Raw genomic sequence first — 70,358 nt, forward strand, 5'->3', positions numbered from 1 at the left:
TTCAATGTCTATTTCACCGAAAATGTCACTTGACCACAATGACTACCAAGTCACCATCTTTTAGAACTTTAAAAATCCTCTTTATCAATATATTATAGGTCTTTATCCAATTTAAAGTGAAGGAGATGCTACCATTTTACTAGAGTGATTTATATTTCAACTCACAAAGAGTAAATTTTTGATATCTTTTTATGTACAAATATTTTTAAATCCAAACTACTTGGGTTAGAAATTAAACTGAACAAGTTTTTTAACGGTTCAAACCTTACTAAAATTGGAGCTCGGATGTGTCCGGAGCAAACTCGCAATGTTTGACCAATCGCTGAGTGTAAATGCGCCTCAAGCGCATGTCCTTGCGCCCCTAGCGCATTGCATCTCTCCCTGGGCGCATTGTTGAAACTTCAAAACCGACCAAATTTTGCGGTCTTACCACCGACAATCCCGAACTCGGACTTGCATATCGTTTGAACCGTTGAAAAGCTTGTCTTGCCTACTTTCTAGCCAATTTTAGTTTGGGCTCCAAAATTATTTATACATAAAAATATAGGCAACTTTATCCTCAACGGGTTGAAGAACAAAATGTTATGGAAAAATCCTTGTATAAAACTAATGTTAAACCGGATCGAAACCTATTTTATAATGACAAATATGGTATTCAAAGTACTATTAGATGGTGGGATTGAACCACAAAAATAATAGAATTCAATTCACGAAAAGTTATTCGAAAGTAAACCAATTCTAAGATTGTCGGAGCCACTAATGCTAAAGCACATTTTTGCACCCTTCTACTCATTCGAAATTCCATTAAGTACACGCATTCCAAGTTCTAAGGTATTTCTTCATTTCTTAAAGAGTTTAAAAAAGTTCGTAAGGCATGCAAGACTTCATCAAATCGCACCAAATATGCAAAATCATCGGAATTTTCCTCAGACATACACACAAAACAAGCCTTGTACATTTACGAAGCTAAATTTCAATGTCTATATCATCGAAAATGTCACTTGACCACAATGACTACCAAACTACCATCTTTTAGAACATTAAAAATCCTCTTTATCGATATATTATAGGTCTTAATCCAATTTAAATTGAAGGAGATACGAGTGTTTTACTAGAGTGATTTATATTTCAACTCACTGAGAGCAAAATTTTTATATATTTTTATGTACGAATATTTTTAAATCCAAACTACTTGGGTTAGAAAGTACACTCAACAATCTTTTTAACAGTTCAAACCTTACTAAAATCGGAGCTCGGATGTGTCCGGAGCAAACTCGCAAAATTTGACCAATCGCTGAGCGTAAAAGCGCCTTAGGCGCTGGTCCTTGCGCCCCTAGCGCATTGCATCGCTCCCTGGGCGCATTTTTAAACCTTCAAAACCGACCAAACTTTGCGGTCTTTCCACCGACACTCCCGAACTCCGACTTGCATGTCGTTTAAACCATTGAAATGCTTGTCTTGCCTACTTTCTAACCAATTTTAGTTTGGGCTCCAAAATTTTTATACATAAAAATATAGGCAACTTTATCCTCAACTGGTTGAAGAACAAATTGTTTTGAAAAAATCCTTGAATCAAACTAACGTTAAACCGGATCGAAACCTATTTTATAGCAATAATTATGGAATTCAAAGTACTATTATATGGTGGGATTGAACCACAAAAACAATAGAATTCAATTCATGAAAAGTTATTCGAAAGTAAACCAATTCTAAGATTATAGGGGCCACTAAGGCTAAAACACATTTTCGCACCCTTCCACTCATTTGAAATTCCATTAAGTACACGCATTCCAAGTTCTAAGGTATTTGTTCATTTCTTAAAGAGTTTAAAAGAGTTCGTAAGGTATGCAAGACTTCATTTAACCGCACCAAATATGCAAAATCATCGGAATTTTCCTCAGACATACACACAAAACAAGCCTTGTACATTTACGAAGCTAAATTTCAATGTCTATATCATCGAATATGTCACTTGACCACAATGACTACCAAATCACCATCTTTTAGAACATTTAAAATCCTCTTTATCGATATATTATAGGTACTTTATCAAATTTAAAGTGAAGTAGATACGAGCGTTTTACTAGAGTGATATATATTTTAACTCACTGATAGTAAATTTTTTTTTATCTTTTTATGTACGAATATTTTTAAATCCAAACTACTTGGGTTAGAAAGTACACTCAACAAGCATTTTAACGGTTCAAACCTTACTAAAATCGGAGCACGGATGAGTCCGGAGCGAACTCGCAAAGTTTGACCAATCGCTGAGTGTAAATGCGCTTCAGGCGCAAGTCCTTGCGCCCTTGGCGCATTGCATTTCTCCCTGGGCGCATTGTTGAACTTCAAAACCGACCAAACTTTGCGGTCTTGCCACCGACACTTCCGAACTCCGAATTTCATGTCGTTTGAACCGTTGAAAAGCTTGTCTTGCCTTCTTTCTAAACAATTTTAGTGTGGGCTCCAAAATTATTTATACATAAAAATATAGGCAACTTTATCCTCAACGGGTTGAAGAACAAAATGTTATGGAAAAATCCTTGTATAAAACTAATGTTAAACAGGATCGAAACCTATTTTATAATGATAAGTATGGTATTCAAAGTACTATTAGATGGTGGGATTGAATCACAAAAATAATAGAATTCAATTCACGAAAAGTTATTCGAAAGTAAACCAATTCTAAGATTGTCGGAGCCACTAAGGCTAAAGCACATTTTCGCACCCTTCTACTCATTCGAAATTCCATTAAGTACACGCATTCCAAGTTCTAAGGTATTTGTTCATTTCTTAAAGAGTTTAAAAGAGTTCGTAAGGCATGCAAGACTTCATCAAAGCGCTCCAAATATGCAAAATCATCGGAATTTTCCTAAGACATACACACAAAACAAGCCTTGTACATTTACGAACCAAAATTTCAATGTCTATATCACCGAATATGTCACTTGACCACAATGACTACCAAATCACCATCATTTAGAACATTTAAAATCCTCTTTATCGATATATTATAGGTACTTTATCAGATTTAAAGTGAAGTAGATACGAGCGTTTTACTAGAGTGATATATATTTTAACTCACTGATAGTAAATTTTTTTTATCTTTTTATATACGAATATCTTTAAATCCAAACTACTTGGGTTAGAAAGTACACTCAACAAGCATTTTAACGGTTCAAACCTTACTAAAATCGGAGCACGGATGAGTCCGGAGCGAACTCGCAAAGTTTGACCAATCGCTGAGTGTAAATGCGCTTCAGGCGCATGTCCTTGCGCCCCTGGCGCATTGCATCTCTCCCTGGGCGCATTGTTGAACTTCAAAATCGACCAAACTTTGTGGTCTTGCCCCCGACACTCACGGACTCCCACTTGCATGTCGTTTGAACCGTTGAATAGTTTGTCTTGCCTACTTTCTAACCAATTTTAGTTTGGGCTCCAAAATTATTTATACATAAAAATATAGGCAACTTTATCCTCAACGGGTTGAAGAACAAATTGTTTTGGAAAAATCCTTGAATCAAACTAACGTTAAACCGGATCGAAACCTATTATATATATATAAACATGGTATTCAAAGTAGTATTAGATGGTGGGATTGAAGCACAAAAATAATAGATTTCAATTCACAGAAAAGTTATTCGAAAGTAAACAAATTCTATGATTGTCGGAGCCACTAAGGCTAAAACACATTTTCGGCTTCCACTCATTCGAAAATCTAGTAAGTACACGCATTCCAAGTTCTAAGGTATTTGTTCATTTCTTAAAGAGTTTGAGATGGTTCGTAAGGCATTCCAGACTTTATCAAAGCGCACCAAATATGCATAATCATCGGAATTCTCCTAAGACATAAACGCAAAACAAGCATTGTACATTGACGAAGAAAAATTTCAATGTCTATATCACCGAATATGTCACTTGACCACAATGACTACCAAACCACCATCTTTTAGAACATTAAAAATCCTCTTTATCGATATATTGTTGGTCTTTATCCAATTTAAACTGAAGTAGATGCGAGCGTTTTACTAGAATGATTTATATTTCAACTCACTGAGAATAAATTTTTTGTATCTTTTTATGTACGAATATTTTTAAATCCAAACTACTTTGGTTAGAAAGTACACTCAACAAGCATTTTAACGGTTCAAACCTTACTAAAATCGGAGCACGGATGTGTTCGGAGCGAACTCACAAAGTTTTACCAGTCACTGAGTGTAAATGCGCTTCAGGCGCATGTCCTTGCGCCCCTGGCGCATTGCATCACTATCAGGGCGCATTATTGAAACTTCAAAACCGACCAAACTTTGCGGTCCTTCCACCGACACTCCCGAACTCCTACTTGCATGTCGTTTGAACCGTTGAAAAGCTCTTCTTGCCTACATTCTAACCAATTTTAGTTTGGGCTACAAAATTATTTATACATAAAAATATAGGCAACTTTATCCTTAACGGGATGAAGAACAAATTGTTTTGGAAAAATCCTTGAATCAAACAAACGTTAAACCGGATCGAAACCTATTATATATCGATAACGATAAATATGGTATTCGAAGTACTATTAGATGGTGGGATTGAACCACAAAAATAATAGATTTCAATTCACGAAAAGTTATTTGAAAGTAAACAAATTCTAAGATTATTGGAGTAACCAAGGCTAAAACACATTTTCGCACCCTTCCACTCATTCAAATTCCATTAAGTACATGCATTCCAAGTTCTAAGGTATTTGTTCATTTCTTAATGAGTTTAAGAGAGTTCGTAAGACATTCTAGACTCCATCAAAGCACACCAAATATGCAAAATCATCAGAATTTTCCTAAGACATACATGCAAAACAAGCCTTGTACATTTACAAAGCAAAATTTCAATGTCTATGTCACCGAATATGTCACTTGACCACAATGACTACCAAACCTCCATCTTTTAGAACATTAAAAATCCTCTTTTTCGATATATTATAGGTCTTTATCCAATTTAAAGTGAAGTAGATGCGAGCGTTTTACTAGAGTGATTTATATTTCAACTCACTGAGAGTAAATTTTTCGTATCTTTTTATATACGAATATTTTTATATCCAAACTACTTGGGTTAGAAAGTACACTCAATAAGCTTTTTAACGGTTCAAACCTTACTAAAATCGGAGCTCGGGTGTGTCCGGAGCGAACTCCCAAAGTTTGACCAATCGCTGTGTGTAAATGCGCTTCAGGCGCATGTCCTTGCGCCCCTGGCGCATTGCATCACTACCTGGGCGCATTGTTGAAACTTCAAAACCGACCAAACTTTGCTGTCTTGCCACCGACACTCCCGAACTCCGACTTGCATGTCGTTTGAACCGTGTAAAAGCTTGTCTTGCCTACTTTCTAACCAATTTTAGTTTGGGGCACCAAAATTATTTATACATAAAAATATAGGCAACTTTATCCTCAATGGGTTGAAGAATAAATTGTTTTGGAAAAATCCTTGAATCAAACTAACGTTAAAGCGGATCGAAAACTATTTTATATCGATAAATAGGGTATTCAAAGTACTATTAGATGGTGGGATTGAACCACAAAAATAATAGATTTCGATTCACGAAAAAGTTATTCGAAAGTAAACCAATTCTAAGATTGTCGGAGCCACTAAGGCTAAAACACATTTTCGCACCCTTCCACTCATTCAAAATTCCATTAAGTATGCGCATTCCTAGTTCTATGGTATTTGTCCATTTCTTAGAGAGTTTAAGAGAGTTCGTAGGGCATTCCAGTCTTTATCAAAGCGCACCAAATATGCAAAATCATCGGAATTTTCCTGACATACACACATAACAAGCCTTGTACATTTACGAAGCAAAATTTCAATGTCTATATCACCGAAAATGTCACTTGACCACAATGACTACCAAACTACCATCTATTAGAACATTAAAAATCCTCTTTATCGATATATTATAGGTCGTAATCCAATTTAAATTGAAGGAGATACGAGTGTTTTACTAGAGTGATTTATATTTCAACTCACCGAGAGCAAAAATTTTATATATTTTTATGTACGAATATTTTTAAATCCAAACTACTTGGGTTAGAAAGTACACTCAACAATCTTTTTAACGGTTCAAACCTTACTAAAATCGGAGCTTGGATGTGTCCGGAGCAAACTCGCAAAATTTGACCAATCGCTGAGCGTAAAAGCGCCTTAGGCGCTGGTCCTTGCGCCCCTGGCGCATTGCATCGCTCCCTGGGCGCATTGTTGAAACTTCAAAACCAACCAAACTTTGCAGTCTTGCCACCGACACTCCCGAACTCCGACTTGCATGTCGTTTAAACCATTGAAATGCTTGTCATGCCTACTTTCTAACCAATTTTAGTTTGGGCTCCAAAATTTTTTATACATAAAAATATAGGCAACTTTATCCTCAACGGGTTGAAGAACAAATTGTTTTGGAAAAATCTTTGAATCAAACTAACGTTAACCCAGAACGAATCCTATTTTTTATTGATAAATAGGGTATTCAAAGTACTATTAGATGGTGGGATTGAACCACAAAAATAATATATTTCGATTCACGAAAAGTCATTCGAAAGTAAACCAATTCTATGATTGTCGGAGCCACAAAGACTAAAACACATTTTCGCACTCTTCCACTCATTCTAAATTCTGTTAAGTACCCGCATTCCAAGTTCAAAGGTATTTGTTCATTTCGTAGAGAATTTAAGAGAGTTCACAAGGCATTTCAGACTTCATCAAAGCGCACAAAATATGCGTAATCATCAGAATTTTCCTAAGACATACACCGAAAACAAGACTTATACATTTACGAAACAAAATTTCAATGTCTAGCTATATCACCAAAAATGTCACTTGATCACAATGACTACTAAATCACCATCTTTTAAAACTTTAAAAATCCTCTTTATCGATATATTTTAGGTCTTTATCAAATTTAAAGTTAAGGAGATGCGAGCGTTTTACGAGACTGATTTATATTTAAACTCATTGAGAGTAAATTTTTCATATCTTTTTATGTTTGAATATTTTTAAATCCAAACTAGTTGGGTTAGAAAGTACACTCAACTAGCTTTTTAACGGTTCAAACCTTGCTAAAATCGGAGCTCGGATGTATAGTGTCTGCCACAAACCCGCAATGTTTGACCAATCGCTGAGTGTTAAGGAGCATATCATTGCGCGCCAGGCGCATTTCATCACGCCCTGGGCACATCGGTTAAATTTCAATACTAACCAAACTTTGCAGCCTTGCCACAGACACTCCCGAACTCCAATTTGCATGTGGTTGGAGCCGTTGAAAAGCTTGTCTTGCCTACTTTCTAACCAATTTAGTTTGGTTCCAAAAAATTTATACATCAAAATATAGGACAACTTTTCCCTCAACAGGTTAAAGAACAAATTGTTTTGGAAAAATCCCAAGTGGATCCTGCAAAGTGAGGAGGTTTATAAGAAGAAACCGGAACAAAAAGAGCCCAAAAATACATGGTGGTGGTGTCTGACAAGCCAAACTTTGGACTTCAAATTTGCAAGAATCGATTGTCTGGTTTGAATGACCACTCATAAGTCATAACCATTATGCCATTCCATATGGGGACAGTAATAAACTTTTAGCTCCCGAGTAAATTAGGCTACACTAGGAGCATGATTGCATGGTTATAAAAGATGGAAAGATTCCCATTTTCTCAAGTTTGGTGATGATCTAATGAAAATAATTAAAGAGAATCACATGGGAAATGCAGGATCTCATATGGTATAGAAACAATGAAAAAATATTTTGGCTGTCCTTACAAAGATGCTCAGATCGTGTAGAATGGATGTATATTAATGGAAGGAAATGAAGAAGAGAGTAGATGGTGCTGTCACTTCCATGCCAGATGAGGCAAATGGGTATCGATACCACTTGTGCGTTGTAATTGTTATAAACCAACCATCTAAAATATTGCATACACAACCATTTTGGGACCTATTTGGTGGGGGACATTGTGTGAACATCTCCGCAAGATGCTGTAGATCCAAATAAAAATCACGTTGTAGCAGGCTATAAATGAAGAGAGACTATTAGATTCCTTGTTTCCTTCTCCCACTTGTATATATTGAGATTGAGCCTAAGAAGGGGGACAGAACCACAAATCCACTAACTCATCACAAGTTTTGGAATTTCACATTCCACATCCAGTACTCATCACGAGTTTGCGTTGTCCCCAATTGGAAAGAGAAATGGATTCTTCTCCTTTGAGATCAAAATCCAACTACCACACTCATTCCGGCAGCTTGCCCTCTAGACTTCACCCACTCGTTCCTCATGTCGATGCGAATTCGAGGCTTAACGGGCTTCGAAATGCATCCAAGATATTGAAAAAGACTTAAGTGTTTGTTTCGACGGTTAATCAAAACGAGAGTTATCCACCTCAACATTCTCAAGCATTGGCTAGCAAAAAAGATAAAAAGTGTAGTTCGATATTTTGGCATCTGAAAAGTTGCCAAAGAATTTTATTTAGCTGTTCATACTTGTACCTGAGGCATACACTTTATATTTTGTCCTTGTGGTATGAACCAATTTACTTGAGACAATTCTGTGCACAACTTTAGTTCTCTTCTTCTACAGTTCTACATCTTTCATAACACTTGGAAATGAATGAAAAAAAGTAACATGCCCAGTCATTCAAGCTAAAGTAGAATATGGTAAAATTAAAATAATTAAGAACCAGATTGGTAAAGATTAAAATATTTAACTCATGCAACAGCTGGGAAGACCGCAATTGTCTCAAGCCAAATTATTTTAATGGTACCAGAAGTGATAGTGGACTAGATGGTGAATTGATGGTGGTGTAGAGATAGAGTTACGGTAACAGTATCGATGGTAGAGGGTAGTAGTGTTCAGATAATTTTTGTAGCGGTCTAATTGCGATCCCATTTTCATAAGCTAAACTTTATTATATTTGTTGTTGGAATCAACCAATTTTTAGAACTTTAAAATCCTCTTTATCGATATATTATAGGTCTTTATCCAATTTAAAGTGAAGGAGATGCGAGCATTTTACTAGAGTGATTTATATTTCAACTCACTAAGAGTAAATTTTTCATATTTTTTGGTGTACGAGTATTTTTAAATCCAAACTACTTGGGTTAGAAAGTACACTCAACAAGCTTTTTAATAGTTCAAATCTTGCTAAAATCAAAGCTTGGGAGCATCCAGAGCAAACCCGCAAAGTTTAACCAATTGCTGAGTGTTAATGCGCATCAGGCACAGGTCCTTGCGCCCCTGGCGCATTGTTGAATCCTTAAAACTGACCAAACTTTGCTGTCTTGCCACCGACACTCCCGAACTCCGATTTGCATGTGGTTTGAACCGTTGAAAAACTTGCCGTGCCTACTTTCTAAGCAATTTTAGTTTGGGCTCTAAAATTATTTATACATCAAAATATAGGAAACTCTATCCTCAACGGGTTGAACAACAAATCGTTTCGGAAAGATCATTGAATCAAACTAACGTTAAACCGGATCCAAACCTATTTTATATCAATAAATAGGGTATTCAATGTACTAGTAGATGGTGGGATTGAACCACAAAAATAATAGATTTTGATTTACGAAAAGTTATTCGAAAGTAAACCAATTCTAAGATTGTCGGAGCCACTAAGACTAAAACCCATTTTCGCACCCTTCCACTCATTCTAAATTCCATTCAGTGCACGCATTCCCAATTCTAAGGTATTCGTTCATTTCTTAAAGAATTTAAGAGAGTTCATAATGCATTCCAGACTTCATCAAAGCGCACAAAATGTACATAATCATCGGAATTTTCATAAGACGTACGCCCAAAACAAGCCTTACACATTTACGAAGCAAAATTTGAATGTCTATATCACCGAAAATGTCACTTGACCACATTGACTACTAAACTACCATCTTTTAGAACTTTAAAAATCCACTTTATCAATATATTATAGGTCTTTATCCAATTTGAAGTGAAGGAGATGTGAGCGTTTTACTAGAGTGATTTATATTTCAGCTCACTGAGATTAAATTTTTCATATTTTTTGATGTACTAGTATTTTTAAATCCAAACTACTTGGGTTAGAAAGTACACTCAACAAGCTTTTTAACGGTTCAAACCTTGCTAAAATCGGAGCTTGGAAGCGTCCGAAGCAAACCCGCAAAGTTTGACCAATTGTTGAGTGTTAATGCGCCTCAGGCGCATATCCTTGCGCCCCAGGTGCATTTCATCCTGCCCTGGGCGCATTGTTGAATCCTTAAAACCGACCACACTTTGCGGTCTTGCCACCGATACTCCCGAACTCCGATTTGCATGTGGTTTGAACCGTTGAAAATCTTGTCCAGCCTACTTTCTAACCAATTTAGTTTGGCTTCAAAATAATTTATACGTCAAAATATTGGACAACTTTACCCTCTACGGGTTGAAGAACAAATTGTTTCGGAAAAATCCCAAGTGAATCATGCAAAGTGAGGAGGTTAATAAGAAGATACCCGAACAAAAAGAGCACAAAAATACATGGTGGTGTCTGAGAAGCCAAACATTGGACTTCAAATTTGGAAGCATTGATTGTCTAGTTTTAATGACCACTCATAACCATTATTTCATTCCATATGGGGACAGTAATAAATTTTTATCTCCGAGTTATTATAAGTTCATTATGTTTTCTGTTGCACCACAAAGAAGATAATAAAGATGGAAAGATTCCTGTTGTCTAAAGTTTGGAAATAAAGAGAATCACATGGGAAATGCTGGATCTCTGATGGTATAGAAACAATGAAAAATGTTTTGGCTGTCCTTACAAAGATGCTCAGATCGTGTAGAATGGATATATATATTAATGGAAGGAAACGGAGAAGAGATTAGACGGTGCTGTCATTTTCATGCCAGACGAGACAAACGGGTATCGATACCACTCGTGCATTGTAATTGTTATAAACCAACCATGTAAAATATTGCATATAAAACTATTTTAGGACCTATTTGGTGGGGGGACATTGCGTGAACCTCTCCGCAAGATGCTGTAGATCCAAATCGAAATCACATTTTAGCAGGTTGATAATTGAAGAGAGTTTTAGATTCCTTGTCTCCTTCTCCCTCTTATATATATTGAGCCTAAGAAGAGGGACAGAATCACAAATCCACTAACTCATCACAAGTTTTGAAATTTCACATTCCACATCCAGTACTTCTAGTTTTCCTTGTTTCCATTTGGAAAGAGAAATGGATTCTTCTCCTTCGAGATCAAAATCCAACAGCCACACTCGTTCTGCCAGCTTGCCCACCAGACTTCACCCACTCATTCCTTGTGTCGATGAGAATTCGAGGCTTAACGGACTGCGAATATTGTTTGAGCGTTTGGACAATATGCTTCTATTGCCACGCTCTCAACAAGCCTTTGCCCAACAGCGACACCAGTTATTGGTCAAAGAGGTTCTGGAAAAGTATCTCAGGCTCTTGGATATTTGTGCCGCAGCAAAAGATGTGTCCACCCAAACAAAGCAAGATGTACAAAACCTTCTTTCCATCTTGAGGAGAAGAAGGGATACAAATGACTTTGCAGGGTACTTAACTTCCAGAAAAAAGGCAAAGAAGGTGATCCAAAAGTTTCTCAAAGATTTGAAGAGTATCAAAAGCAAGAATACACTAACAGCTTTTGACAAAACCCATGAGGTTTTTGAGATTTCTAGCTTGTTAAATGAGGTTGAAGCAGCCACGATTGGGGTGTTCGAGTCTTCATTGTCCTATATTGCAGGGGCAAAGGTGGTATCAAGGGTGAGTGGATTTTCCTTGGTTTCCAAACTTAGGAACCAGAAGAGCATTGCACCCGAAGAGGAAGAAACAAAAACCAATGATTTTGAGAAATTTGATGCTGCATTGCACTCCCTCAACAGTCACAAGACTAGCAAGACTGATGGTCTAATACACATGGACAAAGTTCAAAATCAGTTGTGGAAGATGGAGTCTAGCATTGAAGATCTGGAAGAAGGACTAGAATCCTTGTTTAGGCGGTTGATCAAAACTAGAGTTTCCCTCCTCAACATTCTCAACCACTAGCCAAGAAAATCTTCTAACAGAAATTTTGATGTTTAGTATTGTAGTTGTAAATGAAACATTGTACTTGTAGTTTCCCCTCCAGATATAAATCAATATACTTTGAGCAAAATTCTTGCCTATACATAAAACCGTTTTTCCTTGTTGTCTTGGCATTCATTCATTACTCAGTTGATGATGAAAGTAAGCACTAAGTTCTCCAATTTTATCATGAGACTGAAATAAATGTACATGGAGACGAAATGGGCAGTGAATCATTATGGCTTCTTTCTTCCCCTCCATTTTTCTCATGGACTATAACCAAGCATGTATTATAACATAAACCAGCAATATAAAGATGTTAGAGACTGATATATATTTGGAGCCTAATGAAGAGGAAAGGAAACACAACTCACCACAAACTAACTTGCCATTGAAAATTTTACATCCAGTTCTAAGTGTCCTTATTCCCAAAGAAAAATGGCTTTATCTCCTTCGAAGTCAAAATCATTCTACCATGCTCGTTCTGTCAGCTTGCCTTCTAGACTTCACCCGGTCATTCCTCTTGTTGATGAGAATTTGAGGCTAAGTGGCCTTGAAACCATGTATGATCATTTGGATGATTTGCTTCTATTGCCGCATACTCAGCGATCTATTGCCCAACAACACCATGAGAAATGGGTTGAAGTTGTGCTGGAAAAAGTATCTAAGGCTGTTGGATGTGTGTGCTACCACTAAAGATGTATCCCCACAAACAAAGCAAGATATACAAGGCCTTCTTTCAATCCTACGCAGAAGAAGGGTGGCGGATGACTTTTGCGGGGTCCTTAAATTCGAGAAAGAAGGCAAAGAAGGTGATCCAAAAGTCTCTAAAAGATTTGAAGAGTATGAAAACCAAGCACGCCATCGTAGGTCTTGGCAAAAGCCAGGAAATTTTGGATTCGCTAAATGAGGTTGAAGCAGCCACTGGTGTTGGAGACTTGGAGTCATTCTTGTCCTATATTTTCTTTGGCTTCCAAACTCGAGCACTGAAAGAGCATTGCATCTGATGATGAAGAAACAAAGAGTAATGTCTTTGACAAATCTGATGCTGCATTACACACGCTCAACAATCATAAAATGAGAAAATCTTTGCCGCAACAAATTATACCTAGCCGCAAAGTATTGAAAGCGTAATTACTTTTCACAATTCTCTTTTGTTTTACATGCCTCTCTGCCGTGAAAGTTACACCTGGCCGCATAAATTTACTCTTTGCCGCCACGAATTACACCTCGCCGCATATAATTACTCTTGGTCGCCACGAATGATAGTTGGCCGCATATGTTATACTCGTCCCACATCGCTCATCTAAGCCACCCAAGCTTGGTTAATAAAATCTAGAGGCTACTCCACCTATTGCCAATTGATTTTAGGTTGGAACCCTTCAAGAAATCTAACATGGTATCAAAGCTAGGTCTTGGGTGGCCTCACATCATGTGGTTAAGTCTCCGTCGCCCGAGTCAACTCATCAATTCATACCTCCATGTGTATCCGGGCTGCACGTGAGGGGTCGCCCGAGTCAAATCTCCTGGTTTCCTCAATTCGTACCTCTCCTGGTTTCTTCAATTTGTACCTCCACGTGCATCTGGGTTACACGTGAGGGAGAGTGTTAAACTTGTCCCACATCGCTCATCTAAGCCACCCAAGCTTGGTTAATAAAATCTATAGGCTACTCCACCTATTGCCAATTGGTTTTTGGTTGGAATCCTCCAAGTAATCTAACAGCATATAAATACACCTGGCCGCATATAATCACTCTTCATCGCCACAAATGACACATGGCCGCATATATAATTACTCTTGGCCCCCACGAATTACACCTAGCCGCATATATTTACTTTTGGCCACCACTAATTACACCTGCCCGCATATATTTACTCTTGGCCGCCACGAATTACACATGGCCGCATATAATTACTCTTGGCCTTAGCATATTGAAAGATTGATTACTATTCATGATTCTATTGTGTTTTACATGCCTCTTAGCCGTGAATAAGTACACCTGGCCGCATGATCTAATTATGGTGAAAGACCAGATGGAGTCATGCATCCAAGATATTGAAGAAGGACTTGAGTGTTTGTTTAGACAGTTAATCAAAACAAGAGTTCTCCTCCTCAACATTCTCAACCATTAGCCAGCCAAAAAGATAAAAACTGTAGTTCAATATTTTGGCATCTGAAAATGTTGCCAACGATTTTTGATTAGCTGCTCTCTTCTTCTACAGTTCTACATCTTTCATAGCACTTGGAAATAAATGAAAAATAGTAACATGCCCAGTCATTCAAGCTAGTTAGTTACGTACCCGGTTAAAGTTGAATATGGTAAAATGATAATATTTAAGAAAGAGACTAAAAAGATTAAAATAACTAAATGGGAACTCGTGTATGTTGTAGTTTAATCAGCACTTATTGGAGTTCATGCATGTTAAATCATGCAACAGCTGGAAAGATTCCAATTTTCTCAAGTAAAGTTATTTTAATGCTGCCAGAAAATAATGAAGTTCACAAAAAAAAAAAATTTGATTCTCCCTCGGTTTCTTCAATCACTTCTACAATTTCTTGAAACAATTTGTGAATCTGTTTCTCCACAAAAAGTGCAAAAACCAAATGGCTTGGAATCGCGGGCGTGCCAGGACTGGATTGCAGTCCAAACTGTATTTCAAGGCCTTCGTGCCTCAAAAATCTGACTTCTTTCAAACGATGGTGCTAGGCCCAAAGGGTAAGGCCTCGTGATGGTTCGTTGTTCGCCTTTGCTGGATAAGGACTTAAATATTTCCTAACCGTTGTTAGAAAATGGTTAAAAGAAAAGGAAAGGACTGAAAGGTAATGAAGGAACGAAAACAAACTTTATTAATCGGTTAACAAAGTTTGGGTACAAGGAAATAAAATGACATAAAATCTAGTCCGTGCTAGATTGAACAGCAAAATAAAGACAATTGAAAGATAAATTGGGTAAGCCGTGGGCTTGATTGGTCGTGGACCGAAAGATAAAAGATAATTAAAACATAAATTTGCATAAGCCGGGGGCTTGATGGTCGTGGACCTTGGCCAAGGCCTTCAGAACTGTGATTTATAGGAGCTACAGGCCTTGAGCTGCTTCAAAAATGCTCCAATGCATGGCTGCCAAGTGGCCTTCTAGCAAAGGCTTGGGCTTGAGCAGCTCCAAAATGCTCCAATGGGGGGCTTCTTCCTGAACAAAACGTGCCTTATACTCCAAGAGTATGGCAAAGGCCTGAGAAGTCCTCCTTTTCTGTGCAAATCTCTGGAAAAGGGCATAAAGAATCTCAGGCCCTGCAGCACCCAGACCATTTTGAGCTGCTTCAATACTCAAGCAACTGCTTGCATGGCCATCTTCCGGGCCCACCATAGCTGCAGGCTAAAAATACCCCAGGCCTTCCCACCATTTTATTGGGCCTTCAACTCCTTGTGGGTCCCAAAAAACCCTTTGAGCTTAATTCTTTACGGAAGAAGGATCGAGAAAAAGATCAAGCAGGCTTGGGAGAGCTGCTTGTGAGCAGCTTGCTTAGGTCTGCAGGAGTCATTCACTAGAATATCCATGGGCTGCATGCTCGCCACCTGTTGCTGGCCTCTGCATTATCCTGAAGAATGGGGTCCCGCCACTACAGACCTTGAACTGCTTGTGAGCAGCTTACCCAGCCTTGTCCAGCAAGAATATTCTAGGCCTTTGAGCTGCTTGTGAGCAGCTTCGAGGCCTTTGAGCTGCTTGTGAGCAGCTTGAGGCCTTTGAGCTGCTTGTAATCAGCTTCGAGGCTTTTGAGCTGCTTGTGAGCAGCTTGAGGCCTTTGAGCTGCTTGTGAGCAGCTTGAGGCCTTCAAGCCGCTTGTTGAGGGCTTTTAATGATGTTTTCTCAAAGCAGTGGGCCTATTCATCAATTGGGCCTGGACTTGTGGTAAATCATGGACCTTTGTCTATTGTAAGCCTTCTGAGCCCAAGCCTGGTGAGAAATCCAAGGCTTCTACCAATTTGGGCCTATTTTGTAGGCCTTGTTACTTCTAGGAATTTGGGTTAGGCCTGGACGAAATACTCAGGCCTGGTGGACTGATTCAAGCCTTAGGCCTTTGACTGATTTAGGCCTATATGGAAGGCCCATCATTTCTTAAGAACCGGCCCTAATTCGTGGGCAACTGGTCGTAAGGTCTTTCAAGGCTAGGGCCTCGACCCTCGAGGCTACCTTTTAACCCGTAAATCCGCTTCCTAATTTTTGGCCAAAAATGGGTGTAAACAGAATCACATAGCAATTCGTATCAGATAGCTTTTATGGGTAAAAAAAGGGTGGTTGTTTTATTGTTAAGAGGACAGACTAATTGTAAAATACTGACTTTTAAGTTATATTCACGTGGTGCAAAATGAACTGAAATGTGTAAATAATAAGGGCATAATCGTCCATATTTTTACGATTACCTTGTTTATAGTAAAAAAAAAATACTGCAGTTGAAATTCTCTGCTCAAAACAAGTCAGCCACTTTCAAGGATAAAATCCAAGGTCGTATGCATATCTAGCATAAACCAAGCCAATTAAGTCACAAATGATACACGGTACGATTTTCTTGGAATTGGGATTTTTCTTTCAAATCTTTTAACTGTTATTGGGTCTTATATTAGGAAGTCCACAAGTGATATTACTTCTCAATCTTATCTAATCTATTCTACCTTTTTCATTGGCATTGGTTTTTCATTTCTTGATCCTTATTTATTTCATTCCATGTGGTGACAGTAACAATTTGTTTGCTAGCTCCCACCTGTTATTGCTGGTGCATTATGTTCTTTCGTTGCGTCACAAAGATGATTTATGAGACATTTGGCTATTTGAGTAATAAGTTATATGCCACACGAGGGAGGCAGATGCTCTGTGCCGAAAACTCCTGTGCGTCTGTACCGAGGGGTTTTCTGGCCATTGGATTGATCGAGGAAAAAAAATCCCCCAAACCAACGGCTAGAAAACCCCTCGGCATAAAGGCACGGGGTTTTTTGGGACAGAGGAGATCAGACCCCGCACAAGGAACCATGATTACATGATCATGTAAAGCCGGAAAGATTCCAGTTGTCTCAAGGCATGATTTTATAAAAAAACTAAGAGACTCACATGGACAATTCAGAATCTTAGATTGTTTAAACCCAATGAAAAGTGTGCTGGCAAAGAAAAATTGAGTGTACACACAAAAAAAAAATTAAAAATTGATGCTCGGATCGTGTGCACGGATGAATATCAATGAAAGGAAAAGCAGAAGAGAGTAGATGGTGCTCACATTTTCCATAGCAGATCTAGGACACAGCCATAACCAATACCACTCGCGCATTCGATGCATTGCATTTTTGGCACACACTACCATTTAAGGAGCTATTTGGTGGGAGACAGAGCATGAACATCTCCGCATGAGGCTATAGACACAAAGCAAAACCACGTTGCTGCCAGGTGATGGATGAAGAGAGGATGAGATTCCTTGTCTCCTTCTTCCTCTTATATATTGAGCCTAAGAAGTTTTGACATATTTCTAGCTTTCCTTATTCCCAATTGGAGAGAAACATGGCTTCTTCTCCTTTGAGATCGAAATCCAACTACCACGCTCATTCTGTCAGCTGGACCTCCAGACCTCACCCGCTCATTCCTCATGTCGATGAGAGTTTGAGGCTAAGTGGACTTCAAAACATGTTTGATCGTTTGGACGATCTGCTTCTGTTGCCACACACTCAACAAGCCCACCGGACATGGGTCGAAGAGGTTCTGGAAAAGTATCTCAGGTTCTTGGATATTTGTGCTGCCGCTAAATGTGTGTCCACCCAAACAAAACAAGATGTACAAAACCTTCTTTCCATTTTAATGAGAAGAAGGGATTCAAATGACTGTGCAGGATACCTATCATCAAGAAAGAAGGCAAAGAATACGATCCAAAAGTCTCTAAAGGATTTGAAAAGTACCAAAAATTCGAAGAGTGTCAAAAGCAATACTACCATAGTAGGAGTCATTGGCTTGTTAAATGAGGTTGAAGCAGCCACAGTCGGGGAGTTTGAGTCTTTATTGTCGTATATTGCAAGGAAAAAGGTGGCATCAAGGGTGAGTGGGTTTTCCTTGGTTTCTAAACTGATGCACCGAAAGAGCATTGCATCAAACAAGGAAGAAACAAACACCAACGCGTTTGAGAATTTTGATGATACATTGCGCTCACTCAACAGTCACAGTCACAAGACTGATGGTGTAATACACATGGAGAATGTGCAGTTGGGGAAGATGGAGTCGAGCATTCAAGATATAGAAGGACTAGAATGCATGTTCAGGCGATTAATTAGAGCTAGAGTTTCCCTCATCAACATTCTCAACTACTAGCCAAGAAAATCTTGGAGCAGAAATTTTGATGTCCATCAGTGGAATTGTAAATGATAAATTATACCTGTAAATTTCCTGTCAAGTTATAAATCAATATACTTTGAGCAAAATTGGTGCCTATACATCACTTTGTTTCCTGCTATCTGTTCTTGCCACAGTGATTAATCGGTTTAAGATGAAAGCTGGAACTATATTCTCAAACATTAGTTTAAGGAGAGGCATGGAGAGGACATGGACATTGGAATGATAAATTTCGATATTTGTCCCTGAAAAAGTTGAAAATTTCTCCATTTTACTCGAGGAATATAATCATGCACGTATTTATTTTATAATTGAGTCCACATAAGGCAAAAGTACTGATTCAAAAAGTTATGTGATCAGAATGGTAGTTCAAATGAATCGTATCTGATACCATTTAAGAAACAAAAATGTGCTGGTTGTCTTTCAGTTTTCTGGACAGCCTGAGTTATGTTAGTCAGACTCACTCCATCTTGGTAGATAACGGAAAGATGTGGGAAGCCATGTGGAATCTGCTAGCCTTGTCGTCCACGATCATTTAGGTACCTGCTTAGCTACTTTGACTATAAAGCATCGGTCTAATATGGGTTAAGTATCATTAGTACTGTAATTTGCCTGCGTAGGTAGATAAGTGAATGGTGGAGAGAAGGTCTACTAGAAGAATCCTGAAAAAGAAAAAGAAAAAAGCACATCGGTGTTTGATGAGCCAGAGTTCGGAGGCACTGATATTGTGAAACTTTCTTGAAAACACTTAACCTTCAATTCATTTCCTGAGGTGACAGTAATCTACTTTTTAGCACCCAAGTTAATTAAGATATTAAACATGAGAAGCCTGATTACATGATTGGGCGAAGCTGTCAAGATTTCTATTGTCTCAAGCCAGTGGTTTAATGATTCAATGAACTATGTGACACGAGGAAGTCTCAAGCCAATTGTGTTGGCTGCCTTCTGTTTGGGAACACTCAGATTTGCTATCATTCGGAAATAGTATCAGCTTCTAAATGATGATAATAAAGAACAAACTTAAAGTTTCCACCCATGCCTAATCTGTCCTTATCACACAAATGGCCTCGATAACACAAACATAACATAAAAGTTTTTCAAATCATGTGCAGAGTTGAATATCGATGAAACGAAAGCAGTAGGTGTGGATAGTGCTGACATTTTCATGCCAGACGAGACAGCCAGGGATCAATTCCACTCGTGGATTGCATTTTTTATTAACCACATAGTGCTATATTATATAACTATATTTGGGGGTCTCATTGGTGGGAGACATTGATAAAATATCTGTCACACCCCAAAATGAGAAGTGACCGGCCATGAACCACAAGACCAAAGCTCGTAGAACATGCAGCCTAAAAAGAAATTTTATAAAAACTTTCAAGCAAAGATCCACCAAACAGTCAACCATTTTTGTTTATTCAGAACATCCCAAGCCAATAAATTCCACAAAAAGAATGGGGTACAAACATCCCATGAACCAAATAAAATCCAGTGATCCAACAGTAATAAAAGAATCTAGATGTCTGACAAAATGTTTCAAATGCGGAAGCGATTAATAAAATAAAAATATGAAGAGACACCCTAAGGAGGTCAAACTTAAAGAAGTCCCCGAGATGCCGCCAGAGTCCTCCTAACTGCCCAACTTGCCTGAAAAAGAAGTTGGAATAAATCCGTCAGCTGACGAGCTCAATGAGTAGCAAAGCATGTATATTAAATACAGTTCCAAAACAGGGATCAAAATAATTTACCATGTCAACATAAATTTGGCATATGCGGTGAACAACAAAATAATCCATTAATCCAATTAACGATTCATCCGATAAGTCTTAACGGTGATCACCATACAACCTCCAACAACAATGGGGAACCACAACCAAAATCAATAGTACCAAGTGCCAATGAATAAATGTCTCATAATTGGATCCAATATCGAATCATAGAGTCACCACGAGTAGGCAGCCCGTGGAACTTTTCCCTAAGAACGATCCGGTCAATAACAACCGTTGAGCATTAGAGTCACTGGCCTAATCCGGTCTCTTCCCTAATGGCCAGAGTCACCCGCACACAGAGGATTAATTTCCCTGGACTTCAAAAATATGTTCCCATCAATATCCACAAAGTTCTCACCAAAAGATTATTTGAACAACAAATGGTTTCACCAATCCACATGCCAATTTCAAGAACCAAATAAAATAAATACATGTTCCCAATTTCAATCATTAATTTTCTAAAACAATAATTTAAGGGATACGAGAAAGTTCGCAAATACGTAACATGCTTAACCACTCACCTGGGTCCAAAGCAAATGCAATCGAACACCAAAAAGGAAGCTAACCTGAACAATAGAACAATACGAAATGACAAACTAATCAAAGCTTAGTACTGACTCGACAAACTAAGAATATCAGATCTATTAAATTCTTAATCCCCACCCAAATCCTAAATTACTATAATTAGCCACCAAATTGTTAAACCTTATTTTCAATTCCAAACCATCGGTAACCACCACCTACAAATCCCAACTTCATGCACCCAAACCACGTGCGTACAACACACCACTCATCTTGATCTCCATTCATAACTTCTACCGTCACAAACCGTGCACACTCGCACCGTCTCTCTCTAGCCGGCACCCACCAAATCAACATAGAATAATTTTCATCCAATTATCTTGCTACTGAACCGAACTCTGAGTAGTGAAGCAATAAGATTAATTCGAAACTTACCACGATTGAAGACGAGTACAAGGGCGACCTCGAAACCTTTGACTGCGCTGCTCTTTCCTTCTCAACGTTCTCTTAAAAGTAACCCTAATCAAACTTATGAATATCGGTCTAAGTAAACCCTCTTATAAACTTCCCACTAACAACGTGGCACGCACCCTAAATTTTAGCTGATTAGTTAATTAGAATTTACGTATATAAAAAGGCAGAAATACGTTTTCTTATATACACGGCCATCCAACTAATACCAATTTATAGAAAATTACCTTCCAGTACCAGTATTTATCCAAAATTAATTACATACTACAAAGATTACAATCACGACAACAATACCCATAGCGCTCGCAAAATAATTATTTGGGACCCAACCATAACACACATATAATAAATGGCTACGTCGTTAATTAAATAAATAAAAATTCTAGGCCGTAACATCCTTCCCCCCTTGAAATAAATTTCGTCCTCGAAATTTCTACTAACCTCGCTCATTCATACAAATATGGGTCCTTCTTGCCATCTCCTGATCATTACGTTCTCATGTGGCTACTTCAAGCACATGATTGCACCACAGCACTTTAACCAATAGAATCATTTTATTGCGAAGAACCTTCTCTTTCGTATCAAGTATCTCAACAGGTTTCTCATGGTAGGTTAAATCATCTTGAACTTGTAGTGGCTCATTATCAATAACATGGGACGGACTATGCAAATCTCTCCTCAACATCGACACATGAAAAATATTATGAACTTTAGCCAAACATGGCGGTAATGCCAAATGATAGGCCACCTCAACTATCCTTTCCAAACCTCAAATAGCCCAATATAGTGAGGACTCAACTTTTCCTTTTTGCCAAACCGAATAATCTCTTTCTATGGGGATACGTTAAGAAATACAATATCTCTACTTACAAACTCCAAATCCCTCCAATGACTATTCGAAAAAAGTATCTCTTACAATATGACCAGAAATTTAACTAGCCCAATCTATTTAAAAAATTAATCAACCAACCATGTCAATCAAATTAAGACTACCAGAATTATAAAAGGATGTCAAAATAATACTAGTCACTAGCTTTCCATCATTTAAAAAATATTCATAGGGCCATCTAATACTCCAAATCCCTCCTACGATTATCTATAAAACTTTTCTATCTATTCCGAGTGGTTACAAACCTTTCCCAAATAGTTTTTTTTTTTTTTTGCATCCTCCACCAAGTCAAGTCCTAAAAGTCACCTTTCTCCAACCTCATACCAACGGATAGGGGATATACACTTCCGTCCACACAAAACCTCATATGGAACAACTCCCAATCTCGAATGATAACTGTTATTGTATGCAAATTCCATTAACGGCAATTGATCATCCCAATTTTCTTTTCACTCTAAAGTACATGGTCTCAATAAATCCTCCAAAGTCTGTATAGTCCTCCCACTGTGATCATTGTTAAGTAAAAATAATAATAAGCGAGTATCCATCGCTATCTGTAAGGCACCCAAAATTTTGATACAAATGGGGATCATGATCTGTCATAATTGATACTTGTGCACTACGGAGTCTAAAAATCTTTCTAACATACAACCGTGCCAAACAATCTGAATGTATATGTCACCTTGATAGCAACAAAATGCATTGACGTAGCGAGCCGATCAACTACAACCCCCAACTTGACATTCACGTAACCGTTCCAATTCCTGTACAACTCCATATCACTCACATCAAGATCAAACAAATGTAAGTAGTTATTTGGAACTCCGAAAAATTTATGTCTCCATAAGATTGATCATGTCGAATATCCAAGAACTCAAAAAATTCCAACCATCAATAGTTACTATCTCATTATGTCCAACATTACTACATCCAAGTGTATCTAATCTTATTCCAAGTGGACCACCCATACGTAAAATCCGGCATCAATAGAGCAATTCAAACAAAAGGATTATTCTAACCAATGTCATCATTTCTTCTAAAAATCCAAACTCTCATTGGTTCATCTCATAAGTCCCCCTCATTTCCTATCAACATACTTTTCAGTAGGCATTCGAAGCATAGCACAAACCACTAATAAAATGTTTGAAATAGACCATCATAGCCAATTCTACCATATTCTCCAAACTCCAAAATTAATATTCTAAACAATAGTGCATCCTCTTATCCTGTTGAACACCTAATAAAGCACCAATCAGACTCTACCAAATCACATACGGAAATCCAATTCTTAGTTTTTCCAAGACACTAACCACACTCAAGCTGAGTGTACTCATTAAACTCAAAATGACCAATCAATGAATATCCGTTGCAACAAACTTTTATGGCTATCACAGAAATTACTAACCCAAACAGACTAAATCTATAAACTGTCTGCATCATCAATCCCCAAAATCTTCTCTCCTTTTTTTTTTTACTAAAGTGATACGTCAAGGTTGAATATTCCATTTCTAGCCATCAAATTTTCCTTTCCCATCCAACTCCATAACAGACAAATTTTCAAAATACATAGTAGTCTTCATGACGTCTTACTACCATCCATAGCTACAAACCAACAAGAATACTTCTACACAAATCTCTCTGATATAATACTCCCACTTCACTTAAAAGGGACTAACTTAAACTAACAAATAAGATATTCTACCAACTAATCAATCATGGTTAGAATTAGCAGTCGAGGGAAGAATCAAAATAATCATTGCTCAAACCAAGTAAGCTAATCCCTAAGGATTGGTCATTAACAGCTACCTACTACAATCCATTCACATGCACACAAAAACTCACAAGTCTAATAATGAACTACTTAAACCTCTAAGCTTTGATTTATTACAGTACCACAAGTCATATGGCTCAACAGATCACCTCTTATTATGATTGGTTTACAAATTAGCTACACATCTTACACCGATACTCTCCAAACCGTATTGTTGAATCATGCTCAAATCAGTCTGCATTAGAGTCCAAATGACTTAACAAATCCATATTAAAATTTTAGGTAACAAGACGCCTCACAAATATCGTTGTCTATTCCACATATCCAAAAGAACATGCAATCTAATCTTCTCACCTCAACCAAAGTTTCAAGACGGTTAACAATAATATTGCTGAAGCATAAACAAAATTTTATTCCACAGAATCATCCAAAAATCTCACGGGTCATTATACTCATATCCGCAGCCTTTATCAATTACCCAAATTCAATGATGTCCTCAAAACTAATAATCGAACCAATTAGCCGCTAGTCTCACTTCCCAAATAACTTACAATACACATCATCGCCTAAAGATCCTAACATTCAACTTGCAACTTGAAGATCAACTCCATGTACTAACCCAAAATTTAACACCGCAGAATATTCCCTTGTCATTGCAAAACCAAGTCTCTAAATTATGCCCAAAAGTAAGAGTTTTAACGTTTCGTAGCAAATAAACTAAGAACCCCAAAACTACTAATGATCAAGTCAGTAACACTCCATATTTACTTCAAATGGCATGATAACAACTCTAATCACATATGTTTATCCACACAAATTTTCTCCTCCCTAAACTTCCCATAATTTCACACTAGTGATACCGTAATGCATTAAAATTTCAAAGCACCATTAGTGCACTCCATATTCTCATTGTCTAATCACCAAACATACTGTAACAATCCCTTTCCATAAACTCAGACCAACCCAAGCAGTCACATGTATAGCCAAAGCCCAATGCATGCCCAATACAAATCAAGCAATCATACCCTTGCCAAAGCCTATCTATTTACTGTCAAATTCTCGCAACCAAAAAAAATTAATACTATGGTTAGAAAAACCCACTTTCAACAGTCGACTACTCCCACTCTATACCCACTAGTCGTAAGGTTTTTTTTTTTTTTTTTTTTGAAACGACGAATCATAGAAATCCTAACCATCAACAAGTTCATAGGGTATTCACCTAATAACCATGAAGGAATTCATGGGGTAGTTCCTCAAACAAGCTTAATTATTGACCTCTCCTAATAGAACATAGCCAAATCTCTACTAGGATCTCAACCATAGGGACAAAGGACCGATCAAACAACAACAATTCAAGACTATCCGGGACGTACCGAGTACTACAAGTAAGAAACTCTTGGCACATCCTCACACAATTAAGCTAGCCCATCGTCAATACTAGATTGAAGCAATCCTCTAAGTTACATTTTTAAGACAATATTCTCCAAGTAACTGCCACCAATACTAATTCTTCATATTCACTAATATCATACTCCAACTACATTATGTCACCAAAGTACTTGTAAAATAAGAGCGACTATCCAATTAAACGAATAAAATCACATATGCCACATTCTCCACCAATACCCTATCCAAAGTCTATAGAAAAATAAAGTTCCCAGTGAAAGACTATTATCTCAATAATACTATGTGGGTACTGATACACATCAAATAACAGACACTCTCACAAATGGCAGTAGGACTCTGGGGACTCGGACCTCCACTAAATGAAAATGATACAAAATGAATGCAAATTTTTTTTTTTCAAACCTGGCTTTGATACCACAATTGTCACACCCCAAAATGAGAAGTGACCGGCCATGAACCACAAGACCAAAGCTCGTAGAACATGCAGCCTAAAAAGAAATTTTATAAAAACTTTCAAGCAAAGATCCACCAAACAGTCAACCATTTTTGTTTATTCAGAACATCCCAAGCCAATAAATTCCACAAAAAGAATGGGGTACAAACATCCCATGAACCAAATAAAATCCAGTGATCCAACAGTAATAAAAGAATCTAGATGTCTGACAAAATGTTTCAAATGCGGAAGCGATTAATAAAATAAAAATATGAAGAGACACCCTAAGGAGGTCAAACTTAAAGAAGTCCCCGAGATGCCGCCAGAGTCCTCCTAACTGCCCAACTTGCCTGAAAAAGAAGTTGGAATAAATCCGTCAGCTGACGAGCTCAATGAGTAGCAAAGCATGTATATTAAATACAGTTCCAAAACAGGGATCAAAATAATTTACCATGTCAACATAAATTTGGCATATGCGGTGAACAACAAAATAATCCATTAATCCAATTAACGATTCATCCGATAAGTCTTAACGGTGATCACCATACAACCTCCAACAACAATGGGGAACCACAACCAAAATCAATAGTACCAAGTGCCAATGAATAAATGTCTCATAATTGGATCCAATATCGAATCATAGAGTCACCACGAGTAGGCAGCCCGTGGAACTTTTCCCTAAGAACGATCCGGTCAATAACAACCGTTGAGCATTAGAGTCACTGGCCTAATCCGGTCTCTTCCCTAATGGCCAGAGTCACCCGCACACAGAGGATTAATTTCCCTGGACTTCAAAAATATGTTCCCATCAATATCCACAAAGTTCTCACCAAAAGATTATTTGAACAACAAATGGTTTCACCAATCCACATGCCAATTTCAAGAACCAAATAAAATAAATACATGTTCCCAATTTCAATCATTAATTTTCTAAAACAATAATTTAAGGGATACGAGAAAGTTCGCAAATACGTAACATGCTTAACCACTCACCTGGGTCCAAAGCAAATGCAATCGAACACCAAAAAGGAAGCTAACCTGAACAATAGAACAATACGAAATGACAAACTAATCAAAGCTTAGTACTGACTCGACAAACTAAGAATATCAGATCTATTAAATTCTTAATCCCCACCCAAATCCTAAATTACTATAATTAGCCACCAAATTGTTAAACCTTATTTTCAATTCCAAACCATCGGTAACCACCACCTACAAATCCCAACTTCATGCACCCAAACCACGTGTGTACAACACACCACTCATCCTGATCTCCATTCATAACTTCTACCGTCACAAACCGTGCACACTCGCACCGTCTCTCTCTAGCCGGCACCCACCAAATCAACATAGAATAATTTTCATCCAATTATCTTGCTACTGAACCGAACTCTGAGTAGTGAAGCAATAAGATTAATTCGAAACTTACCACGATTGAAGACGAGTACAAGGGCGACCTCGAAACCTTTGACTGCGCTGCTCTTTCCTTCTCAACGTTCTCTTAAAAGTAACCCTAATCAAACTTATGAATATCGGTCTAAGTAAACCCTCTTATAAACTTCCCACTAACAACGTGGCACGCACCCTAAATTTTAGCTGATTAGTTAATTAGAATTTACGTATATAAAAAGGCAGAAATACGTTTTCTTATATACACGGCCATCCAACTAATACCAATTTATAGAAAATTACCTTCCAGTACCAGTATTTATCCAAAATTAATTACATACTACAAAGATTACAATCACGACAACAATACCCATAGCGCTCGCAAAATAATTATTTGGGACCCAACCATAACACACATATAATAAATGGCTACGTCGTTAATTAAATAAATAAAAATTCTAGGCCGTAACAATATCTCCGTGAAAGCGTGTCGATCTAAATCGAAACCACGTTGTAGCCAGCTGATTGTTGTAGAGGATGAGATTCCTTGTCTCCTTTCAGCCTGGTATATAAGTGGAGCCTAATGAAGAGGAAAAGAAACACAACCCACCACAAGTAATTTGATTGCCAATTTCACATCCAAATCTAATTAACTGAAGAAAAAATGGCTTCATCTCCTTTGAGAACAAAATCCTTCTACCATGCTCGTTCTGTCAGCTTGCCTTCTAGACTTAACCCGGTCATTCCTCATGTCGATGAGCATTTGAGGCTAAGTGGCCTTGAAAACATGTATGATCGTTTGGATGATTTGCTTCTATTGCCACACACTCAGCAATCTTTTGCTCAACAGCGCCATGAGAAATGGGTTGAAGTGATGCTGGAAAAGTATCTAAGGCTATTGGATATGTGTGCTACCACTAAAGATGTTTCCTCACAAACAAAGCAAGATTTACAAGGCCTTCTTTTAATCCTACGCAGAAGGAGGGTGGCGGATGACTTTTCTGGGTACTTAAATTCAAGAAAGAAGGCAAAGAAGGTGATCCAAAAATCTCTAAAAGATTTGAAGAGTATCAAAACCAAGCACACCATCGTAGGTCTTGGCAAAAGCCAGGAACTTTTGGATTCACTAAATGAGGTTGAAGCAGCCACTATTGGGTTGTTGGAGTCATTCTTGTCCTATATTTCAGGAACAAAGGCAGATTCAAGATTGAGTGCATTTTCTTTGGCTTCCAAACTCGTGCACCGAAAGAGCGTTGCATCTGAAGATGAAGAAACAAAGAGTAACGTGTTTGAAAATTTTGATGCTGCATTACGCTCGCTCAACAATCATAAGATGAGCAAATCTGATAATGTTGTACACTTCGAGAATCTGCAACACCAGTTGGGGAAGATGGAGTCAAGCATTCAAGATATCGAAGAAGGACTTGAGTTTTTGTTCAGACGGTTAATCAAAATGAGAGTTATCCTCCTCAACATTCTCAACCATTAGCTAGCAAAAAAGATAAAAACCATGGTTCAATGTTTTGGCATCCAAAACGTTGCCAGAGAGTTTTGATTAGCTGTTCATACTTAAATATGAGGCTTACACTTTTTAATTTGTCCTTCAATCATAAACCAATATACTTGAGACAATTCAGTGTACAACTTTAGTTCGCTCCTTTTACATCGATCTTTCAAACATAGTTACCAGATTAAAGTTGCGAATGGTAAACGGATAATTTAATGTAGGGAAAAGTAAGATTGTATGTTTCAACTCCCACGTTACGGTTTCACCAAATTGGAACACATACATGTATGTCATAGTTTAATCAAGGCACTTCTAGGAATTCATGCCTATTAAATCACAGAAAAGCTGGCACTAAAGTAAAACTATTTAAAATCTCCCAGAAACTATTGAAGTTCAGGAAAATAAATCTCAAACGCTCTCTTCAACCACTTTTATAAGCTATATAAAAACATTTGGTATCCCACCAAGTAGGTCCTTAAATGGTAGTGTATGCCAAAAACGCAATGCATCGAATGCACAAGTGGTATTGATTCTGGCTCTCTCCTCTGCTATATAAAATGCGAGCACCATCTACTCTCTTCTGCTTTTCCTTTCATCAATATTCATCCGTGCCCGTGCACACGATCCGAGCATCATTTTTGTTTTTATGTACACTAAATTTTTCTTTGCCTGCACACTTTTCATTGGTTTTAAACAATCTGAGATTCTGAATTGTCCATGCGAGTCTCTTAGTTTTTTATAAAATCATTGCCTTGAGAAAACTAGAATCTTTCCAGCTTTACATGATCATGTAATCATGGTTCCTCGTGGGGGGGGGTCAGATCCCCTCTATCCCGAAAACTCATGTGCCTCTATGCCAAGGGGTTCTTCGGCCGCTGGATTGTGGGAATTTTTTTTATGTTTTAAATCCCATGGCCAGAAAACCCCTTGGCACAGAGGCACAGGGGTTTTCGGCACAGAGGATCCTGCCTCCCTCGTGTGGCGCATAACTTATTCAAATGTCTCATAAATCATCTTTGTGGCTCAACAAAAGAACATAATGCACTTGCAATAACTGGTGGGAGCTAGCAAAAAAATTGTTACTGTCACCACATGGAATGAAACAAGTAAGGATCTAGAAATAAAAAACCAATGCCAATGAAAAGGCAGAATGGATTAGATTGGGAAGTAATATCACTTGTGGACTTCCTAATACAAGACCCAATAACAGTTAAAAAAATTTAGAGAAAAATTCCAATTCCAAGAAAATCGTACCGTGTATCATTTGTGACTTAATCGGCTTGGTTTACGCTAGATATGCATACGACCTTGGATTTTATCCTTGAAAGTGGTTGACTTGTTTTGACCCGAGAATTTCAACTACACTATTTTTTACTTTAAACAAGGTAATCGTTAAAATATGGACGATTATGCCCTCATTATTTACTAATTTCTTTCTGAAATATTTTCATTTTACCATATTCAACTTTAACCTGATAAGTAACTAACTAGCTTGAATGACTAGGCATGTTACTATTTTTCATTCATTTCCAAGTGCTATGGAATATGTAGAAATGTAGAAGGAGAGAACTAAAGTTGTGCACAGAATTGTCTCAAGTATATTGGTTTATAACACAAGGACAAAATAAAAAGTGTATGTCTCATGTACAAAGTATTAACAGCTAATCAACAATCGTTGGCAACATTTCAGATGCCAAAATATTGAACTACAGTTTTTATCCTTTTTGCTAGCTAATGGTTGAGAATGTTGAGGAGAATAACTCTTGTTTCAATTAACCGTCTAAACAAACACTCAAGTCCTTCTTCAATATCTTGGATGCATGACTCCATCTTCTCCATCTGGTCTTTCGCCATAATTAGATCATGTGGCCAGGGGTAATTATTTGCGGCCAAGAGGCATGTAAAACACAAGAGAACTATGAATAGTGATCACGCTTTCGATACGTTGCGGCTAGGTGTAATTCGTGGCGGCCAAAAGTAAATATATGCGGCCAGGTGTAATTTCTGGCAGCTAAGAGTAATTATATGCGGCCAGCTGTAATTCGTGGCGGCCAACGGTAATTTTATGCGGCTAGGTGTAAATCGTGGCGGCCAAGAGTAATTATATACGGCCAGGTGTAATTCGTTGTGACCAAGAGTATATATGCGCCCAGGTGTACTTCGTTTTAGAGAAGAGTAATTATATGTGGCCAAGTATAATTTGTGGCGGCCAAGAGTAAATTCATGCGGCTATGTGTAATTCGTTGCGGCCAAGAGACATGTAAAACACAAGAGAATCGTGAATACTAATCATGCAGTCCAAAAATGTGCTATCTGTTTTATTGGGACAGACTAATTCGTATTAATTGGACTGTGACGTATTTGTTATTACTGTCATTAAATTTGCATATGTTGGTAGATAAGGAAATCGTTGATGTGTGAAAGACCAATCCGAAAAAGAAATGTCATGGTGGTGTCTGACAAGGCAAAGTTTAGACTGCAGAATATGGAAGTACTGATTATATCAAACTTTTGTGTGGATAGACATAAGCTTGATTTCTGTCGCCTCTAAGCTCGACGGTCTCAGTGAAAAATGTCCTCAAGTGGCTCTTAGGGCTCCCTTTGTTTGCTCTTTGCTTTACTAAATATGGGAGGTAAGTAGCTAGGAAAACTGCCGGGGGGCAGTAAACAGAATCAAAAATTGACGTTTAGCACCCGGTTGTGGTTATTTGTTGTTCCCACCAAGATAATATGCGAGACATTTGAGTACGATATTAAACACGAGGAGCCTGATTGCAGGGTTATGCAAGGGTGTCAAGATTCCAACTGTCTCAAGTCAGTGATTTAATGAATAACTACGAGGTGCGTGCAAGTTTAGAATCTGATGTGGTTTAGAAATAAGCAAAAATGTGCTGGCAGGCTTTCTGTTTAGGAACACTCAGATTTGGTTTGTATAGTACTTACTAGCTATCGTGGTTGTATTATTTGGAAATCTCAGCTTCTAACTAATGCTAATAGACTAGGAAACTAATTCTTTCCTCAAGTCTACTTCTGTCCTTGTTATTCACATGTTGCCTCGATAACATGAAGAAAACATAAAAGATTCTCAGATCATGTGCACGGTTGAATATTGGGAAGAACAGCTGGAGTAGACGTTGTGCTGACATTTCCATGCCAGAAGAGACAGCCGGGAATCAACTCCACTCGTGCATCGTATTTTCTATGGACCACATTTTACTATACTACTATGTTGCAGAATCATTTTGGGGTCAATTTAGTGGGAGACATTGAGAAATCATTTCCGTGAAAGCGTGTAGATCCAAATCGAAACCATGTTATAGCCACCTGGTTGTTGGAGAGGATGAGATTCCTTGTCTCCTTTCAGCCTGGTATATATGTGGAGCCTGATAAAGAGGAAAGGAAACACAACCCACCACAAGTAACTTGACATTGAAAATTTCCCATCCAGTTCTAAGTGTCCTTATTCCCAATTGCAAAGAAAAATGGCTTCATCTCCTTTGAGATCAAAATCCTTCTACCATGCTCGTTCTGTTAGCTTGCCTTCTACACTTCTCCCTGTCAATGAGCATTTGAGACTAAGCGGTCTTGAAAACATGTATGATCGTTTGGACGATTTGCTTCTATTGCCACACACTCAACAATCTTTTGCTCAACAACACCATGAGAAATGGGTTGAAGTTGTGATTGAAAAGTATCTAAGGCTATTGGACGCATGTGCTACAGCTAAAGATGTATTCTCACAAACAAAGCAAGATTTGCAAGGCCTTCTTTCAATCTTACGCAGAAGAAGGGAGGCGGATGACTTTTCCGGTTACTTAATTTCTAGAAAGAAGGCAAAGAAGGTGATCCAAAGGTCCCTAAAGGATTTGAAGAATATCAAAACCAATCATGCCGTTGTAGCTCCTGGAAAAAGCCAAGAACTTTTGGATTTGCTAAATGAGGTTGAAGCAGCCACTATTGGGGTGTTCGAGTCATTGTTGTCCTATGTTTCAGGGACAAAGGCAGAGTCAAGATTTTCTTTGGTTTCCAAACTCATGCAGAGAAAGAGCGTTGCATCCAATGATGAAGAAACAAAGAGTAACTTGTTTGAGAAATTTGATGCTGCATTGCACTCGCTCAACAATCTTAAGATGAGCAAATTTGATAACACAATGCATGTTGAGAATGTGCAACACCAGTTTAGTAAAATGGAGTCAAGCATTCAAGATATCGAAGAAGGACTTGACTGTTTATTCAGACGGTTAATCAAAACGAGAGTTATCCTCCTCAACATTCTCAACCACTAGCTAGCAAAAACGATAAAAACCATAGTTCAATATTTTGGCATCCACAATGTTGCCAAAGATTTTTGATTAGCTGTTCATACTTGTATATGAGGCTTACCCTTTTTATTTCGTCCCTCGATCGTTAATGAATATACTTGAGACAATTCTTTTTACAACTTTAGTTCTCTCCTTTTACATCTTTACTCTTGGTCGCAAGGAATTACACCTTGCCACAAAGTATTGAAAGTGTGATTACTATTCACAATTCTCTTGTGTTTTGCATGACTCTTGGCCACAAAGAATTACACTTGGCCATATATAATTACTCTTGGCCGCTATGAATTATAGCTGGCAGCAAAATACTGAAAGCGTGATTAGTATTCACGATTATCTTTTGTTTTACATGCCTCTTGGCCGCAAAGAATTACATCTGGCCGCATAAATTTACTCTTGGCCGCCATGAGTTACGCCTAGCCACATATAATTACTCTCTGTCACCACGAATTACACCTGGTTGCATATAATTACTCATGGCGCAACGAATTACACCTGGCTACATATAATTACTCTTAGCTGCCACAAAGTACACCTGGCCGCATATAATTACTCTTGGCCGCAACGAATTACATCTGGCCACATAGATTTACTCTTGGCCGCCACGAATTACACCTGGCCATATATAATTACTCTTGGCCGCAATGAATTACATCTGGCCACATATATTTACTCTCGGCCGCCACGAATTACACCTGGCTGCATATAATTACTCTTGGCCATTACACACACTCAACAATCATAAGATGAGCAAATCTAATAATGCAGTACACATGCTCAACAATCATAAGATGAGCAAATCATAGATTACCATCTCAATAGATAATTTCTTACTCTCTTTTTTTCTTATGTTTGGTTTCAGTATATATCTGAGTTGGGTGTACATAGAATTCTAAAACGCACCAATAATTTGAATTATAAATTTGGAATTATATATGTTCATCTTTTTAAAAAGCATATGTACTCCCAAGTAGCATTATTTTGAACGAAAAATAGAAGGAAGATTAATCGTCCATGTTGCCATATGATGGAGAGTCAGTTCAAAATACCTTACGGCCCACCTTTGGGAAATTTTCGTTTTCATGTTCTTAATGTGCTGGCAGGCTCTCTGTTTGGGAACACTCAGATTTGGTTTGTATAATACTTACTAGCTAATAGCTATCCTCTTTGTATTATTTGTATATCTCAGCTTCTAACTAATGCTAATAGAGTAGCAAAATAATTCTTTCCTCAAGTCTTCATCTGTCCTTGTTATTCACATGTTGCCTCGATAACATGAAGAAAACATAAAAGATTCTCAGATCATGTGCAAGGTTGAGTTGAATATTGGGATGGACAGCTAGAGTACACGTTGTGCTGAAATTTTCATGCCAGAAGAGACAGCCGGGAATCAACTCCACTCGTGCATCGCATTTTCTATGAACCACGTTTTACTATACTACTATATATGTTGCATAATCATTTTGGGGTCAATTTGGTGGGTGACATTGAGAAATCATTTCCATGAATGCGTGTAGATCCAAATCGAAACCATGTTACAGCCAGCTGGTTGTTGGAGAGGATGAGATTCCTTGTCTCCTTTCAGCCTGGTATATATGTGGAGCCTGATGAAGAGGAAAGGAAACACAACCCACCACAAGAAACTTGACATTGAAAATTTCCCATCCAGTTCTAATTGTCCTTATTCCCAATTACAAAGAAAAATGGCTTCATCTCCTTTGAGATCAAAATCCTTCTACCATGCTCGTTCTGTCAGCCTGCCTTCTACACTTCACCCTGTCATTCCTCACTTCGATGAGCATTTGGGGCTAAGTGGCCTTGAAAACATGTATGATCGTTTGGACGATTTGCTTCTATTGCCACACACTCAACAATCTTTTGCTCAACAACGTCATGAGAAATGGGTTGAAGTTGTGCTGGAAAAGTATCTAGGGCTGTTGGATGTGTGTGCTACCATTAAAGATGTATCCTCACAAACAAAGCAAGATTTACAAGGCCTTCTTTCAATCCTACGCAGAAGAAGGGAGGCGAATGACTTTTCAGAGTTCTTAAATTCAAAAAAGAAGGCAAAGAAGGTGATCCAAAAGTCCTTAAAGGATTTGAAGAGTATCAAAACCAAGCACACCGTCGTAGTTGTTGGCAAAAGCCGGGAAATTTTGGACTCGCTGAATGAGGTTGAAGCAGCCACTATTGGGGTGTTCGAGACATTGTTGTCCTATATTTCACGGACAAAGGCAGAGTCAAGATTTTCTTCGGTTTCCAAACTCATGCCCCGAAAGAGTGTTGCATCCAAAGATGAAGAAACAAAGAGTAACGTGTTCGACAAATTTGATGCTGCATTGCACTCGCTCAACAATCTTAAGATGAGCAAATTTGATAATACAATGCATGTTGAGAAAGTGCAACACCAGTTGGGGATGATGGAGTCAAGCATTCAAGATATCGAAGAAGGACTTGACTGTTTATTCAGACGGTTAATCAAAACGAGAGTTATCCTCCTCAACATTCTCAACCACTAGCTAGAAAAAACGATAAAAACCGGAGTGCAATATTTTCGGCATCTACAATGTTGCCCAAGATTTTTGATTAGCTGTTCATAATTGTATTTGAGGCTTACTCTTTTTATTTTGTCCTTCGATCACAAATGAATATACTTGAGACAATTCGTTTTACAAATTTAGTTCTCATATGGAATAAAATAATGGCTATGAGTGGTCATTAAAACTAGACAGTCGATGCTTCCAAACAATTGAGATTTTTCCGAAACAATTTGTCCTTCAACCCGTAGAGGGTAAAGTCGTCCAATATGTTTTATGGATAAATAATTTTGGAGCCAAACTAAATTGAATTGAAAGTAAGTTAGACAAGCTTTTCAACCGTTCAAACAACATGCAAATCGGAGTTTGGGAGTGTCCGTGGCATGACCGCAATGTTTGGTCGGTTTTGAAATTTCAACAATGCGTGCACCTGGGGCGCAAGGATTTCCACTTGAGTGCATTAACACTCAGCAATTGGTCAAACTTTGCGGGTTCGCTCTGAACACTCCCGAACTCCGATTTTTGCAAGGTTTGAACCATTAAAAAGCTTGTTGAGTGTACTTTTTAACCCAAATAGTTTGGATTTAAAATTATTTATAAATTAAAATATGATAAATTTACTCTCTGTGAGTTGAAATATAAATCATTCCGATAAAACGCTGCCATCTCCTTCATTTTAAATCGGATAAAGACCTATAATATATCGGTAAAGAGGACTTTTTGTCACACCCCAAAATGGTAAGTGACCGGCCGTGAACCATGAGACTAATCCATGGAACACGCAGCCTAAAAAGAAAATAAATTAAATGCCAAAACTTTGAATCACTAAGTAAATTTTATTCAAAACAGTATCAGCCAAAAAGATTCAGACAACAGCATGGGGCACAAACATCCCACGAACCAAATAATACCAAGTGATCCACCAATAATAAAAAGAATTCAATAACCGACAAATGTTTTAAATGCGGAAGCGATTATTAAAATAAAAGGATGAGACACCCTAAGGAGGTCAACAAAAGAAAATCCCCAGTATGCCACCAGAGTCCTTTTCTAACTCCCCAACTTGCCTGAAAAAGAAGTTGGAATAAATCCGTCAGCTGACGAGCTCAGTAAATATCAAAGCATGTAGATTAGAATAAAGTTCTAAAACAGGGATCAAAATAATTTACCATGTCAATATAAATTTGGCATACAGGTGAACAACAAAATAATCAATTAATCCAATTAACGATTCATCTGAAATAAGTCTCAATGGTGATCACAATACAACCTCCAACAACAATGGGGAACCACAACCAAAATCAATAGTACCAAGTGCCAATGAATAAATATCTCATAATTGGATCCAATATCAAATCTTAGAGTCACCACGAGTAGGCAACCCGTGGAACTTTTCCCAAAGAACGATCCGGTCAATAACAACCGTTAAGCATTAGGGTCACCGGCCTAATCCGATTTCTTCCCTAATGGCCAGAGTCACCCGCACACAGAGGATTAATTTCCCTGGACTTCCAAAATATGTTCCCATCGATATCCACAAAGTTCTCACCAAAAGATTATTCGAACAACAAATGGTTTCACCGATACCGCAAGCCAATTTAATATAATCAAATATAAACAAATATGTGTTTCCAATTTTTAATAGTACATTTTCCAAAATAACAATTTAAGGGACGCAGGGATGTTCGAAAGTACGTAACATGCTTAACCACTCACCTGAGCCCAAAAAATAATGCGACTCGAACCACGCAAAACGACCCTAACCTGAACAAGGCATCATATAGTAATATTATCACCAATTGGGTCAACATATCAATAGCAATGAAAGACCACTTGAGAGATTATTTAACTAACCTAGTCTAATTACCCAAATCACTAGACAATTAACAACCCAAAACCCTAATTTACTATGCCTACAATAGCCACCAAAATCCATCCACGGAAACTCCATGGGTTTCTTTGTTTTCCAAGAACAATACCATGACACCACCTGTTACCCCTTTAAAATACTCCACTTTGTTCACCATTAAATCATGTCTAAAGAACATGTACTCATATCAGTCCAAAACCAATATTTATTCCGAAATCAATATTGCAATTGGTATCAAAATTAGTAAACTAAGAACTCTCCCCAATACTTAGAACAACTTCAAAATCCCCACGCACAACACTAGATTGCCACGCGCCACCACAAAGCCACGTAGAGTACTCTCCAACCCAAATTTTCCATGACCGTGCCAACCAACGGAAAAGAAAGAAACAAATTAAGACTTTAGCAATTACCTCTGAAGATCTCCTTAGATTCAACTATGCGGCTCTTTCTTTTCTTTTCTTTTTCCTCCGAAAGTTAACTCCAATGTAGAACCCTACTCAGCGTATAACATATAGCTTTAAGTGATACTCTTAAAACCACCCACTACTCACGCTGCACCCTAAATTATAGCTAACTAATTAATTAGAGTTTAGGTAAGTAACTAGCAAAAATACATCTACTAATAATCAGATCCAACCTAATAAGAACTAACAGAATTACCATCAAGTACCACTATTTTACCCAAAATTAATCTCATACTCCAAAGATTACAATCATGACAACAATACCCATAGCGCTCGCAAAATAATTATTTGGAACCCAACCATAACACACATATAATGAATGGCTACGTCGTTAATTAAATAAATAAAAAAAAGTTAGGCCGTAACACTTTTAAAGTTCTAAAAGATGGAGGTTTGGTAGTCATTGTGGTCAAGTGACATTTTTGGTGAAATAAACATTGAAATTTGGCTTCATAAATGTATAAGCCTTGTATGTCTTAGGAAACTTCCGATGATTATACAGATTTTGTGCGCTTTGATGAAGTCTGGAATGCCTTATGAACTCTCTCAAAATCTTTAAAAAAGGAATAAATACCGTAGAATTGGGAATGCGAGTACTGAATGGAATTCAGAATGAGTGGAAGGGAACGAAAACGTGTTTTAGCCTTAGTGGCTCCGACGATCTTAGAATTGGTTTACTTTCGAATAACTTTTCGGAAATCAAAATCTAATTATTTTTATGGTTTGATCCTACCATCTTTTAGTACTTTGAATACCCTGTTTATCGATATAAAATAGGTTTCTATCCGGTTTAACGTTAGTTTGATTCAAGGATTTTCCGAAACAATTTGTTCTTCAACCCATTGAGGATAAAGTTGCCTATAATATTTTGATGTATAAATAATTTTGAAGCCTAACTAGATTGGTTAGAAAGTAGGCTAGACAAGCTTTTCACGGTTCAAACCACATGCAAATCGGAATTTGAGAGTATCGGTGGCAAGACCACGAAGATTGTTGAAATTTTAACAATGCGCCCAGGGCACGATGCAACGCGACTGGGGCGCCTGAGGCGCATTAGCACTCATCAATTGGTTAAACTTTGCCGGTTCGCTCCAGGCACTCCCAAGTTCCGATTTTCGCAAGGTTTGAACTATTAAAAAGCATGTTGAGTGTACTTTCTAACTCAAGTAGTTTGGAGTTAAAATTATTCATACATGAAAGGTTATGACAAATTTACTCTCAGTGAGTTGAAATATAAATCATTCCGGCAAAACGCTCGCATCTGCTTCATTTTAAATTGGATAAAGACCAATAATATATCGATAAAGAGGATTTTTAAAGTTATAAAAGATACTCCCTCCGTCCCTAAATAAGTGTTCGGCGCGCAAAACTAGGCCCTCAAAAAGATGCATTTGTTTCGTTAAAAAAATTAATTTTTTTTCACAATTTAATAGATAGCAATGAGTTCTATTAGATTGTGAAAAAAAATTAAATTTTTTAATAAAAAATATGCATATTTTGTAAAACCTAATTTTGCGCGCCAGACACTTATTTGGGGACGAAGGGAGTAGTTAATTCCAACCATAAAAATAATAAAGTTTAGTTTATGAAAAAGGATAGCAATTAGACCGCTATAAAAATTATCTGAGCACAACTACCCCTCCACTGCCAACATTGTCACCGTAACACTACCTCTTACACCACCATCTAGTCCATCATCACTTCTGGTAGCATTAAAATAATTTTACTTGAGACAATTGGAATCTTCCCAGCTGTTGCATGAATTAACATGCATGAACTCCCAGAAGGGCTGATTAAACTACAACATACACGAGTTCCCATTTAGTTATTTTAATCTTTACTAGTCTCTTTCTTAAATATTTTCATTTTTCAACATGTACAATGTTTCATTTACAACTACGCTCCTAAAAATCATAATTTCTGTTCGAAGATTTTCTTGGCTAATGGTTGAGAATGTTGAGGGAAACTCTAGTTTTGATCAACCACCTAAACAAGGATTCTAGTCCTTCTTCCAGATCTTCAATGCTAGAACAATTTTCCACAACTAATTTTGAACTTCGTCCATGTGTATTAGACCATCAGTCTTGCTTGTCTTGTGACTGTTGAGGGAGTGCAATGCGGCATCAAATTTCTCAAAATCATTGGTTTTTGTTTCTTACTCTTCGGGTGCAAGGCTCTTCCAGTTCCTAAGTTTGGAAACCAAGGAAAATCCACTAACCCTTGATACTACCTTTGCCCCTGCAAGAATTTTGATGTAAATGCACCCAAACTAACAAGGAAAAAGAGGTTTGATGTATAAGCAAGAATTTTGCTCAAAGTATATCGATTTATATGTGGAGGCAAAACTACAGGTATAATGTTTCATTTACAACTACAATACTAAAAATCAAAATTTCTGCTCCAAGATTTTCTTGGCTAGTGGTTGAGAATGTTGAGGAGGGAAACTCTAGTTTTGATCAACCGCCTAAACAAGGATTCTAGTCCTTCTTCCAGATCTTCAATGCTAGACCACATCTTCCACAACTGATTTTTAACTTCATCCAGATCAGTCTTGCTTGTCTTGGGACTGTTGAGGGAGTGCAATGCCGCATCAAATTTCTCAAAAGCATCTGTTTTTGTTTCTTCCTCTTCGGGTGCAATGCTCTTCCGGTTCATAAGTTGGGAAACCAAGGAAAATCCACTCACCCTTGATTCCACCTTTGCCCCTGCAATATAGGACAATGAAGACTCGAACACCCCAATCATGGCTGCTTCAACCTCATTTAACAAGCTAGAAATCTCAAATATCTCATGGGTTTTTTCAAAAGCTGTTGTGGTACTCTTGCTTTTGATACTCTTCAAATCTTTTAGAGACTTTTGGATCGCCTTCTTTGCCTTTTTTCTGGATGTTAAGTACCCTGCGAAGTCATTTGTATCCCTTCTTCTCCTCAAGATGGAAAGAAGGTTTTGTACATCTTGCTTTGTTTGGGTGGACACATCTTTTGCTGCGGCACAAATATCCAAGAGCCTGATATACTTTTCCAGAACCTCTTCAACCAATAACTGGTGTCGCTGTTGGGCAAAGGCTTGTTGAGTGCTTGGTAATAGAAGCATATTGTCCAAACGCTCAAACAATATTCGCAGTCCGTTAAGCCTCGAATTCTCACCAACATGAGGAATGAGTGGGTGAAGTCTAGAGGGCAAGCTGGCAGAACGAGTGTGGCAGTTGGATTTGGATCTCAAAGGAGAAGAATCCATTTCTCTTTCCAAATGGAAACAAGGAAACAAGGAAAACTAGAAGTACTGGATGTGGAATGTGAAATTTCAAAACTTGTGATGAGTTAGTGGATTTGTGGTTCTGTCCCTCTTCTTAGGCTCACTATATATAAGAGGGAGAAGGAGACAATAAATCTAAAACTCTCTTCAATTATCAACCAGCTAAAATGTGATTTTGATTTGGATCTACAGCATCTTGCGGAGAGGTTCACGCAATGTCCCCCCACCAAATAGGTCCTAGAATGGTTTTATATGCAATATTTTACATGGTTGGTTTATAACAATTACAAAGCACGAGTGGTATCGATACCCGTTTGTCTCGTCTGGCATGAAAATGACAGCACCATCTACTCTCTTCTCCTTTTCCTTCCATTAATATATATCCAATCTACACGATCTGAGCATCTTTGTAAGGGCAGCCAAAACATTTTTCATTGTTTCTATACCATCAGAGATCCAGCATATCCCATGTGATTCTCTTTATTTCCATTAGATCATCACCAAACTTTAGACAACAAGAATCTTTCCATCTTTATTATCTTCTTTGTGGTGCAACAGAAAACATAATGAACTTATAATACTCGGAGATAAAAATTTATTACTGTCCCCATATGGAAAGAAATAATGGTTATGAGTGGTCATTAAAACTATACAATCGATGCTTCCAAGTTTGATTAGTTTTGAAATTTCAACAATACGCCCAGGGCGCAAGGATATGCGCCTGAGGTGCATTAACACTCAGCAATTGGTCAAACTTTGCGGGTTTGTTCCGGACACTTCCGAGCTCCGATTTTAGCAAGGTTTGAACCGTTAAAAAGCTTGTTGAGTGTACTTTCTAACCAAAGTAGTTTGGATTTAATATTATTCGTACATAAAAAGATATGACAAATTTACTCTCAGTGAGTTGAAATATAAATCACTCTAGTAAAACGCTCGCATCTCCTTCACTTTAAATTGGATAAAGACCTATAATATATCGATAAAGAGGCCTTTTAAAGTTCTAAAAGTTGGTTGATTCCAACAACAAATATAATAAAGTTTAGCTTATGAAATGGGGATAGCAATTAGACCGCTACAAAAATTATCTGAGCACTACTACCCTCCACTACCAATATTGTCACTGTAACACTACCTCTACACCACCATCAATTCACAATCTAGTCCACTATCACTTCTGGTACCATTAAAAAAATTGGAATCTTCCCAGCTGTTGCATGATTTAACTGCATGAGTTCCCATTTTACCATATTCTACTTTAATTAACTTGAATGACTGGGCATTTTACTTTTTTACATTCATTTCCAAGTGCTATGAAATATGTAGAACTGTAGAAGAGAACTAAAGTTGTGCACAGAATTGTCTCAACTATATTGGTTTATACCACAAGGACAAAATAAAAAGTGTATGTCTCATGTACAAGTATGAACAGCTAATCAAAATTAATCTTTGGCAACTTTTCGGATGCCAAAATATCGAACTATGGTTTTTTTATCTTTTTCGCTAGCTAATGGTTGAGAATGTTGAAGAGGATGACTCTCGTTTTGATTAACCGTCTACACAAACACTCAAGTCCTTCTTCAATATCTTGGATGCATGACTCCATCTGGTCTTTCACCATAATTAGATCATGCGGCCAAGTCTAATTATTCGCGGCCAAGTGGCATGCAAAACACAAGAAAATCGTGAATAGTAATCACGCTTTCAATAAGTTGCGACCAGATATAATTCGTTGTAGCCAAGTGTAATTTGTGGCTGCCAAGAGTAAATATATGCGGCCAGGTGTAATTCGTGACGGCTAAGAGTAATTATATGAGGCCAGCTGTAATTCGTTGCGGCCAAGAGTAATTATATGTGGCCAGGTGTAATTCGTTGCGGCCAAGAGTAATTATATGCGGCCAAGAGTAATGATATGTGGCCAAGTGTTATTCATAGCGGCCAAGAGTAAATATATGCGGCTAGGTGTAATTCGTGACACCCAAGAGTAATTATATGCGGCCAGCTGTAATTCGTGGTGGCCAAGAGTAATTATATGCAGCCAGGTGTAATTCGCTGCAGCCAAGAGTAAATTTATGTGGCCAGATGTAATTATTCGCAACCAAGAGGCATGTAAAACACAAGAGAATCGTGAATACTAATCACGCTTTCAATATTTTGCGGCCAGCTGTAATTAATTGCGGCAAAAGTAATTGTATGTGGCCAAGAGTCATGTAAAACACAAGAGAATCGTGAATAGTAATCACACTTTCAATACTTTGCGGCCAGATATAATTCCTTGTGGCCAAGAGTAATTTTATGTGGCCAGGTGTAATTCTTCGCGGCCAAGAGGCATGTAAAACACAAGAGAATTGTGAATAGTAATCACGTTTCAATAAATGAGGTTGAAGCAGCTACTATTGGGATGTTTGAGTCACTGTTGTCCTATATTTAAGGACAAAGGCAGAGTCAAGATTGAGTGCAGTTTCTTTGGCTTCCAAACTCGATCGTGCACCGAAAGAGCGTTGCATCCAAAGATGAAGAAACAAAGAGTATCATGTTTGAGAAATTTGATGCTGCATTGCACTCGCTCACCAATCATAAGACGAGCAAATCTGATAATGCACTACACGTCAAAAATGTTCAAACCCAGTTGGGGATGATGGAGTTGAGCATTCAAGATATCGAAGAAGGACTTGAGTGTTTGTTTAGACGGTTAATCAAAATGAGAGTTATCTTCCTCAACACTCTCAACCACTAGCTAGCGAAAAAAGACTCTAGTTCAATACTTTTTGCAGCCAAAATGTTGCTAAAGATTTTGATTAGGCGTTCATACTTATACATGAGCCATGAGGCATACACAGTTTTTAATCTGTCCTTTAATTATAAATCGGTATACTTGTGACAAATCTGTGAAGAACTTTACTTATCTCCTTTCACATCTTTTGGTCTGTGACAAAATTTCAGACATGGCCAGTCATTCAAAACTATTAACCAAGTTAAAAGTTCCATATGGTGAAAGAAAAACGTACAAAGAAGGAACTGGAAAAGATATTAACAAAAAAAGATGGTCCATTTTCAACTCCCTCATTATGTATAGCTGCACAATTTGGAACATGTGTACGTCTCTAGTGTCTCTCTTGCTTTCTCCAATATCTTCTATAGACAGGGTTACTGTCACAGTCTTATGGTACTTCATTATCTGGTGCTCATTGTGTATGGGCGTTTAGTTTAATGTTTCTATTCAGCGGATGGGGTTATTTGCAAAACTTATTGAATCCATCGTTTCAGCTCATAATGAACTAAAAGTTGCTCCTGCTACTCAGACTAGAGCCTTGAGCATTGTACAAGGACGAGGTGTAGGAGTAGTCGTTACCTTTTGGGCGCTAGGTTATGTGATAAAACTAGTTGGTGGTCATTTGAAAAAACTCCACAGCCTTTTTAGAATTGCCTGCCACTGAGATTTCTAATTTCTGTGGATGCATTTTGATACCAGATTAATGCATCTTACCACCGATGGTGGTAGCCTAGATGGCATAGGCCTAAGTCTCCCCACACTCAAGCCTCAGGATCTAGCCACGCCAATTGCAAATTGTGGGGGCTTATGCCATCTAGACACCTAGGTGGTGCTATGGTGACGGTCTATCCTCATGGACAGTAGCTATGGCTCGAACCAGACATTCCACAGAGGGAAGGGAGCCCCTATGGTCACACCCAAGGAAGTTGCTAAGCTGGTCGCCCCCTCCCATCCCTTTTGCCGATTAAAAAAAAAAAAGATTAATGCATCTTACTTCATAATTCAGAAATAGATAAGCTGAAAATTGCATATTTTCTAATGCGGACAAGCTCAAATTTGGGTCAAGGAATCACACACACAGAAGCAGTGACAATCTGTTTCAGTCACCATAAGATTCACACCTCTCTATACCACAAGATGTGAAGGAACCACTAGCTTAAACTCACCTGATCAATTAGTAAATGAACTATGGACCTCTCGTTTTTTTCTCTATATGATTTTTTATTTTAAACAGACGAAAGCTGTCAAGATTCTAAATGTCTCAACCTAGTGATTTAATAAACAATTATGAGACGCATGGAAGTTTACAAGTAATCAATTAGGAAGTTATTTTTTCCCTCTAGACTAGATATGTCCTTACTACACCAAGGATGCCTAGGCCTTGATGGAATGAATAAAACATAAAAGATGCTCAGATCATGAGCACGGATGTATATTATAGAACGAAAATCAGGAGTAAATGGTGCTGACATTTTCATGCCAGAGGAGACAACCATGCATCAACTCCACTCGTGCATCGCATTTTCTTTGAACCTCATTGTACTGTATTGCACAATCATTTTGGGGTCAATTTGGTGGGAGACATTGAGAAAACATCTCTGTGAAAGCATGTAGATCCAAATCGAAACCATGTTGTAGCCAGCTGGTTGTCGGAGTGGATGAGATTCCTTGTCTCCTTTTCAGCCTGGTATATATGTGGAGCCTGATGAAGAGGAAAGGAAACGCAACCCACCGCAAGTAACTTGACATTGTTAATTTCACATCCAGTTCTAAGTTACCTTATCCCCAAGAAGAAAAATGGCTTCATCTCCTTTGAGATCAAAATCCAACTACCACATTCGTTCTGTCAGCTTGCCTTCTAGACTTCACCAGGTCATTACACCAGTCGATGAGCATTTGAGGCTAAGTGGCCTTGAAAAAATGTATGATCGTTTGGGCGATTTGCTTCAATTGCCACAAACTCAGCAAGCCTTTGCTCAACAACGCCATGAGAAATGGGTTGAAGTGGTTCTTGAAAAGTATCTAAGGTTATTGGATGTGTGTGCTACAGTTAAAGATGTATCCGCACAAACTCAACAAGATTTGCAAGGCCTTCATTCAATCCTACGCAGAAGAAGGGAGGCGGATGACTTTTCAGAGTACTTGAATTCGAGAGAGCAGGTAAAGAAGGTGATCCAAAAGTCCCTAAAGGATTTGAAGAGTATAAAAACCAAGCATGCTGTCGTAGCTCTTGGAAAAAGCCGGGAATTTTTGGATTTGCTGAATGTGGTTGAAGCAACCACTATTTGGGTGGTCGAGTCATTGTTGTCCTTTATTTCAGGGACTAAGGCAGAGTCAAGATTGAGTGCATTTTCTTTGGCTTCCAAACTGTTGCAACGAAAGAGCATTGCATCCAAAGTTGAAGAAACAAAGAGTAACATGTTTGAGAAATTTGATGCTGCATTGCACTCATTCAACAATCATAAGGCGAGTAAATCTGATAATGCAGTACATGTCGAGAATGTGCAAAACCAGTTGGGGAAGATGGAGTCGAGCATTGAAGATATCGAAGAAGGACTCGAGTGTTTGTTCAGACGGTTAATCAAAACGAGAGTTATCCTCCTCAACATTCTCAACCACTAGCGAGCAAAAAAAAGACTGTAGTTTAATACTTTTGGCAGCCAAAATGTTGCTAAAGATTTTGATTAGCTGTTCATACTTGTACATGAGCCTTGAGGCATACACTGTTTATAGTCTGTCCTTTAATTATAAATCAATATACTTGTGATAAATCTGTCAACAACTTCACTTATCTCCTTTCACATCTTTTGGCCTATGACAAAATTTTCAAACATCCCCAATCATGGTGAAAGAAAAATATACAAAGATGGAACAGGAAAATATTTTATTAACGAAAAGAAATTTTTAACTCCCTTGTTATGTATAGTTGCACAAACTTGGAAAATGTGTACGCAAATCAAGGAACTTCTTGTAGTTCATGCATGTTAATCATATAAAAGATGGACAACCACTACTTAGTGCAGTTGGTCAGTCATTGCCTCCCCTTTGTGGAAGGTCTTGGGTTTAAGCCCCACAGGAAGTAGGCACTTTAGGGGACCAGGGCTATGGAAAGCTTCTGGTCTCCCAACCCCCGCTGATGTATATCGCTGTGGCAAAAAAAAAAATCATATAAAAGATGGAAAGATTCCAATTGCCTCAAGAAAAAATTTTTAGAATTGACCAGAAGTTAACTACTTCGCATAAAAATTGAATCTCACTTTCTGTAAAATCCTGATTTTTTTTAAATTATAGTCACGTGATCCGAATAGGAACTCGACACTTTAATTTAATTCAAATAGTAAGGCAGACTAAGTGAAATGTATCGTGGTATAAAATAAAAAAATAAAAAAATGTGAATTTCAATGGGACAATTGAGTTGCATCTGATACACGGTACGAGTTATTCTATATTAGGATTTTTCCTTGAAAATTGAACACCGCTGCGATGATCCTCATATTTTTATTTGTTAATGTTGAAATTATGAGAATTTTTGGAGACCGGAATTTGTACGCGAACGGACCAGAATAGCGACGATCGGGCGCGAAGCGCGACGTGGTGCTTTGCGGTGACATGTGGCCTGCATAGGTGAAATGGGTGCTGATTCATCTTTGGAATCCACCGAAGTATATATACTCACGTGCAATGAGTTAATTACTCTTAGTAATTAGGATATTAATCCCACCCTATATTTTTTCCCCGTTTATACAGAGAGAGAGAGAGAGAAAGAGAAGGAGGCGGCCATTTCTCTCCTTTAACATCTGGTCCAGCCATGGCCATCACCGTTCAACATCAATTTCTTTTCGGAAGTCAAGGAAACTTAACCGGTAAATTTGAATCCTCCTATCCTTCATTATTCTTGATCCCTACTCCTAATTTTTGAGCCCTTCACCATGAAACCCATTTTATAATCTCAGATGATACTTATTTTTGACAAGGATCAGATTGATTGTTGAGTTCTAGGTCCCATTCCCTCAATTTATCCCTAAATATTTCAGAATTTTCGGACGAATTCCCAGAATTTTCGGACGAACTCACAGGAGTATGTAGTAACTATTTTTGATGTTTTTTTCATAAAGTATTAAATAGATAACTATTTCATTATGAACATTTTAGAATTTCAATCCGTGGAAAAGGTTTAGACTTGGATTTTTGTGGGAGATTTGATAACTATTTGTTATTGGTCCTACAGGGGTGTCCTAATTTAGACTAATTACTTAGCCATATTTTCGGGTTAGTGATAATCAGTGCGCTTCTACTTAGGTATCAATTCAATGGAGTAGTTCGCATGCGTGATGAGCTAGACGCTACTTTTTGGTGAGTTGCGCATACCTTAGTTACATGTATTTTCTGAAATTTTGGAATGAGATGCCATTGCTTGATTTTGCTAGAAAATATGGAATTTGAACTTCCTCGTTGGTTTAATTGATGTTAATGCATGCGATGGCTAGTTTGTAAATCTTTTGAGTTGCAATTAAATTAGACCACGGCAATATGTTTTGGAAACTTGAATTTTACTGGTTGCGAGTACATGCTCGTGATAATATGATTCATTCGAACGGTGTCCCGAGCGCTAGGGGACGGGTAAAGATACTAGTGGCGGGAAGTAATAAGGTAGGAGATGCAGCCAGGCATCACCGGGTAATGATATCTTACCACTCTTCAATGGGGTCGCTCCCCAACCGACTGGCAAAAATACCGTTGAATGCTATTATCGCTCAAAAGTGCAAAAGTTGAAAGAGAAATGAAATGAAAAGGGTCCATCTTTTGGACCGAAGAAATGAGGTTTCAGACAAAAATGCATGTGCTTGATGATCAATGAAATATTTGAATTGTTGCCTTGACTGTTTTATAATGTGGGGTATTTCCATGGTCAAACTTGTAACTTTGGTATACGTTTCTCACCCGAGCTTCGGCTTATGAAAACCTTTTCCAATTTTTCAGGTTAAGGTAGACAGCAAGTTGTGGACTAAATGGAGTGCTAGATTAACCGTGGAGAATCGTTTATTGTCTAATGGTTTGTAATTATTATACTTGTACACTTAGAAGCTCTGGAATTATGTTATTTATTCTACGCTTCCGCATACTTTGCATATATGGTTTAAAATGACGCCGATGTTAGAAATCCCTAAACTAGAATATGTGCAGGCCTTCGGCGGCTTAACACCCGCTTGGCCGGTCACGACTTCCAGGGTTGGTTTCGGGTCGTGACACTTTCTGTCTTCAATAAATCCAATAGACAGGGTTACTATTTCTGGTGCTAGGTTATGTGATAAAACTAGTTGGTGGTCATTTGTAAAAAGGTCACAGCTTTTGTAGAAGTGCCTGCCGCTGAAGTTTTTAATTTCTGTGGATGCATTGTCCTAACAGATTGATGCGTCTTACAGCATAAATCAAGAAAAGTTGCGCTGAAATTTTTCTAAAGGACTTATACACACGGAAGCATTGACAATCTATTTCAGTCACCACCAGACTCATCCCGGTTTATACCAGAAGATGCAAAGGAACAGCTAGCTTAAACTAACCTGATCATTTAGAAAATGAACTATGGACCTCGTTTTTTTCCCTCTAGATGGTTTTTTATTTAATCACACTAAAGCTGTCAAGATTCCAAATGTCTTAAGCCAATGATTTAACAAACAATAATGAGACGCGTGGAAGTTTGGAATTTGATCAGGTTTAGAAATGAGGGAAAAAGTGCTGGCTTCCTTTCTGTTTGGGAGCACTCAGATCTGGTTAGCAATATAGTAACCATCCTCTTGGTGGAAATCTCAGCTTCTAGATCTGTCCTTATCCCACCAACGATGCCTTGACCTCGATAACCGTGCATCAACTCCACTCGTGCATCATATTTTCTATCAACCATGTTGTACTATATTGCATAACCATTCCAAGGTCAATTTGGTGGGAGACAAAGAAAACATCTCCGTGAAAGCGTGTAGATCTAAATCAAAACCACGTTCTAGCCAGCGATTGTTGTGGAGGATGAGATTCCTTGTCTCTTGTAGCCAGATATATATATAGAGCCTATGAAGAGGGAAGGAAACACAATCCACCACAATTTGTTTAACATTGCAAATTTCCCATCCTCCTCTAAGTTTTCCTTACTCCCCATTCCAAAGCATAATGATTTCCTCTCCTTTGAGATCAAAATCCACATACCACGCTCGCTCTGTCAGCTTGCCTTCTGGACTTCACCCGGTCATTCCTCATGTCGATGAGCATTTGAGGCTAAGTGGCCTTGAAAACATGTATGATCATCTGGAAGATTTGCTTCTATTGCCGCACGCTCAACAAGCCTTTGCTCAACAACGCAAAGAGAAATGGGTGGAAGCGGTGCTGGAAAAGTATCTAAGGCTCTTGGATGTGTGTGCTACTGCTAAAGACGTATCCTCACAAACAAAGCAAGATTTACAAGGCCTTCTTTCAATCCTACGCAGGAGAAGGGACATGAATGACTTTTCAGGGTACTTAAATTCGAGAAAGAAGGCAAAGAAGGTGATCCGAAAGTCTCTAAAGGATTTGAATTGTATCAAAAGCAATCACACCAGCGTAGCTCTTGGAAAAAGCCAGGAAATTCTGGATTCGCTAAATGAGGTCGAAACAGCCACTGTTGCGGTGTTTGAGTCGTTGTTGTCCTATATTTCTGGGACAGAGGCAGAATCAAGTTTGAGTGGATTTTCTTTGGTGTCCAGATTCATGCACCGAAAGAGCGTTGCATCCAAAGATGAAGAAACAAGCACAAATGTGTTTGAGAAATTTGATGCCGCATTGCACTCGCTCAACCACCATAAGACGAGCAAATCTGATAATGCAGTACACGTCGAGAATGTGCAAAACCAGTTGGGGAAGATGGAGCCAAGCATTCAAGATATTGAAGAAGGACTGGAGTGTTTGTTCAGACGGTTAATCAAAACGAGAGTTATCCTCCTCAACATTCTCAACCACTAGCTAGCAAAACAAAAAGTTTGGCTTAGAGCTTTTGGCATAAAAAATGTTGTAAAAAAAAATTTGTTAGATTTTCATACTTGTACAGAAGCCATGAGGAATACACTGTTTATAATCTGTCCATCAAATGTAAATCAATACCCTTGTTACAATTCTGGGAACAACTTTACTTCTCTCCTTTCACATCTTTTGGTCTATGACACATAGATTTAAATCAGGAATTTCCAACATGCCCAGATCATACAAGTTTGTTACCAAGTTTAAGTTGCATATAAAGTACAAGGACAATACACAAGATAGGGAAAATTAAAAGATTCAAATATCGCTACAGTTTCGCAAAGTTTGAACACGTGTATGTTGTAGTTTAATCGAGGCACCTCTAGGAGTTCAGGCGTGTTAGTCATACAAAGCGGGCAAGATTCCAATTGTCTCAGCAAAACTTGTTAAAGCTGATAGAAACTAATGAAATCCATACAAAAATATTTGAATTTCACATGTTCTCTTCAGTAGCTTCTATAACCTATGGACAGGGTTACTGTAACTGATGCTAGCACACTCTAAAACATTTCAAAACAACTTGTTGGTCATTGGAATGAAGGAAACAGCCTTTCACCAAATGCTGCCACTGAAATTTCCAACTTTGTGAAGCATTCCAATACCAGATCGATGCACGTTATTGTAAAAATGTGCAATAGATAGTGTCCTAGACATAAGCACGCGTGCGCATATGTATGTATTTGATTGTTTACATGTTTCCTAAAGCAGATAAGCTGAAATTTATCTCAAGGACTTGTTTTCTTTGCTCGGAGAAAGTTCGTATTATTAGAATAGTTAGATTAGCATGAGGAGTTGAACTTATGACCTCCTTACTCCTAACAGTGCACCCCCTAATGCCATTGGGTCAAAGGCCTCTTGGCTTATGTCAAGGACTTGTTCACGTGGAGGTATTGACAACCTAGCTACTTCAGTCATCAGACTCACCACAAGACTCGTGTCATGGCTTAAACCAGAAGATGTGAAGGCACCAATAGTGTAACCTCACAATGATCATTTAGCAAATCAAATATGAACCTCATTGTTTTGATTTGTTTGAAAACTTGAAATATTGTGACCTATTCAATTAATTTAAACGACTATTCTTTCTCCTCATCTTGTTTTTTTGGCTCAGTAGGTGAACCCACCCGCCTTGGAATGTCCAGATTTGAGCTATACCCAACTTGGACGGGGAGAAAATATTTGTTCATCACCACATCGCGGGACTCATCACCAAAACTCTACCGAAATGCAAGTGGACCCCTCACAACCCAACCATCTAGTACTAAGTCAACTCAAACTCACGATCAATGAGAGGTGAAAAGTTTTACCCGACTGCCTCAGCCACTTGAACTATCACCCCGGTGGTAGGTTTTCATTCTTCTTCACTTTTTTGAAAAGATGATCCTAGAATCTAATCAAGAGAAGATAACATCATTGTAGCTATTTTCCTATAGCTTCATTTACTATACTGGAGTGTTAGGCCCCGCTCAGCTAAGGTTCTTATTTTCCTATAGTTCGAATTCTGTCCGCTCCTCTCGTTTGAACGGAACAAATGGCGCCTCCCACCTTCGGGTCCAGAGAACCTTCACCCTCGGGTTGGAGGGTTATGGGTCTATCAACCTTGAGCCCCATCAAGCGGCTAGGACGGTTCCCCTCATGGCTCGCCAACTTTCTTTTCCACCCACAGAATTAGACGTTGCCTTGGCGGAGCAGAAACGTCAAGCAGCGGTCATTGCCTTGCCTCAACAGCGGCTGGAGGAGCGGGACGGAGGGATGGCTGTAACACCTACTCACTGGCATCCCGCCGGACCTAGCCGACCAAAGGAGCCTCGCAAACGAAGCAGAACATCTCGTCCAGCCCAAACGACCGAACTCGCTGTTTCCGAGCGTCGAACTGTCTTCGCGCGTTTTGACCAAGGATATCAACCACCGACGGCTTCACATCCTCGGCTGACGAGCATTATTTGTGCTGAGAGTTCACGATCTTCAGCTACAGGCTCCACAGCCAGAACCAGTAAGGGAGGCATGTCAGCCCGACCACAACTTCGTTCTGAACGGCAACCGAGTCCAAGAGGTAAGAAGAGGCCCATGGATCTAAACAATCCACCTCGGCGCACCCACACCAGCAGCAACCGCAAATACTCGGTACGATCCCGACATAATTCCGAACGCCATGAAGGACGACACTCGGCTAACTCAAGCAGCCGCCACCAAACAGCCAGCCGAGGAAACCGTTCGGAACATGATAACACGATTGTCCTGTACGATCAATTTACGGGCTTGCCAACCATGTATCAACTCGTCGACCCAAGTTTTGAGCCTCGGCATGCTCATTTGGCAGGCTCGAGAGGTGAAGCGCATGCGCCCTCGGTTATAGCCACTCGACGGCCAAAGGAGAAAGACGAACATCACCGGCACCATCGACGAGAACGCAAGAAGACTCCCGAACTGCATGTTGAAGTTCCTCTCCCTATTGTCCCACAAACCCCAATTCAAGAAGACAACTCGAAGCTCGGGAAGACAAAGGCTTCCCCCTTCGTGGATGCTATACAACAGGAGCGGCCGCCAGACCGGTTCGTCATACCGAAGCTGAAACGTTACGAGGCGAAGGAGGACACAGTCGCGTTCATTTCTCGCTTCAGACAAACTATGAGCCTCCATAACTTTTCCGACGCCCTCATGTGCAAGATCTTCCCACTCACGCTGAGCGAACCAATCATGTTATGGTATAAGCAATTGAAACCTAAGTCTATCACTTGCTTCAACAAGCTAGAGTTGGAGTTTAGTAAACGCTTTGTAACCAGCAACATTCAACCGAAGACATTATCAATGCTGGTGAACATGCGAAGAACGGCTGGAGAAACCCTACAGCTTTATACCGAGCGCTATTGGGAGGTTTATAATCTTATCCCAGATTGTGATCAAGGAGTTGCGGCTGAGTCGTTTATGAACGGATTAGATCCAGCCTTGGCAATGTTTCGTGACCTTTCTCGTAACCCACCTAAGACAATGGGAGAGCTCATGACCATAATCGAGAAGGATTGTGTTCACGAAGAGGCCATGGCCGAGCGACATGCACCAAAGGCTCCCAAACCTGCCAAAACAACAACTGGTGTAGAGATTCGTATTTTTTTTTCCTTTATTATTGAAATGTTGATTAAATGTTTAATTGAGAAATTGTGATTTATGTGGTGTCTAATTGATTGGGGATTGAAATGAAAGAATGAAAATTGGAGGTAGTGAAAGTGTAATAAAAAGATATAGGGGTATAAAAGGGGTGGGTGTTAATGTAGGAGATCATTTTTCATCTCCCATCTCTCTCTCTCACATCCGATCTCTCTCTCCCTCCTGGCCGAACTTTTCTCTCTTTCCTCTCCTCACTCAAAAACTCACTCAATCTTGCAAAACCTTCAAGGATTGACCACCCTCCGACCTTCCGATCGTGTTTTGAAGCTTGAATCGAAGATTGGGAGCTCGAGAAAGCTAGGGCTTGTTCGAATTTTGTCACACCCTCGATTTTTAACATAAATATAAATGATTTCCATAAATAAAATCTCGCCATAATTTGTACGATAACCAAAATGAAGTAGCGTTCCCAAAATATTACATCTTCGGCTCCGAGGCCCAAATTAACGCAAGTACTGAATATTCAAGAGTTAAAGGTTACAATATTCCATAGTCAAAAGATTTACTATAAAGTTACAAATACATCTTCAAAGAGATTTACAAAGATGCCTAAGTAACTCCTCAATCGATGGCTTTCAAAATAATGATCACATCCAAGCATTCCAAGCATGCACGCTATTGTCCTGTATTAGTACCTGAAAATGATAATAGGCTTGAGCTACACTAGCCCAGTAGGAAATTCTACGCTAACATTATATGCAAGAGAAATGCAAGGATGTTCACAAGGAAGAACGAGATACAGACCACACAATAGGCAATAACCGAGGCTCAACAATCCGACAAACTCAGTATGAAATTTGGTATACACCTCAATCTTTAACCGTTTCACTCTCCATGTGTTCAATATCGCTTCACGTTAAGTGTCATGAGCCGAAGCTCCTGCCGGGCTAATTATGGGACCCCGATATCCCCTGCCAAGCGCCCACCGAGAAGGTTAGGCCTTGAGTGATCATTATGAGCATAAGCTCCTGCCAGGCTAATTATGGGACCCTGATATCCCCTGCCAGGCACCCACCCGTCGATGGGCCCCAAATGTTCTCGTTGTGTCGATAAGTGTCCAAAAATCTCTTACTCACATAACGTGTCATTTCAATTTAATCAAAGTCCATATGGAAATCAACGTCCAATTATACCAAACAAGGGGCGAGGGTTGCAAAGATACTCAACGAACTCAACGAATATGATCGATAGTGTTATGGAGTGATTTGGTGACGTTTGGAACAAGTTAGAAGCGATCGGGGGTCAAGACAATGGAGTCGGAACAAGAAACAAAACTTAGCCTTAAGGCATTGAAGTATAGATACTATGAATTTCAGTATCTATACAACAGGCCTTAAAAACTTCCAGAGACCGATTGTATCGATACTGATTTAATCAGTATCGATACGACAGTAACCTAAGCCGTTCCAGAGATTCCTGTATCGATACTGAGAAGAGCAGTATCGATACAAATGGGTGTTCGAGCAGATTTTCTGCAGATTTCAAGAAATCCAACCACAACAACAACAACAACAATAGACACGATTTCAAGCAAGGAGAGCACTTCTATTACATATATTGAGAGGTAGAATCCCTACCTCGAGGCCGAAGAACGAAACCCACAAGAATTTCAAGCCCTAGCTTCCGAAAATCGAAACTGAGAGCAATACGACTCCACCGAGCTCCAACCGGTGAAATACGGACCACAATACGCGTAGAGGATGAATGTTTGAAGGTTGTGTTGAGTGGGTTTTGGGTTATTGGAGTGAAATTTGGTGAGAGGGCAAGAGAGAGGGAGAGAGCCGAGAGAGAGCTGGGAGAGAGATAAAAAAAAAAGTGAAAAGGGAAAAAAATTTCCCAGGCATATACACGGCACACACATGCACAAATTACACTAGCACCCATAACTTTCAACTCCTTACACTTTGACCCCCAACTACAATATTCTCATTAATCCATCACTTTTCCATTTATAAAACAATAAAATTATAAAATGAATTTACGGGTCTCTACATTCTACTCTCCTTAAAGAAATTTCGTCCTCGAAATTTTTCCAAGCCAAGGTTAGCTAACATATACATCATATATGCATGCAACAATCATAGCCATTAATCTTATGCAACAAGTCAATTATCAAGACACGTAAATCTTAAACACTCACATTGGTTCATTCCGAAAATAGGTGCGGATACTTTTCTCTAACTTCGTCCTCCCTTTCCCATGTCGACTCTTCTCTACCCTGATTGCTCCACAAGACTCGCACTAACGGTATCGTCTTACCCCTTAGTACTTGGTCGCGCGAATCTAGGATACGCATCGGTTCCTCTCCATAAGACACGTCGGCCTCCAACTCAAGTTCGGACCATTCTAACACGTGCGACGGATCCGGTTCATATTTCCTCAACATAGACACGTGAAACACGTCATGTACACCCGATAGCTTCGGTGGCAACGCCAAACGATACGCGACCTCCCCAATTTTCTCAATGATATCAAACGGCCCAATATAACGTGGCGAAAGCTTCCCTTTCTTTCCAAAACGCGACAAACCCCTACGAGGCGATACTTTAAGGAATACGTGGTCCCCTTCTTCAAATGACAATGGGCGACGACGACGATCAGCATAGTTCTTTTGTCTACTTTGAGCGGTCAACAATCTTTGGCGGATCACCTTGACTTGTTCGGTTGTTCTTTCTTGTGCTTTCTTAAGGCGTTGGCGAATAGCTTTCATACTCTCGGAGGTCTCCTTGATCATATCCGGCCCCACTAACGTAGCCTCACCTAATTCGGTCCAACACACAGGCGATCGACATGGTCTCCCATACAAAGCCTCATAAGGTGCCATCTCGATACTAGATTGATAGCTATTATTGTATGCGAATTCGACTAACGGTAAGTGATCCTCCCAACTACCCCGAAAATCCAAGACACAAGCTCGAAGCATGTCTTCCAAAATCTGAATCGTTCTCTCGGATTGCCCATCGGTTTGAGGATGATACGCAGTACTAAACAAAAGGTTGGTGCCCAAAGCGGCTTGCAAGCTTTGCCAAAAACGCGCGGTAAATCTCGGATCTCGATCGGACACGATAGATACGGGAATCCCATGAAGTCGGATAATCTCCCGAATATACAAACGGCTAAGTGCATCCACGGAATCGGTAACCTGAATAGGTAAAAAGTGTGCTGTTTTCGTCAAACGGTCCACGATTACCCAAATAGCGTCATGCCCCCTTGGCGACCTCGGTAAACCCGTAACGAAATCCATCGTCACGTTCTCCCACTTCCACTCGGCCACAGGCAATGGTTGTAACTCTCCCGCGGGTCGTTGATGTTCGGCTTTCACTTGTTGACACGTAAGACACCTGGATACGAAAATCACAACGTCCCTCTTCATTCCGGACCACCAAAATTGCCTACGCAAGTCATGATACATTTTCGTTCCCCCCGGATGGACGGCTAACGGTGAATGGTGAAACTCTCGCAAGATTTCTTCCCGACACGAAACGGGTACGAACAACTTTCCTTGATAGCGCAAGCTTTGATCGGCGTGTATCATCCACCCCTCTTGAGCTTTTCCACTAAGGAATTTAGCACGAAGTTCCTCCGCTTCTTCATCGTGTTGTTGTGCCTCAATTACTCGAGTCGATAAAGTTGATTGCACGGTCAAGTTGCATAACGTAACCCCTTCCCGAACTTCCTCGAAATGCGAAGCATAAAAGCCCAAATCGTTCATCATTTTCCACTCGTGGATAGCTAGACTCGCTAAGTGTATCGGTTTTCTACTCAACGCATCCGCCACGACATTCGCTTTCCCCGGGTGATATTGCAATTCGAAATCGTAGTCCTCTAAATGCTCCATCCAACGGCGTTGTCGAAGGTTAAGTTCCTTTTGAGAGAATAAGTATTTCAAACTTTTATGATCAGAAAAGACTTCAAACTTCTCACCGTACAAGTAATGGCGCCAACTTTTCAAAGCAAAAACGACGGCTGCAAGTTCTAGATCGTGGGTAGGGTAGTTTCGCTCGTGAGTTTTCAACTGTCGCGATCCATACGCCACTACTCGCCCTGCTTGCATCAACACGCACCCTAACCCTTCCTTAGACGCATCACAATATACAGAGTAGCCAACTCCACGTTCGGGCACAATCAGAACCGGTGCAGTCGTCAATCGCTTCTTCAATTCTTCAAAGGCCATCTCACATGCGTCACTCCAAACAAAACGAGTCCCCTTACGTGTTAATCTAGTCATTGGCGCTGCTAAACGAGAGAAATCAAGAACAAAACGGCGGTAGTACCCGGCCAAACCCAAAAAACTACGAATTTCGAACACGTTCTTCGGTCGTTGCCAATTCATAACAGACTCTATTTTTCCTGGATCGACGGACACGCCACCCTTCGAAACCACGTGACCCAAAAATTTGACTTCGGATAGCCAAAACTCACACTTACTAAGCTTGGCGTACAATTGGTGCTCCCTTAAGATTTCAAGAACAATGGTGAGATGCGATTGGTGTTTCTCCTCCGTTGGCGAATAGATAAGGATATCATCGACGAATACAACCACAAAACGATCAAGGTATGCACGAAAGATACGATTCATTAAGTCCATGAATGTAGCTGGAGCGTTCGTCAATCCGAAAGGCATAACAACGAATTCGTAATGGCCATAACGAGTGCGGAATGCGGTCTTAGGAATATCCTCTCTCCGAACCCTCAACTGGTGGTAACCGGACCTCAAATCAATTTTGGAAAAACAGGTCGCACCCCGAAGTTGATCAAACAAATCATCGATTCTAGGCATGGGATACTTATTCTTAATGGTGACTCGGTTTAGCTTACGATAATCGATACACAAGCGGAGTGAACCATCCTTCTTTTGCGCAAAAAGAGCCGGTGCTCCCCACGGTGACGTACTCGGACGAATGAATCCTAAGTTCTCCAATTCCTGCAACTGAGTCTTCAACTCTCTCAATTCGGCTGGCGCGAAACGATACGGAGGTATAGAGATAGGAGCGGTACCGGGTAGTAAATCGATAACGAATTCAATCTCTCCTTCAGGAGGTAAACCAGGTAACTCTTCAGGAAAAACATCGGGAAATTCGCGAACTACTAAAGGTAACTCCCCACGTGTCGACAAATCTTCATCTAACGTCAAACTCGCCAACAAGGAATAAATTGACTCGCGCTCTCGAGACCCACATAGATACGGTTCCAACGGCTCCCGACGCTCCCCAAAGAATTGGAAACAAGGACCCTCAAGAGGACAAATACGAACTCGACGCTTGAAACAATCGATGGTAGCATGAAAGGTAGATAGCCAATCCATTCCCAAGATAAGATCAAACCCCGACATTCCCAAAACGATGCAGTCGAATACAAAACGATGGTCACAAATGACTAACTCGCAATCTCGACAAATATGACCAAGAGGCGTTCTACCCCCTAATGGTGTCTCAACAAACAAAGGAGGACTAAGACTCTCCGTTTCCAATTCCAAGGCACACACAAATGATGCAGCAATGAATGAATGCGATGCTCCAGAATCAAAGAGTACTTTAGCAAAGGAGTTGAACAAAAGAAATGTACCCCTCACAACGGATGCTTCTGGAACCTGAGAAATAGAAGGTGAAGCATTCGAGTTGATGTTGAAAACACGCCCCTGGGTACTCTGACCTTGTGCAAAACCTCCCCTCTGACCAGAACCCTGAGTAGGCGCGGAAGAACTCGCTCCCTTGTCACCCCCGGAACTCTGAACCGACGTAGTCTGGCGGAAGTGAGGTTGTTGCTGCCTCTGAGTGCCCCTAAACTGTTGGCCAACATTATACCCCGTTCCCGGCTGCTGCACGGAACCCGACTCACTTTGCACTATCGACCCCTAAGGACAATTCCTAGCGAGATGATCCATCTTCCCACAAACATAACAAGCCTTCTGGAGATGTGGACACTGAGCACGAACGTGTCCAGGTTGATTGCACTTGTAGCACACAGACGGAGGTCTAGACAAAGCACCCCGAGTCCCTGAAGAAGAAGGTACCCTAAAGTTGGATTGGTTAGATGGTTGCTGAGATGGTTCCCTCTGTCTCTTCCGTCCTTGACTCCCAAAGCTTCCTGACGATGAACTCACACTCACAACTTGTTGCCTCGGTTCCCAAACTCCCCTATTCCTCTGTGCTTCCTTTGGTATTTCAATACTTCTCGCACACTCAACAACCTCGGCGTATTTTGTCTTACGTTGCACCATTACCATTCTCCTCACGGTATTATGAAGCCCTTTCTCAAAACGTCTACATTTCCTTTCCTCCGTCGCCACCAACTCTGGCTCAAATCGAGATAAAGACTGAAACTTTTGAGCGTATTCCGACACGGTCATACCCCCCTGCTCCAACTTCTCAAACTGATCTCTCAACTGCTCACGACTAGTCTCTGGAAAGTATTGTTCCTCAAATAATGTCTCAAACTCGGCCCACGTCAAATTTTCAACATCCGGTTCATTTACTTGAGCTACGGTCCTTGTCGCTCTCCTCGCATCCTTCCTAGATTCTAGGACAGACTCCCACCACTCATTGGCTTCCCCGGTAAGTTGAACAGCCACGATATTCACTCGTAAATCGTCTTCGGTAATCTTAAGAGCATTGAAAAGTTTACGGATTTGTGCTAACCAATGATCGGCCACAAGAGGATCACTACTTGTCCCATCAAACGTCGGTGGATTCCTACGGCTAAATTCTCGCATTGCTGATAAGGCTCGGTTGTCTGCATTTTCTCTAGGAGCTTGGTTGAACAGATTTGTAGCTGTAAGTGCTGCGACAAGATCCCTAGCAAATTGAGTTTGATTGGGTGGTATTTCTGCAGCCCTACCGGCCCCAGCCCCCGGATTCCTACCTGGGTTCTCCCCATGCTGACTAACCTCATCCTCTGGTGGCACCCCACGGCCACGACCACGGCCATGACCTCCCCGGTTTCCTGCCACACCCCGCCTAACACGCGATTTCGGAGGCATTTTACTACAAGATATAAGAAAGGAAAACTATTAATCACAACATCACAACTATGTCCCCAAATTCCCAACACAGGTTAATAACAACTCTACACCACTCTACGATATCGAAAATGCAATGCCACGTAATCATACGAATGTTAGTCACACAAGCATGCACAAGTCATGTAAAAAAAAAAAAATACAGAATTTTGAACCCATGAGACGAAACGTCTCCCCACGGTCGCTAGGTGTTCTAAACCTAACGCTCTGATACCAAGTTGTCACACCCTCGATTTTTAACATAAATATAAATGATTTCCATAAATAAAATCTCGCCATAATTTGTACGATAACCAAAATGAAGTAGCGTTCCCAAAATATTACATCTTCGGCTCCGAGGCCCAAATTAACGCAAGTACTGAATATTCAAGAGTTAAAGGTTACAATATTCCATAGTCAAAAGATTTACTATAAAGTTACAAATACATCTTCAAAGAGATTTACAAAGATGCCTAAGTAACTCCTCAATCGATGGCTTTCAAAATAATGATCACATCCAAGCATTCCAAGCATGCACGCTATTGTCCTGTATTAGTACCTGAAAATGATAATAGGCTTGAGCTACACTAGCCCAGTAGGAAATTCTACGCTAACATTATATGCAAGAGAAATGCAAGGATGTTCACAAGGAAGAACGAGATACAGACCACACAATAGGCAATAACCGAGGCTCAACAATCCGACAAACTCAGTATGAAATTTGGTATACACCTCAATCTTTAACCGTTTCACTCTCCATGTGTTCAATATCGCTTCACGTTAAGTGTCATGAGCCGAAGCTCCTGCCGGGCTAATTATGGGACCCCGATATCCCCTGCCAAGCGCCCACCGAGAAGGTTAGGCCTTGAGTGATCATTATGAGCATAAGCTCCTGCCAGGCTAATTATGGGACCCTGATATCCCCTGCCAGGCACCCACCCGTCGATGGGCCCCAAATGTTCTCGTTGTGTCGATAAGTGTCCAAAAATCTCTTACTCACATAACGTGTCATTTCAATTTAATCAAAGTCCATATGGAAATCAACGTCCAATTATACCAAACAAGGGGCGAGGGTTGCAAAGATACTCAACGAACTCAACGAATATGATCGATAGTGTTATGGAGTGATTTGGTGACGTTTGGAACAAGTTAGAAGCGATCGGGGGTCAAGACAATGGAGTCGGAACAAGAAACAAAACTTAGCCTTAAGGCATTGAAGTATAGATACTATGAATTTCAGTATCTATACAACAGGCCTTAAAAACTTCCAGAGACCGATTGTATCGATACTGATTTAATCAGTATCGATACGACAGTAACCTAAGCCGTTCCAGAGATTCCTGTATCGATACTGAGAAGAGCAGTATCGATACAAATGGGTGTTCGAGCAGATTTTCTGCAGATTTCAAGAAATCCAACCACAACAACAACAACAACAATAGACACGATTTCAAGCAAGGAGAGCACTTCTATTACATATATTGAGAGGTAGAATCCCTACCTCGAGGCCGAAGAACGAAACCCACAAGAATTTCAAGCCCTAGCTTCCGAAAATCGAAACTGAGAGCAATACGACTCCACCGAGCTCCAACCGGTGAAATACGGACCACAATACGCGTAGAGGATGAATGTTTGAAGGTTGTGTTGAGTGGGTTTTGGGTTATTGGAGTGAAATTTGGTGAGAGGGCAAGAGAGAGGGAGAGAGCCGAGAGAGAGCTGGGAGAGAGATAAAAAAAAAAGTGAAAAGGGAAAAAAATTTCCCAGGCATATACACGGCACACACATGCACAAATTACACTAGCACCCATAACTTTCAACTCCTTACACTTTGACCCCCAACTACAATATTCTCATTAATCCATCACTTTTCCATTTATAAAACAATAAAATTATAAAATGAATTTACGGGTCTCTACATTCTACTCTCCTTAAAGAAATTTCGTCCTCGAAATTTTTCCAAGCCAAGGTTAGCTAACATATACATCATATATGCATGCAACAATCATAGCCATTAATCTTATGCAACAAGTCAATTATCAAGACACGTAAATCTTAAACACTCACATTGGTTCATTCCGAAAATAGGTGCGGATACTTTTCTCTAACTTCGTCCTCCCTTTCCCATGTCGACTCTTCTCTACCCTGATTGCTCCACAAGACTCGCACTAACGGTATCGTCTTACCCCTTAGTACTTGGTCGCGCGAATCTAGGATACGCATCGGTTCCTCTCCATAAGACACGTCGGCCTCCAACTCAAGTTCGGACCATTCTAACACGTGCGACGGATCCGGTTCATATTTCCTCAACATAGACACGTGAAACACGTCATGTACACCCGATAGCTTCGGTGGCAACGCCAAACGATACGCGACCTCCCCAATTTTCTCAATGATATCAAACGGCCCAATATAACGTGGCGAAAGCTTCCCTTTCTTTCCAAAACGCGACAAACCCCTACGAGGCGATACTTTAAGGAATACGTGGTCCCCTTCTTCAAATGACAATGGGCGACGACGACGATCAGCATAGTTCTTTTGTCTACTTTGAGCGGTCAACAATCTTTGGCGGATCACCTTGACTTGTTCGGTTGTTCTTTCTTGTGCTTTCTTAAGGCGTTGGCGAATAGCTTTCATACTCTCGGAGGTCTCCTTGATCATATCCGGCCCCACTAACGTAGCCTCACCTAATTCGGTCCAACACACAGGCGATCGACATGGTCTCCCATACAAAGCCTCATAAGGTGCCATCTCGATACTAGATTGATAGCTATTATTGTATGCGAATTCGACTAACGGTAAGTGATCCTCCCAACTACCCCGAAAATCCAAGACACAAGCTCGAAGCATGTCTTCCAAAATCTGAATCGTTCTCTCGGATTGCCCATCGGTTTGAGGATGATACGCAGTACTAAACAAAAGGTTGGTGCCCAAAGCGGCTTGCAAGCTTTGCCAAAAACGCGCGGTAAATCTCGGATCTCGATCGGACACGATAGATACGGGAATCCCATGAAGTCGGATAATCTCCCGAATATACAAACGGCTAAGTGCATCCACGGAATCGGTAACCTGAATAGGTAAAAAGTGTGCTGTTTTCGTCAAACGGTCCACGATTACCCAAATAGCGTCATGCCCCCTTGGCGACCTCGGTAAACCCGTAACGAAATCCATCGTCACGTTCTCCCACTTCCACTCGGCCACAGGCAATGGTTGTAACTCTCCCGCGGGTCGTTGATGTTCGGCTTTCACTTGTTGACACGTAAGACACCTGGATACGAAAATCACAACGTCCCTCTTCATTCCGGACCACCAAAATTGCCTACGCAAGTCATGATACATTTTCGTTCCCCCCGGATGGACGGCTAACGGTGAATGGTGAAACTCTCGCAAGATTTCTTCCCGACACGAAACGGGTACGAACAACTTTCCTTGATAGCGCAAGCTTTGATCGGCGTGTATCATCCACCCCTCTTGAGCTTTTCCACTAAGGAATTTAGCACGAAGTTCCTCCGCTTCTTCATCGTGTTGTTGTGCCTCAATTACTCGAGTCGATAAAGTTGATTGCACGGTCAAGTTGCATAACGTAACCCCTTCCCGAACTTCCTCGAAATGCGAAGCATAAAAGCCCAAATCGTTCATCATTTTCCACTCGTGGATAGCTAGACTCGCTAAGTGTATCGGTTTTCTACTCAACGCATCCGCCACGACATTCGCTTTCCCCGGGTGATATTGCAATTCGAAATCGTAGTCCTCTAAATGCTCCATCCAACGGCGTTGTCGAAGGTTAAGTTCCTTTTGAGAGAATAAGTATTTCAAACTTTTATGATCAGAAAAGACTTCAAACTTCTCACCGTACAAGTAATGGCGCCAACTTTTCAAAGCAAAAACGACGGCTGCAAGTTCTAGATCGTGGGTAGGGTAGTTTCGCTCGTGAGTTTTCAACTGTCGCGATCCATACGCCACTACTCGCCCTGCTTGCATCAACACGCACCCTAACCCTTCCTTAGACGCATCACAATATACAGAGTAGCCAACTCCACGTTCGGGCACAATCAGAACCGGTGCAGTCGTCAATCGCTTCTTCAATTCTTCAAAGGCCATCTCACATGCGTCACTCCAAACAAAACGAGTCCCCTTACGTGTTAATCTAGTCATTGGCGCTGCTAAACGAGAGAAATCAAGAACAAAACGGCGGTAGTACCCGGCCAAACCCAAAAAACTACGAATTTCGAACACGTTCTTCGGTCGTTGCCAATTCATAACAGACTCTATTTTTCCTGGATCGACGGACACGCCACCCTTCGAAACCACGTGACCCAAAAATTTGACTTCGGATAGCCAAAACTCACACTTACTAAGCTTGGCGTACAATTGGTGCTCCCTTAAGATTTCAAGAACAATGGTGAGATGCGATTGGTGTTTCTCCTCCGTTGGCGAATAGATAAGGATATCATCGACGAATACAACCACAAAACGATCAAGGTATGCACGAAAGATACGATTCATTAAGTCCATGAATGTAGCTGGAGCGTTCGTCAATCCGAAAGGCATAACAACGAATTCGTAATGGCCATAACGAGTGCGGAATGCGGTCTTAGGAATATCCTCTCTCCGAACCCTCAACTGGTGGTAACCGGACCTCAAATCAATTTTGGAAAAACAGGTCGCACCCCGAAGTTGATCAAACAAATCATCGATTCTAGGCATGGGATACTTATTCTTAATGGTGACTCGGTTTAGCTTACGATAATCGATACACAAGCGGAGTGAACCATCCTTCTTTTGCGCAAAAAGAGCCGGTGCTCCCCACGGTGACGTACTCGGACGAATGAATCCTAAGTTCTCCAATTCCTGCAACTGAGTCTTCAACTCTCTCAATTCGGCTGGCGCGAAACGATACGGAGGTATAGAGATAGGAGCGGTACCGGGTAGTAAATCGATAACGAATTCAATCTCTCCTTCAGGAGGTAAACCAGGTAACTCTTCAGGAAAAACATCGGGAAATTCGCGAACTACTAAAGGTAACTCCCCACGTGTCGACAAATCTTCATCTAACGTCAAACTCGCCAACAAGGAATAAATTGACTCGCGCTCTCGAGACCCACATAGATACGGTTCCAACGGCTCCCGACGCTCCCCAAAGAATTGGAAACAAGGACCCTCAAGAGGACAAATACGAACTCGACGCTTGAAACAATCGATGGTAGCATGAAAGGTAGATAGCCAATCCATTCCCAAGATAAGATCAAACCCCGACATTCCCAAAACGATGCAGTCGAATACAAAACGATGGTCACAAATGACTAACTCGCAATCTCGACAAATATGACCAAGAGGCGTTCTACCCCCTAATGGTGTCTCAACAAACAAAGGAGGACTAAGACTCTCCGTTTCCAATTCCAAGGCACACACAAATGATGCAGCAATGAATGAATGCGATGCTCCAGAATCAAAGAGTACTTTAGCAAAGGAGTTGAACAAAAGAAATGTACCCCTCACAACGGATGCTTCTGGAACCTGAGAAATAGAAGGTGAAGCATTCGAGTTGATGTTGAAAACACGCCCCTGGGTACTCTGACCTTGTGCAAAACCTCCCCTCTGACCAGAACCCTGAGTAGGCGCGGAAGAACTCGCTCCCTTGTCACCCCCGGAACTCTGAACCGACGTAGTCTGGCGGAAGTGAGGTTGTTGCTGCCTCTGAGTGCCCCTAAACTGTTGGCCAACATTATACCCCGTTCCCGGCTGCTGCACGGAACCCGACTCACTTTGCACTATCGACCCCTAAGGACAATTCCTAGCGAGATGATCCATCTTCCCACAAACATAACAAGCCTTCTGGAGATGTGGACACTGAGCACGAACGTGTCCAGGTTGATTGCACTTGTAGCACACAGACGGAGGTCTAGACAAAGCACCCCGAGTCCCTGAAGAAGAAGGTACCCTAAAGTTGGATTGGTTAGATGGTTGCTGAGATGGTTCCCTCTGTCTCTTCCGTCCTTGACTCCCAAAGCTTCCTGACGATGAACTCACACTCACAACTTGTTGCCTCGGTTCCCAAACTCCCCTATTCCTCTGTGCTTCCTTTGGTATTTCAATACTTCTCGCACACTCAACAACCTCGGCGTATTTTGTCTTACGTTGCACCATTACCATTCTCCTCACGGTATTATGAAGCCCTTTCTCAAAACGTCTACATTTCCTTTCCTCCGTCGCCACCAACTCTGGCTCAAATCGAGATAAAGACTGAAACTTTTGAGCGTATTCCGACACGGTCATACCCCCCTGCTCCAACTTCTCAAACTGATCTCTCAACTGCTCACGACTAGTCTCTGGAAAGTATTGTTCCTCAAATAATGTCTCAAACTCGGCCCACGTCAAATTTTCAACATCCGGTTCATTTACTTGAGCTACGGTCCTTGTCGCTCTCCTCGCATCCTTCCTAGATTCTAGGACAGACTCCCACCACTCATTGGCTTCCCCGGTAAGTTGAACAGCCACGATATTCACTCGTAAATCGTCTTCGGTAATCTTAAGAGCATTGAAAAGTTTACGGATTTGTGCTAACCAATGATCGGCCACAAGAGGATCACTACTTGTCCCATCAAACGTCGGTGGATTCCTACGGCTAAATTCTCGCATTGCTGATAAGGCTCGGTTGTCTGCATTTTCTCTAGGAGCTTGGTTGAACAGATTTGTAGCTGTAAGTGCTGCGACAAGATCCCTAGCAAATTGAGTTTGATTGGGTGGTATTTCTGCAGCCCTACCGGCCCCAGCCCCCGGATTCCTACCTGGGTTCTCCCCATGCTGACTAACCTCATCCTCTGGTGGCACCCCACGGCCACGACCACGGCCATGACCTCCCCGGTTTCCTGCCACACCCCGCCTAACACGCGATTTCGGAGGCATTTTACTACAAGATATAAGAAAGGAAAACTATTAATCACAACATCACAACTATGTCCCCAAATTCCCAACACAGGTTAATAACAACTCTACACCACTCTACGATATCGAAAATGCAATGCCACGTAATCATACGAATGTTAGTCACACAAGCATGCACAAGTCATGTAAAAAAAAAAAAATACAGAATTTTGAACCCATGAGACGAAACGTCTCCCCACGGTCGCTAGGTGTTCTAAACCTAACGCTCTGATACCAAGTTGTCACACCCTCGATTTTTAACATAAATATAAATGATTTCCATAAATAAAATCTCGCCATAATTTGTACGATAACCAAAATGAAGTAGCGTTCCCAAAATATTACATCTTCGGCTCCGAGGCCCAAATTAACGCAAGTACTGAATATTCAAGAGTTAAAGGTTACAATATTCCATAGTCAAAAGATTTACTATAAAGTTACAAATACATCTTCAAAGAGATTTACAAAGATGCCTAAGTAACTCCTCAATCGATGGCTTTCAAAATAATGATCACATCCAAGCATTCCAAGCATGCACGCTATTGTCCTGTATTAGTACCTGAAAATGATAATAGGCTTGAGCTACACTAGCCCAGTAGGAAATTCTACGCTAACATTATATGCAAGAGAAATGCAAGGATGTTCACAAGGAAGAACGAGATACAGACCACACAATAGGCAATAACCGAGGCTCAACAATCCGACAAACTCAGTATGAAATTTGGTATACACCTCAATCTTTAACCGTTTCACTCTCCATGTGTTCAATATCGCTTCACGTTAAGTGTCATGAGCCGAAGCTCCTGCCGGGCTAATTATGGGACCCCGATATCCCCTGCCAAGCGCCCACCGAGAAGGTTAGGCCTTGAGTGATCATTATGAGCATAAGCTCCTGCCAGGCTAATTATGGGACCCTGATATCCCCTGCCAGGCACCCACCCGTCGATGGGCCCCAAATGTTCTCGTTGTGTCGATAAGTGTCCAAAAATCTCTTACTCACATAACGTGTCATTTCAATTTAATCAAAGTCCATATGGAAATCAACGTCCAATTATACCAAACAAGGGGCGAGGGTTGCAAAGATACTCAACGAACTCAACGAATATGATCGATAGTGTTATGGAGTGATTTGGTGACGTTTGGAACAAGTTAGAAGCGATCGGGGGTCAAGACAATGGAGTCGGAACAAGAAACAAAACTTAGCCTTAAGGCATTGAAGTATAGATACTATGAATTTCAGTATCTATACAACAGGCCTTAAAAACTTCCAGAGACCGATTGTATCGATACTGATTTAATCAGTATCGATACGACAGTAACCTAAGCCGTTCCAGAGATTCCTGTATCGATACTGAGAAGAGCAGTATCGATACAAATGGGTGTTCGAGCAGATTTTCTGCAGATTTCAAGAAATCCAACCACAACAACAACAACAACAATAGACACGATTTCAAGCAAGGAGAGCACTTCTATTACATATATTGAGAGGTAGAATCCCTACCTCGAGGCCGAAGAACGAAACCCACAAGAATTTCAAGCCCTAGCTTCCGAAAATCGAAACTGAGAGCAATACGACTCCACCGAGCTCCAACCGGCGAAATACGGACCACAATACGCGTAGAGGATGAATGTTTGAAGGTTGTGTTGAGTGGGTTTTGGGTTATTGGAGTGAAATTTGGTGAGAGGGCAAGAGAGAGGGAGAGAGCCGAGAGAGAGCTGGGAGAGAGATAAAAAAAAAAGTGAAAAGGGAAAAAAATTTCCCAGGCATATACACGGCACACACATGCACAAATTACACTAGCACCCATAACTTTCAACTCCTTACACTTTGACCCCCAACTACAATATTCTCATTAATCCATCACTTTTCCATTTATAAAACAATAAAATTATAAAATGAATTTACGGGTCTCTACAAATTTCAAAGATCTTTGTTATCGTCTTGAGGTAGGGACTTCTTTACCTCTTTTGTGTGTATATATGTTGAAATGGTGTAGAAATCGTGCTTGGATCGTCCCCCTTTGGTGCTTTAAATGTCTGTCAAAACTGCAGAAAATCGCCTCGAAACAGCGGGGTATTGATATCCAAATATGGGATATCGATACCCCATCCTTCTCTGGATTTCCCGCTGGCCAGGTATTGATACCTGATTTCGGGGTATCAATACCCCTTGTTGTTCTGGACAGCTTTGATGCTATTTGTGTTTTCTTCGATCGTTTCAACCCCAATCGATTCTAAACCCTTTTGGATACCTTGTAGCCTATCTTTTGCTTATCTAATTGACGCCCTATGATTAATTGATGTTATTCGTGATCCTTAGGCCTTCCGTTAGTAAGAAATGATAAGGGACTAATTAATTAAAACTTGTTATTTCGCGTATTATTGATCGGTTGAATGTTTATGAATATTTGTGACATGTTTATGATATGGTTGGCATT

General features: G+C 39.9%; 9 protein-coding genes and 1 long non-coding RNA gene across 10 annotated transcripts; 8 read left to right on the plus strand and 2 right to left on the minus strand.

Moving 5' to 3' along the window:
- The first annotated feature begins 11,203 nt into the window (after positions 1 to 11,203).
- On the plus strand, positions 11,204 to 12,037 carry LOC131327482 (uncharacterized). Its single transcript, XM_058360646.1, has one exon. The coding sequence runs from the start codon at positions 11,204 to 11,206 to the stop codon at positions 12,035 to 12,037; it is 834 nt and encodes a 277-aa protein (XP_058216629.1).
- Positions 12,038 to 17,598: 5,561 nt separating this feature from the next.
- LOC131327483 (uncharacterized) lies at positions 17,599 to 18,956 on the plus strand. The gene is made up of 2 exons (XM_058360647.1): positions 17,599 to 18,347; positions 18,845 to 18,956. Exons 1-2 carry the CDS (start codon positions 17,599 to 17,601, stop codon positions 18,954 to 18,956), a joined length of 861 nt encoding a protein of 286 aa, XP_058216630.1.
- Positions 18,957 to 27,735: 8,779 nt separating this feature from the next.
- Positions 27,736 to 28,560, plus strand: LOC131327484 (uncharacterized). The gene has a single exon (XM_058360648.1). It carries the CDS (start codon positions 27,736 to 27,738, stop codon positions 28,558 to 28,560), a length of 825 nt encoding a protein of 274 aa, XP_058216631.1.
- A 3,500-nt stretch (positions 28,561 to 32,060) lies between these two features.
- Positions 32,061 to 34,545, plus strand: LOC131327485 (uncharacterized). Its single transcript, XM_058360649.1, has 2 exons — positions 32,061 to 32,805; positions 34,415 to 34,545. Exons 1-2 carry the CDS (start codon positions 32,061 to 32,063, stop codon positions 34,543 to 34,545), a joined length of 876 nt encoding a protein of 291 aa, XP_058216632.1.
- A 55-nt stretch (positions 34,546 to 34,600) lies between these two features.
- On the plus strand, positions 34,601 to 35,416 carry LOC131327486 (uncharacterized). The gene has a single exon (XM_058360650.1). The coding sequence runs from the start codon at positions 34,601 to 34,603 to the stop codon at positions 35,414 to 35,416; it is 816 nt and encodes a 271-aa protein (XP_058216633.1).
- A 4,661-nt stretch (positions 35,417 to 40,077) lies between these two features.
- LOC131327487 (uncharacterized) lies at positions 40,078 to 41,008 on the minus strand. The gene has a single exon (XM_058360651.1). The coding sequence runs from the start codon at positions 41,006 to 41,008 to the stop codon at positions 40,187 to 40,189; it is 822 nt and encodes a 273-aa protein (XP_058216634.1). The 3' UTR covers positions 40,078 to 40,186.
- Positions 41,009 to 45,593: 4,585 nt separating this feature from the next.
- LOC131327488 (uncharacterized) lies at positions 45,594 to 46,418 on the plus strand. The gene has a single exon (XM_058360652.1). It carries the CDS (start codon positions 45,594 to 45,596, stop codon positions 46,416 to 46,418), a length of 825 nt encoding a protein of 274 aa, XP_058216635.1.
- A 1,581-nt stretch (positions 46,419 to 47,999) lies between these two features.
- Positions 48,000 to 48,928, plus strand: LOC131325560 (uncharacterized). The gene is made up of 2 exons (XR_009199740.1): positions 48,000 to 48,153; positions 48,361 to 48,928. It is a non-coding gene; the product is annotated as an uncharacterized LOC131325560 (long non-coding RNA).
- Positions 48,929 to 49,753: 825 nt separating this feature from the next.
- LOC131325561 (uncharacterized) lies at positions 49,754 to 50,932 on the plus strand. The gene has a single exon (XM_058357880.1). It carries the CDS (start codon positions 49,959 to 49,961, stop codon positions 50,781 to 50,783), a length of 825 nt encoding a protein of 274 aa, XP_058213863.1. The 5' UTR covers positions 49,754 to 49,958; the 3' UTR covers positions 50,784 to 50,932.
- Positions 50,933 to 65,143: 14,211 nt separating this feature from the next.
- LOC131327490 (uncharacterized) lies at positions 65,144 to 67,902 on the minus strand. Its single transcript, XM_058360653.1, has 4 exons — positions 66,820 to 67,902; positions 66,496 to 66,777; positions 65,336 to 66,183; positions 65,144 to 65,159 (listed from the first exon to the last, which is right to left on the minus strand). Exons 1-4 carry the CDS (start codon positions 67,900 to 67,902, stop codon positions 65,144 to 65,146), a joined length of 2,229 nt encoding a protein of 742 aa, XP_058216636.1.
- Between the last annotated feature and the right edge of the window lie 2,456 nt (positions 67,903 to 70,358).

Source organism: Rhododendron vialii, chromosome 5a, assembly GCF_030253575.1.
Source record: "Rhododendron vialii isolate Sample 1 chromosome 5a, ASM3025357v1".
Lineage (NCBI taxonomy): Eukaryota > Viridiplantae > Streptophyta > Magnoliopsida > Ericales > Ericaceae > Rhododendron > Rhododendron vialii.

Excerpts from the sequence above, each read along its gene's own strand:
- LOC131327482 (XM_058360646.1), top strand. The coding sequence starts at position 11,204 with ATGGATTCTTCTCCTTCGAGATCAAAATCCAACAGCCACACTCGTTCT.
- LOC131327483 (XM_058360647.1), top strand. The coding sequence starts at position 17,599 with ATGGCTTCTTCTCCTTTGAGATCGAAATCCAACTACCACGCTCATTCT. Across the intron at positions 18,348-18,844 it reads GGACTAGAATGCATGTTCAG|TTTTCTGGACAGCCTGAGTT; the intron begins GCGATTAATTAG and ends GTTGTCTTTCAG.
- LOC131327484 (XM_058360648.1), top strand. The coding sequence starts at position 27,736 with ATGGCTTCATCTCCTTTGAGAACAAAATCCTTCTACCATGCTCGTTCT.
- LOC131327485 (XM_058360649.1), top strand. The coding sequence starts at position 32,061 with ATGGCTTCATCTCCTTTGAGATCAAAATCCTTCTACCATGCTCGTTCT. Across the intron at positions 32,806-34,414 it reads TATCGAAGAAGGACTTGACT|ATCCAAATCGAAACCATGTT; the intron begins GTTTATTCAGAC and ends GAATGCGTGTAG.
- LOC131327486 (XM_058360650.1), top strand. The coding sequence starts at position 34,601 with ATGGCTTCATCTCCTTTGAGATCAAAATCCTTCTACCATGCTCGTTCT.
- LOC131327487 (XM_058360651.1), bottom strand. The coding sequence starts at position 41,008 with ATGGATTCTTCTCCTTTGAGATCCAAATCCAACTGCCACACTCGTTCT.
- LOC131327488 (XM_058360652.1), top strand. The coding sequence starts at position 45,594 with ATGGCTTCATCTCCTTTGAGATCAAAATCCAACTACCACATTCGTTCT.
- LOC131325561 (XM_058357880.1), top strand. The coding sequence starts at position 49,959 with ATGATTTCCTCTCCTTTGAGATCAAAATCCACATACCACGCTCGCTCT.
- LOC131327490 (XM_058360653.1), bottom strand. The coding sequence starts at position 67,902 with ATGCCTCCGAAATCGCGTGTTAGGCGGGGTGTGGCAGGAAACCGGGGA. Across the intron at positions 66,778-66,819 it reads ATCTCCAGAAGGCTTGTTAT|GGGTCGATAGTGCAAAGTGA; the intron begins GTTTGTGGGAAG and ends AATTGTCCTTAG. Across the intron at positions 66,184-66,495 it reads AGGTTCCAGAAGCATCCGTT|CGTCGAGTTCGTATTTGTCC; the intron begins GTGAGGGGTACA and ends GATTGTTTCAAG.